Source organism: Strigops habroptila, chromosome 3 (genome assembly GCF_004027225.2).
Source record: "Strigops habroptila isolate Jane chromosome 3, bStrHab1.2.pri, whole genome shotgun sequence".
Classification (NCBI taxonomy): Eukaryota; Metazoa; Chordata; class Aves; order Psittaciformes; family Psittacidae; genus Strigops; species Strigops habroptila.
In genome coordinates, this window is record NC_044279.2 from 33319372 (window position 1) to 33391460 (window position 72089).

General features: G+C 38.3%; 2 protein-coding genes across 9 annotated transcripts; one reads left to right on the forward strand and one right to left on the reverse strand.

The window, feature by feature from the left end:
* Window positions 1–6089: 6089 nt before the first annotated feature.
* On the reverse strand, window positions 6090–25001 carry RPAP3 (RNA polymerase II associated protein 3). 6 transcript variants are annotated; one of them, XM_030479110.1, is made up of 18 exons: window positions 24818–24940; window positions 23922–23963; window positions 22508–22691; window positions 21999–22139; window positions 21379–21501; window positions 20015–20142; window positions 19290–19411; window positions 18419–18489; window positions 17398–17529; window positions 15543–15670; window positions 13765–13886; window positions 13219–13289; window positions 12938–13051; window positions 10787–10998; window positions 9714–9909; window positions 9177–9274; window positions 7704–7804; window positions 6090–6584 (listed from the first exon to the last, which is right to left on the reverse strand). In XM_030479110.1, the coding sequence occupies exons 3-18, from the start codon at window positions 22658–22660 to the stop codon at window positions 6493–6495; spliced, it is 2004 nt and encodes a 667-aa protein (XP_030334970.1). In that variant the 5' UTR covers window positions 22661–22691; window positions 23922–23963; window positions 24818–24940; the 3' UTR covers window positions 6090–6492. The 6 variants fall into 6 exon arrangements, with proteins under 6 accessions (XP_030334970.1, XP_030334975.1, XP_030334973.1 ...); XM_030479115.2 differs by having other exon boundaries at window positions 22508–22666; window positions 24818–24910; XM_030479113.1 differs by lacking the exon at window positions 24818–24940 and adding an exon at window positions 24074–24181.
* Window positions 25002–25014: 13 nt separating this feature from the next.
* On the forward strand, window positions 25015–31318 carry ATP23 (ATP23 metallopeptidase and ATP synthase assembly factor homolog). 3 transcript variants are annotated; one of them, XM_030479116.1, is made up of 6 exons: window positions 25015–25273; window positions 26003–26048; window positions 26152–26233; window positions 26493–26630; window positions 30080–30163; window positions 31106–31318. In XM_030479116.1, exons 1-6 carry the CDS (start codon window positions 25087–25089, stop codon window positions 31307–31309), a joined length of 741 nt encoding a protein of 246 aa, XP_030334976.1. In that variant the 5' UTR covers window positions 25015–25086; the 3' UTR covers window positions 31310–31318. The 3 variants fall into 3 exon arrangements, with proteins under 3 accessions (XP_030334976.1, XP_030334977.1, XP_030334978.1); XM_030479117.1 differs by having other exon boundaries at window positions 25088–25273; window positions 25950–26048; XM_030479118.1 differs by lacking the exon at window positions 26003–26048 and having other exon boundaries at window positions 25206–25273.
* Window positions 31319–72089: the final 40771 nt, after the last annotated feature.

The following is a 72089-nucleotide window of genomic DNA, read 5'->3' on the forward strand; positions in this document are numbered from 1 at the left end:
TGAAATATAACAGAAAAAAAGTAGTGGTTAATCCTGAGCTCCTCAGAAAGGCTCCAGCCATGTAACACCCCACTTGCTGTGGTCTGTACCCATTTTTCAGGCAACATCAATTCACTTGCAGCAGTATTTCAAGTGCAACTGGGGGTCTGATGCAGGACAAAGGCACTCTCAAGGTCAGAAAATCAAGCCAAAACTTTACAGTTGCAAACCAGTGCAAGGAGTGAATCTATTCTCTCTTGCTTTAATTTTACAGTCTAGGGATGATAAAAGTTTAAACAAAGATGATGTTCTCCTTAAGCTAAATTAATGCTTGCAGATTTTTCCATGAGAGATGCCAGCTTTACCAATCAATCAGACAGGCTTGTCCACAGAAGAATGAACCATGAAGCAGAAGAAAATCTCAGAGATCTGGCAAATTCTTAAGTATCTATTTAATGTCCTTCCTTTGTTACAGTGTATGGAAAAATATTCCCCAAAATGTTTTTACCCATCTGTTGAAGACACACACTTTTTCACTTAAATACTGCATTTAATAAGATGTAACCCTGTAACAGCCCTGCTAATTTTCACAACCACCAGAATCCAATCACAAAATGCAAAGAAATCTTAACACCAAGGACAGAATTGGGGTCCTCATGGCTCATGTGCTACATGGTGTTACACGTGGGCTTCAGCATACAGCAGTAGCTCATTACTTCTTATTTCAACAATCTGAACTTCAGACTATTTTAGAAAAAAAGTTGGCAGCAGTGTTCCTCATTTTTCCAAAAGTGACAGCAATTCATTATAAGCCAAGTTCAAGCAGCACTTGTCAAACCGAGTACTCAGCCCCATGTAGCCGGAAAGACACCAGATTTTGACTTACGGAGTCAGATACTATTCTTCCATCACAATCACAGCCAGGCAAACCAGCCATTTAATCCTTCGCTGCTTTTTGGTGATATTGATACAGATTACTTATTCTTCAGGGACGAAGCTGCCCCCGAGTATGTGCCCTTGCAACCTGAAGCACAAGCAGCCATTCCTGTAATACATATAAAAGCAAAAAATCTGTTCTTTTTTTTTGTTTATTGGGGGATTTTCAGTGGGTTTCCTCACTTAGGACTGATCTGCTGCTCATTGTGGCAGACCTCTTCAAGTATGGAGTCAAACCTCAAGACTTTAATTTAATAGTTTATACAGAATATTAATAATATCTCCTACCTCATCAGGACAAGGGAGACGTTCGTGTACTCAGTTGTTGGTTAACATAATCAGGTTTTGTGCCTATTGTGCCCTTCTTGCTTTAAAAGCCAGGTAGACTTATTTGGTATGAAGGAACACGAACAAAAATCAATCTTTTACCCTGTCATCTTAAACTTTATTAATGCAACAACTGTTGGAAGAGAAACTGAAAGGAGTCTGGAAAGCAAATACTGCTTTCTGCTACTATTAAGAAAGCAAAAGATTCCAGATTCCAGTGTATCCAACCAGTAATGAACTCAGCAATCACTTGAACAGAAAGCAAGAAGAAAAAAAATTCTATGCTGTACTTGGTTTCTTAGCTGTACTTGGTTTCTTAGCTGTACTTGGTTTCTTAGCTGTACTTGGTTCAGTTTATAAAGCCAGACATTAGATGAGATTACTCCTACAAAATGGAGCTGAAGAAGCAGAACTGTTGGAAGGAGCTTTCAGAAACAAAGAGCTTTGAGCAGAAATTTTTAGAAAACTAAAAGGAGCCTTCAAATGACACTTTTAGAGGCTGAACTGCTTGCAAGTAATGACAGGAGAGGGAAGACAGTGGAGAATACACTGTTTTGAACCCAATGGAAAACAAAGGGCAGAGTGAAAAGGAGGACTGAAATTCAGAAAAAGGGAATCAGTACATGGTGACAGATGTAATGAGAAAGATCTGATACAAACAGTTCACGTGAAACGGTACAAAGAAAAAGGAACAGACAGATGCATAAAACCCACACAACTTCACTGCGGCAATCAGGCTGAACTGCATACTTAAGAGACATAACAACAGTGAAAAATACAATTTTACCTTTTATTCCAAAAGTTGTATTTTCCCTACACCTCACCAGCAAAGCAGATAAAGTCAGATTAATCACTAATACAATTCTGGGTCATTTGGCAGACTTGCACCTGCCAATACTAAATGAAGATTAGATTCAAACTGAGGATGTGTTCCTGAGAGGTCAGGCTAGTTTTCTGCTCTCTCATGGATAATCAATAACAAAGGATTTTGCAGGTAATTTTGTCCTCTGAATAACTCAACCATTAGAAATACACCTGAAGGAAGTTACTAAAGCATCATGCAAATGGAGCAGTGACACAATGCAGTTCAGAACACCACTGGCTCTGTAAGATCTGAGAAAGAAAAATATAGCGTGATTGACAGCTGCAACAAAAGAAAAGCTACAGAGTGAGTCTCACCTGGGGAGAAGTGAGAGTTAACACATATGCAGCCCTATGCTTTTATTACAGCCCTTCTTGCTATTCCTAGAAAAGAACTAATTTCCTGAAAGCAAAAACAGCCCTGACGGCAAGACTGGCATAGCCTCCTTGGCTTACAGTTGCCATTAGATAGGACATCAGTGAAGGAGAGAAAACAGGATGTATACTTAATGCCTGAATTCTAAGCTTCTAATAGTAGAGCAATCTCGAGCTGCCTAGATACCACAGCACCTAAATGCAAGTTTGAAAGCTTCATGTAGTTAGTCTTGTCTCTACTTCTTCCTCTGTTCTAACACTGTTCAGTAAGGTTTGATGGGAGGAAAATCTAAGGGTGAAAAAGGGTACAGGAGACCTGGCAGTTCCCAAATAAATGATATCAAGATAACAAGCTCAAATGATGCCAATGTGTTGCAAATGTACAGGAAGTGTAAAAAGGGACCAATCAGACCAACAAAGAGCTCTTCAACAATCTCAGAAGAGAAAAGCATGTAAGTAATGAAAATGAGGACAGATTTTTTAAGAATTATTAATTAGGAGAAACAACAAAACACAGACCATATAGGAACCAAAAAAGGAAAACAAAATAAGCAGCAGTTGACAAGAGTAAGAATAGATTGCTCTGTAAGTAATGCACCTGCATTAAAAAGGAAAAAACAAAACAAAACAAAAAACCAAGGGAAGTGTCAGTTATGCAAGATGGAAGAAAAATAACTGACAGTTAATGACATTAGAAATGAGCTGCTCGATGGCTGCTTTCACTTCAGTATTCCCTTGTGATGGCAACTTCAAGCAACTGTATTCACATCATTGGCAAAGAAAGAGCTCTGCCTAGTAAAAGAAAAGAATAGGTTAGAACATAAGTTTCATGAGTTTTTATGTTCACAGGTTCTCTAGGCCCCAAAGACTTCTCTACAAGGTACGTTAAAAATCGGTATACTAATATGTTTAAAATGTAGCCTTAAAACCAGTAGTGGTAGTAGTTATATTTGAGAATGGGCAAGCCAAAATGCCTATTTAAACAGAAAGACAGGGAAGAAGAGAAGCAGCAAAAATTTCTTGACCACAGTCAAGACCACTAATTTTTAATTCTAAAAATTACTTTTGGAACAAGTTGTCTGGTACCCATTTATGTTTTCCACAGTAACTGACACAAGTCAGCCAACAACAAGTTATGCTAAAATCCTTTCTTCCATGGTAGTGTAATGAAAAAGCAGTAAACAAACTATTTTTATCTTGACATCAGACCATCACAGGACATTCTTATAAAGCAAGACAAACACAGCTCAGATGAAAATATTACTTTACGAATGCAGAGATAGTTATCAGAAAGAATAAAAAAAGCTTACTGTCAAAACAGAAAGCTGTAAGGATGTCCTTACATCAGTTCCTTATGATCAGTTCCACTGATACTCTAACAACTTAGATTATGGCTGTTTGAGTGTCCAGATCTACAGAACAATATTAAAAAGCGATCTTGACAAGTTAAGTTGTCGTCTAGAAAAACATAACATTTAATACGGAATCATTCAAAAACTCAAGGCTGAATCAGTCACTGCAGCAAACATGACCTCAGATTTTTGACACATTGAATGCCATAACAAAGTATTCCACGATATAAAGTATTGCCTAATACTATTTACCTTAGACTTATTTTCCCCTGACACAACAGGGATATAACTTTGCAACGGTTGGTTAAACGAAAAAAAAAAAAAAAAAAAAAAATTAAAAAGGAAAATCCCCTTTTTTCCCCAGAAAGAATTCTTGACTTATTTCAGATCTTCGTGTTTCATTTAATCTTCAATTCAGAGATTTGGCAATCTTTCACAGGTAATTTAGAAGGGAAAAACACTGCCATCTCCTGGAGCAAGTGAAGCTAGCTTGTGTTCTGCTCTCCATCTTACATTGTTTTCTATGCACTGAAAAGTAATCTCAGGGACTTACCAAATCACTATCAGATGTTGCATTTAGAAATACAAGCAAAAGGCTACAGCAGCAAGACAAATCTTGGTGGCCTACGTGCAGTAACATGAATCAGCTGCCTGCATCCATCCCACCAAATTCTACATGCTTAAACAACTTCCTTTCAATCAGCCCTCCTTAACAGATACAAATCCTTAACAGAAACCTCTGTAAAAGCAGAAGTGGGACCAGAAACCAAATACAGCAGCTTGTTCTGATGAGAAGCATAGCAGAGGATGAAGTGGACTTGTAAGGGACTCCTGGCCTACAGTTTTCAAATCTTTCTGCTATTATTTTGCTTTTACTGTCAAGGATCCTTTCTACAATCCCCTATTTTCATCCAACACACTTCAAGAAGCGGCTTCTGAGAATGTACCAAAAACTCTGTTAGTATAACCTAGTCAGGCATACACCTCTGCTCAACACTGAGCAACTCATAACAGTCCATAAGAAGATACAGTGTGTCTACAAAATCTATATCCATAAAATTACTTCAGGTAACTACTAAAGTAGTTACCCCCCGCCTGTGTCTACTTGTTACAGCAGTATCCCCGATACGTTATCACAAATGCTTTACAACAAGGGGAAGAAATAGCCAGTTATCAAGTAATTTGAGACACACCTAGTAATAACAGTTCATATTGTGTATAAGCTGCAGGCAGTGTTATATAAAGGCTCTTCCATTTCCCCAGTAACACTGGCTGCTCTCCTAGTGCTCAGTTCCAGGGCTAATTGGAAACTACCTTAGGGATCCAGCGCTCCATTCATGTCAGTTGCTACCCAGCCCAAGGATGTAGCTGAGTTAGATTTTATTTTTTTTTTTCCTTTCTTTTTAACTGGATTCCATATAAACTAGGACATCACACAGATGCAAATGTTTTAAAACTCGTTTTCTAATACTGACTACATGGAAGTTAACATTCCTGCGTTTTCTTACTAATCCATTTTGGATGTTCGAAGTCTTTTTGAATGCTGTACCTGTTTAATCAATCCTCTGAAAAACAGCTCAACTACCAAAACAAAAGCATTAATGTCAGAAGGCTTCCACTGTCAGAGAAGCATCAGTAAAGCACGAGGGCTGAATCAGGATGAAAGCAAACTGACAGCGTGCTAGTATCGGCAGGCTGAAAGAGCAGCCAAGTCTACATACACAGGCACACTTCCAGACACCACTACTTGGATACTACAGTTAAACAAGCGCTGTTACTTCCTTCTTCTGGGTCACATGAACAGTACGAACAGTTTACTGTGCCTAACGCTATTTATCACCTTATTTAAGTATTTCAGGTGATTTCATGCCTTTGTCATCTTCGTACTGGAAAGGTATTCTGCTTCGCTTCCTGAGGCTTCTTTAGGGCTTTACCTGGCTAGGAACAACTGACCCAAAAGACAAGTTTCATCGGATTATTTTAAAAGTACTCTCAAAAGACCACTGAAAGTGGTTTTCCCCTATACTTTTAGTTTAATTCTACAGTCTTCCTTCTATTCTGCAATTAGAGCTGAGGTTCATAGGAATCTCAAGCTGTCAATGCTAAAACTCAGCTTGAGTAAACTCAAGTAAAAGAATAATGAAATATTTGGCCATCATACCTCATGTCTGCTTTGCACATTGCAGGTTCTGATGTGGTGTACTCTTAGAGAAGAATGATTTAGACACCTTATTAAAAAAAAAAAAATCCTTAAAAAAATTTAGTATCTTCAACATTCAGTTTATTTTCTAAAATAAAAAAACATGCACATTTGTAATATACACCATTTGATTCTTACTAAAGACATGTTTATAAATATTTTTATTTTAATAAAGATCTCTATCTACAGTTCAAATTCTGAACGCCAATCTGCCCAATTGTTTTTTAGGCAAACAGATTCCACTGAAAACAATGTAGATCTGCATTGTTTCAGGTGGTGGGAAGCAAATGTACCTGCAGAACTAAATAATTATCTCTTCAGGCACTTGCCATTTCGCTAAACCAAGCTTAAGAGTTTTATTACTTATACAAAAGCAACAGAATTCCAGTCTTTATAGGCTCCATCAGGTGATTTCCACATGGAAGAGGTGCGGAAACAGAAACTTACACATCGGTCATCTCACTAAGAGAAAATGCCGTATTTCTTCTCCAATTCTTCAACAGAAGCATCTTTCAATCCCATGTGGTTCACATGATTGAACAATACTTGTGTCACTGTAGAAGAAAATCCCAACATAGTTATTTCTGTGATTCGCACTCTTAAGGTAAATTAGTCCAATTCTTTCCTCAGTGAGAGTAAGGGTTGGATTATAGAGCTGAAATACAAGTGAGTTTTTAGAACTACTGAGAGGATGAAAAAAAATAGCAAAGGGCAGCTGTCATTTTTTTTCTGAAGCCCATGAACTGCCTAACAACATTTCCTTAAACAGGTATATAATCCTGACAACATAAACAGACAGCTTTTATTTTGTTTACTATCTTGACACCATGCCATTAAATGCAGAAGGTAAAAGTTAATGCCAGATGGCAGATAAAGCTTACATCAGGTTAAAGGCGTGAATGCAATTTGTAAGAGGAATTTACTTGCACTTCAGTATGTCAAACAAGTAATTTTGATTTAAGAAGATTCACATATCAAAATTTTGAAAGTGTAATGGTTATTAGTGAAACTTTGCAGAGATAGTAAATTTGACACTGCTTGGTCCCAGAGAAGTGTTTTGCTTGTAAGTGCCTCACTGTTACATTGTCAGTCTGGTGTGCTAAATAAAGAAAATGATTGAGACAACCCCACACACACACTTCTATGAAATATGAACTCAAGCCAATGTCAACCTGAGCTGCAAACTTATTTAAGTGATGCCTCAAGAATAGGACAGAGGACCAGGCTGAGTTTAGAGACATTTGCACCCTTTTTGCCAACAGTAAAGTCAGGATTACCAAGAAATGGTTGTAAGTTGTGGAAACTGTAATTTGGATACCTCGCATCTCAGAAGATTTCATACAAATTCACACATTTGTAACATTACCAGCTACACACTGAAATGCTAGTGAAGCCTATTTTATCAAGACTAAAATGCAGCAGTATTACTGATCAAAACAACAACTAAATCCTCTTGTTTTTAAGTCTTAACAATTAATAAGGAATCAATAGATAAAGAAAAATTACAAGACATTCATATTAACTTCTAAAACAATCAAAAAGCTAGACAACTAGTCTTCCCTGATTATTAAATGGAATAAACAACAAGAATAGCACTAAAGTTTATGTATTTCTTGCTAGTCTACAGTATTGGAAAGTTTATAAGTTTGTAAGTACACTACTGAATTACTTACTTTTTTTCTCTGCGCCTGACATAAACATTACTGCCATATCAAATCTTTTTAATTCAGATAGCCTCTGAAGGATTTCAAGGATGAGAGATGGCTCCTCTTTCCTGAAGAAGAGTATTAGAAACATAAAAATAACTACCGTTGATTAGAAAGATTCAGTAGCTGCAAGCAATATTAAAAGACTTCAGGAACAAAAAATTAAAGGGCTAATGGAATTCACTTCTCTGTGTCTAACTAATATTCCCTGCCTTTCATCTTGCTGGTTTATTCTTTCATGCATGAAGCAAAAAGTCAACATCTAGAAATCTTGATGCAAGTATCATCCTGATACAGAGCAAGAATGAAGAAATACAAAATCCTAGACTAATGCAAACTGACTGCTGTTCATATATGAATAGCTATTATATGATTTAATGCTTACACCTTGCTGTAACATCACCATTTTTATACATATCGGGTTGCACAAGTTCAGGAAGCAGCCCCTGTGGTCATAGGAGCTCAGCAAAAAGCACCACATTACAGTTGCCATCATTTTTATCCATACAGAAAATTCCTAGATTGCGCTCATTTTACATTCTTCTGGTCAACAGTAAACAGTCCCTGTCTTATAAATACTAACAACAAATAGCATTTTTCTTTCAGAACTTGACCTGTCATCTCCCTCCAGAAGAAATATATTTTACTTTACTGCAAACAATTTCAACTTCCTAGCCTTTTTATGTCATACCACTAAACGTAGGACCTTATCTCTTAAGCTGTCATGTTTCACCCACATGATGGATATTTACTTTTAAAGAAACTAAGGGAAAGGCAAACATCAGTTTAGATTTGCTCTTCTCCATAAAACACCACCCTAAAAAACATTCTGAGTGTGTGCTCCGAGTAATCCAGAGACGCAGTACACTGCCTCTGACAGGCAAAATGAACTTTAAGATTCAGCAGCGTGGATAGAAATTTCAGAAATTATTGCCAAGTCCTTTCTTATCAGAACTTCTAGCTCCAATACATACTTACTACAGGCTACTGTAAAATACTTGCAGGTAATTAAAGGCTGAATGCATTGCAATAAGCATTACACAAAAATGAAACCCTCTGTATTTTTCAGCTTTAAAAAGTTAATATAGAAAGCTAATATTGTGAAATTATATGTGGTAACAGAACACACAGTAATACAAACCAGAATTATTTCATACAGTCTGATACTCAATTTCCAGTGCTATGTAGCAGAACTGAATTCAACAATATACACTAAAAGCTATTTATTTCTTTACCTCTTTTCTCTCTGATTTTTTCAATACATGCTTAATTTGTGAAGAAAGAGCAACTGAATCATTGTAATTATTGCATCATGCAGGCTGGAAATATTTTTTTAAGCCCAAGAGTAGTGCTAGGGAGGAAAAAAAAAACCCAAACCAAAAACTCGCCACCAAAAAACCAATAGCAATATACAATGTGAAACAAAGGAGTTAAACTTACTCGATGTAGAAATCATGCAGAATTTTCAGTATCTGGTTAAACAAGTCTGGATCTAAGGATTTCTGGAACAGTTTTGAATAAAGTGAAGGCTCTATTTGCTTCGGGGAGAAAAAAAGAATGTTATTTTTAGGCCAAAGAAAAAACAAAACAGAACAAAAAAAACCCCCCACAGTTGAGTCATAAGAATTAGAAGTGCCATGTCTAATTACCCTAAAAGCATTAATTTGAAAAGTCAGAATTTAACATTGTTACTAATGTATTTAAGTCTTTAGAGAATCAGGGCCTATGTTTGAAAGAAGAGACAGATCATGTAGGGACTGTACTCAAAATGAGGTGAGAAGTCAGGCACAAGAGGAGAATTACTCAAATGGGGATCAAACTACTTAGTATTATGTGAAGGCAATTAAAGAAATGGACTATTGTACACCGTTAAGACACACTAATCATAGCTACCTTTTCCACCTAAGTTTACCCTATTTCTTCAATGTCAGTTGAAGAAACTGTCCAAACACTGCCAATCAATACTACATTTCATACCTTTAGGTACAAGTACAGATTTTCTGAGCAGCCTTTCAACTTCCTGAAGTCGGATTCAAGCTGGAAAGAATTCGCAGGAATGGCAGGGACTGGAGAAGCAGATTTAAATGACCCTTTGATTTCTTTTTCTCTCTGTCCATTCAAAGGGAATGATGAATCCAACACTGATGAAATTCCTTTCACACTACCACAAAGCCTGCAGAGAGATTTTAATATTTTTCTTGATTGTGTTTCAAGGAAATCTTACACTACAACCTAACTGGAGATCTTAACTCATTAAAAGCTAACATACTATCAATGTTTTTAAAAATAATGTATTTTAGTTTAAGCAGGTACCTAAAAAAAAAAAAAAAAAAAACCCAAAAAAACATAACCCTTCAGATTATGGAAGCTTTATACTTGATTCACCTTTTCTAAAAGCCACACATTTACAAATACTTATACTCCGCCTCTCTCTCCTTTGTTTCTGGAAATAACTGCAGTTTTTAGTATAGATGTCTATCACACACAGCTGCAAAGAAAAAATAATTACATTTTCTGTAATTTCACAACGCAAAACAATAACCATGTCAAACGAACAAACTGTTTTCAACACTGATTACATGCTTTGGGAAGTTTGAGCAAACCTGAAGTTATCAGCTTCCCACTGATCTGAGGAAAGAGTGGCAACACTCTCATCTGCTCCTTTTCTCTCACACAACTGGTGTGCAAAGAATGTTTGAACTCTGCTCAAAATCTGCTCCAAAACATTACAAAAAAATTACAGCTAGGGAAGATGAAGCGCACAAGGAAGAGAGTATGGCATACAGGAAAGTATTATGAATTTAATTATATTGGAAATGCAAAAATAAGACTAGTTTTCCATCTGACACTAAATAGATCATACTTGTGTCAACCACAGCATGATCAAAGAGGCAGATGTCTAAGAATAGCAGTTTCTTTCGGTGGTGGTTTTTTGATTCAAATTCTCCAAAATACATTCGATACTTCATCCCATGTAGAAATCTAAAATTGAAGATTACATTTCGACTAAATTTACCTTTTAAAAAGAGGATTAGAACTTTTATACTTACTGTAATGCTGATGTATCACTGATTTCTTCTATTTTCAAGTGCTTTGCTTTTGGAATGTCCATTGTAGCTAACTGATCATCCTGATCTAGATTCTGTGTTCTTTCAGCAGTCGCTGAATTCCTACAGTTCTTGACTAAAGAAGCAGTGCTGGGCAAATCACTGTCTGGTGTGTCATCATCAATTTCTTCAATGTCTATTCTTTGCAAAGGCTTCTAAACAAAATACATATGTCATGAGTGCAACCTCAACATCAGTGCATATATAGGCCCCAAATAAATAGCTGTGCTTAATTTAAAATACACTAAAGATAACCAGTTTCACCTGTAGTGGTGCATATGGAAGACACTTTCAGTAAAGATAAATAGTAAAAAAAATGAAACAGGTGAAACATTCCACAGGAAGCCTTATATGATCATTTTCTTGCTTTACCCTTATAAACCAGGGTATCCTTACTGTAGAGGATCTCAGACTCTGCATTCTCTTTTCTCAGTAATAAAAAAAAAAAAAAAAAAAAAAAAAAAAGGGTTTTGGTTTGTTTTATTCCCTCCCCCCCCACCCAAGATTGAATTGGTAAGGATTACCATATATTTGGACCAATCACCCAAGTCAAACTTTGTAACTTAGCTAGGTAAGTATCCAGCAACATAGGCCTTGATCCTCAACTCAAAATTCTGAGATGATAAAGATCTGTAACTCAGCTCTGCTGGCTGACCAAGTTACATAAATCATAAGGTAATTAATTCCACTGCTAGATGACATGCTGTAACTAAAATGCTTTGGCTTGTCTAATCTCTGCATGACAGCAGAGATTTCCTGAACATAGCATATATTGCTCTAGAAATACAGATACAAAAACACACAAATGAACATACTGAACAATTTAGATTTCTAGAAATGGCAGGTTTCTCTGTCCAACTCTAACACAATCCTATCATAAGTCTTTGCAATCACGCCCAAAACGCCCCTGTCTTGTTGGTGTATTGGCAGAAAATATATGGTTTGCTTTGACAATATACCATCACATCATTGTGCTAAGACTGGGAGGCTGACTGGTGGATAATGAAGCAAAATTGCAGTGCTCTCTGCAATCCTTGGGCAGCACTAAGAGCTGCCCACCTATAGCAGCTTTTATACATATACACATATATACAGATGTTTCATCTATACTTGTTCTACCTTAACAGAATAACAAGGAAAAAAACCCATCAACCTAGTATCTCTGCTTAATTTCGCAGCCAAACTGAAAACTTATATATGTGTCTAGAGTATTTCAGCTACTTCACAACAAACTTCATTTAGGTTTCTAAAAAAAATGCTTCTGGTTATAGAGAGTGCATTAATACTTCCCCCCCCAAAAAGGATCAAAATAGTCATGCATTTTCTACTAAATCCATCTGAATTAGATGGATAGATCAAGAGCAGACTACAGTACTCCACACAAAGTGCGAGCATGCTTTGTATTTACACAACTCTGATGAATGTATAAAGATTAAGTGTACTAAAAAGGGAAGCCTAATACATAAAGCTGATATTACTCTCTGTATTATCAAACTTTGTCATATGTAATTCACTAATCTGACCACAACTGCTGCTAACTCCCAGTCCAAAAATATTGCTTCTTGAAAACAAAGCTGTTCTAGAGTTTATGTGGATGAAAATGGAGGCTCAAGGCTCTTGCAGTAGCCACAGGTGACACCAGCCTATGACATGTCTTGTTACCACTACAGCTGCTACAGAAACTATAAACAACAGATGAAAAGGGAAGTTTACAGAGTTTTCTGAAGTCTGCAATCAAACATGTAGACTCAATTGCCTTCCCTTTACTCTCAACTGCAATGTAAGCTGTGCCCAGGATAGGGTTGTGGGGTTGCCTCCCCATTTCATATTATGGATATACACATACACTGTTTCCCAAGTGCAGAACTGTAGGCTGAATGCTCACAGCACTACTGCTGTTACACACACACGGAAATGCTGAAGTTATGTTCTTGAAAAATATCAAAAGAGTAGATATGTAAGTTCTGAGATTTCTGCAGGCAACATGTATCTATCAGGAGTTAGTCTACATAAATAAGCAAGAAGTGAATTTTATCTTTAAGGTCTACTTTTCCCATGATTATAGAAAGCAAGTCACAAAACCAAACAACTTACTGTTGATTTCAGGAGTGATGGATTATGACTCAGTTTCACTATATTTTTTATTTCCGATTCTTTTACCAATACTGCAGGATATTCTTGAGTCCACTGTTCTTTCTCAGCTAATTCCTGAAAAAAGTGGCAAATTGTCCAAAAGATCAGAAGTTTGAGGAAGAATTACAAGATATGTTGAGAACATTCTATTACCATAGGCTTACAAAAAAAAAAAACCAAAAACCAAAAAACAAAACCAACACCAACCAAAAACCCAACAAAAAATGCACAAGTACACATACATTCCTTATTTTAGTGAGTTCACTTATTGCTTGTTTATTTCCAGGTTCCAACTTCAGAACAGCTTCAAAATCTGTGTGAAACAAAAAAACCAAACAACTCAATAAATAAAAAACTGCAGACATTTCAAGTTAAAAAGTACTCCTGGCAAATTTTTAAACCTTCTATTTTCCTTTCATCGCTCTAAAATTATTAAAGGCAGGTAAGCTACCCTAATGCTTATATCATGACCTAGTTTTTAAACACATTTTTCAAACTATCTTTTAATACTTATTGTAAGCGACAATATTTGCCATTTCACACAAAAGTCTTCCAATCCTGCAGATACCAACACATAAGACAATATACATATTCAATGAAACTCACCAAAACCCAATCATTGTTAACATTCGCATGATAACCTCAATTAATCAGCAATTGATTTAATGGCTACTAGAAGACTTAAGAAAAAAAAAAAAAAAAAAGAAAAAAAAAAGGAAAAAAAAAAATAAAAAATCAGGATGTTCTTATCTCTTACCCAACACATTTAAGATAATTCAAGGATTTACCTTGCATAGCTTCTTTTAGCTTTCCAAGAGCAACCCTGGCAGCTCCTCTTCTGGCAAAGGCTTTAGAATAAGAGGGATCTAAGAGCAGAGCTTGTGTACAGTCATTTTCTGCCTCTTCATATCTCAGCAAAAGAGTAGTACAAAATTAATAATCAGTTTCAAGAGGCAGTTTCAACTGAAAAGGCAGAGCTGCCCAAAACAATTAAAACATAAAGACAGATCTTAATTACCTATATAAATACATACCGCTGAGCTAAAACGTAAAGTAAATGCATAAAATACGATTTCTCAGCACACTGAAATTTCAGCCAAATCTCTTGGTATCTCGCAACACACTACTAAATCTTTTTATCATCACAGAGAAATTCATTTCCCCCATAAAAATACATGCTTAAAGCCTGTCAAGAGTCTACTTTAAACATCAAGTAGCCTTAAAATGAAAATTTGGCATCAGAGCTTTTTACTACTGAAAACCAGAAAGACCATTGCAAACAAATATTAAAAAAAAAAAGGGGGGGGGGAGGGGAAAGGAGAATCAAGCACATAGGAGAATAAAATTCTTTACATCGTAATTCCTGTGACTTGTCCTAAGGTATTTCAGAATGACAACTCAGTATATCCTTGCATTAAAGTAATTTGCTTCACTGTATACTCAAATTTCCTCATCTCAGTTATATTTAGTTATCTTAGGTCATGATACCACTATGTGCATATTAAACTATTTTCATTCATTCCTCTTCTCCTCCTTCAATCCATCATTAAATTTACAGGAACTTTTAGGGTTTTATTTTTTCAGTTCTTCCTAGTTCTAGTGTTTTATAAGAACACCAATGAGCTTCTGTTGCATTTTATGTTTGGTCCTCTTTGAAATGCAAAGACCCACAACACATATACAGATTTATCACACAGAATTGATTTTCTTGCTTGGTTATTCAATTAAGGTATCACTTCCTCTGATTCTCTGAAAACATTATTTGCGTTCTGATGTCCTCTGTGGTTTCAGTACTAAATTACAAATGTTTTGTCAGAAATACTACCTGTACAACCTATTTTGTAATCTAATAATTTGAGATTAATGTCTCTACAGATACCCAGCCACATTATGTTAGAACAGATGACCAACTTAATGCTCAGCTCTCTGCTTCTCATGCAGAGAGTTTAAAAGGTTTAAACTACCATGCCACCAGGGAGTGGAACAAAAATTCAGACTTCAAAAATGGTCACGTGGAATTTCTCTCATTTACTAGGAGGCATGCATTTCCTACTGCTATGGGATTATCTGAATAAAGCTTAACTAAAAATAAACTACACATACATGTCTCCATTAGTGGAGTTAAAGAAAAATATTTTAAAACATGACTACTTCCAGAAAAAGCTACTGTCCATTCCCTTTGAAGTCAGAAGTTACAATCCAGTTCTCTTTACAGTGCAACATTTAACAGCTGACTGGGGTTTATAGTCAAGACAAAGCTTTGGGCAGGTCCTTCAAGAAACGTGAATACATAGAATTTTACATACACAAAAGAATTAAAATCAAACTTAAGAAACTATAACTTCATACTGATGCTATTATATTCTCTCAGAACTTCTTTCCTGTGAAATGCATTGTAAAATTACACATATTGAGTTGTTCTCTCCCCCTTACTATATTCGATACAATTTATTCTATACTGAATTCTGAGTATAATTAGGAGTGACAGCAACTAAACCTGAGTGAAAAATCTACTGGATCATTCTTCTATCTAGTTCACCACAAAGAAACGTGCAATCCTACTTACTTTTCAATCTTTAGGTAGGCCATGGCTCTGTTAGCTGGCAGAAGCGCATTGGTGCCATCTGCTGCTATACCACGGGTATAACAGTCTATTGCAGCCTCATATTTTCCTTCTTTGAAATAACCATTACCCTGTAATATTTAAGTTAGAAAACAACAGCGTTGAGGAAGATTTAGTGCAATGAGCTTTTCTTATCTTTTTTAGTAGACAGGGTCACAATATCAAGAAAGCGGATCACAAAACACCCACATCTGGGCTGGTACTTATGGCATATTTTTTCATATCTAAGCTTGGAGGTAGACCACAAAAAGTACCTTAATAGTACTTCAAGGATATAAAAAGTTTTGCTACATGCATAGTTTAAGTGCAGACACACAAATCTATAACTTGTGATTTATCTTGATGCTTGATGTGTGGCACAACCTATCCCATGCCTCCTGAATTTAAACACATGCTGAACAAAGCTGAACCTTTACAACTTCCCTTTCAAGACTTGTTGTGCAAATCCATCTTTACCCTGCTACATTCATGAAACTGTTATCCCCAAATATTACTTGGGCCCAAATGTTGCTTTTATTTTCCAGTTAACGCTCCATACAACAAAATCACATCACTTTGTTTCCAAGAAACTGAAATTATCTTTTGCTTCTCAGTACTAATATAAAGCCATGTATTCTCTGCTACTACTCTACTCACTGGCAAAAAAGCAAAGGCCACAGTTCAGACTTGAAAGGATCCATGTTGCCAGGAACAGGCCCACAGTGAGTCAATTCTGCTACCAATGAAGTACCGCACTGGACTGAAATTTCTTTTCTGTGGCCTCTTCAAACTTTTGTTGCTTTTACGCACTTAATGTGTGCTGTCATTCTGTTCTTACTAATTACCTCTTACAACCAGTATAGGAAGCCTGAATATTGATAAAAAGTCGTTAGCTAACGAGCTAGGTAAGAGAACAAAAAGAAAATTCTTTTACTTGATAATGTTATTTCTTAATTGCAACAATGAGGAAAGGGAGAAATCATTGAGCCAACTGTGAGTCAAGACCATGTTTCCAGAAATACATTTTCATTGTCATTGTTGCCTGCACTCCCTGAAGTCCTTTTCATAACTACTTTTCATCATGTAATCAGAGGTTTGAAAACACAAAAAATAGTGCACAACTCTACCTCGACAAGCAGGGGTCAAGATGCATATAATGGAGAAATGGGATCTCTGTAAAATACAGTTCAAGTTCTACTTATCTTACTACGTATTTGAAATTTTCTTATACAATTGGGGCTGTAAAAGCTACCTTGTATAAATTATTCCTCCAGAAGAGTCCAAAGAGAACCCACTGTCCCCCTCCCATCCCTATAAAGCCCCAAATGGGAAATACTTAAGGTTGTATCAAGCATGTACTTAAGTAGTTCAAGACAGTATCAGGTTTAATTTACACATTTACACAGCTCATATAATCATAGGATGGTTAGGGTTGGAAAGGACCTGAAGATCATCTAGTTCCAACCCCCCTGCCATGGACAGGGACACCTCACACTAGACCATGTCACCCAAGACGCTATCTAATCTGGCCTTGAACACTGCCAGGGATGGAGCATTCACCACTTCTTTGGGCAACCTGTTCCAGTGCCCCACCACTCTCACAGTAAAGAAGTTTCCCTGTTTAAGTTTAAACCCATTTCCCCTTATCCTATAGCTAAAATCCCTGACGAAGGGTCCCTCTCCAGCATCCTCGCAGGCCCCCTTCAAATACTGGAAGGCTGCTACGAGGTCTCCATGCAGCCTTCTCCAGGCTGAACAGCCCCAACACAAGACTTTTCTTTGTTAGTTCTTTCCTGTTCCAGAAGAACCTGGGACTTACCAGATCTTTTTCTGTAATAGCCTTCTGCTTGAGCTGCTGGTGTTCAATGCGCTGCTTCTCTTCCTCTGTTAGTTCAGGCCTGACCACACCATCAAACTCTTTCTGTTCTGAGCTTTCTTTCGATGACAGAGCCTGCAAAGATATAATTTTTTTTCCTCAGTATTTCTTCTGCTTACACATTTTCAGAAAATGAATGACAATAAACACAAAAATTTTAAGATGCAAAAAAAGCATTTTAACAGAAGCGCCTGTGCTGTAAGTTGAATGCAAATTGAAGAAATCATTCTAAACTTCTTGAAAATGTGTTTTTATGAGGGACTGTGAGTCAGACTGTGACTTGGTAAATTAAAAGTATGTAATTTCTAAAACACAATGTAAAACAACCCATGGAATCTCTCTATACATACATCCCAATTCACAAATCATTTATTTATTCAAATTCCTGAAGACTTTGGGTCTTCATTCTGAAAATAAATTTTTCAAGCACTTTCAAACTACAGTTGAAGAGGTATAAGCATATTCACACAGTAACAACAGGCAATCTTGACTACAGTCATTATAATCAACATTCTCTCACTGTCATGAAAGGGATCAGACAGGCTTACACCCACTTTCTGATTTGGCAGACCATGGCAATCAGTAGGACTACAATCAGGCTAGCAAAAAAACCACACAGGTTCTCTCAAATGTAGTGCTACCTTGTACCGGAATAGTAAGCATGACTGAAAAACACATTAACACAGGAGGTAGAAAAACATCTGAAGGAAGATTAAAAAAAAACAAAAACAAAAAACCACCCACACAGATGTTGGTGCATATATCCAGTCTTAGTCTGCCAATCCACTATTAAACTGATGTTTGCATACATGCTAGTTAATCCAGAAGAAACTCAGTTACAGATTTTCACCTTAGTGAACTTCAAATGCCAGAAAAAACATGCAATTTCATTTTTCTTGTTATAAACATAAACTGATACAGATATAAACTGAACAGGGCGTAAGCTAGAGACTAATCTCATTACCTGATCAATTTTCTTCAGTTCATTTTTTGCTTCGAAGTTGTTTGCATCCAGCTCTAAGACTTTTTCATAATCTAACAACAGATCAGAAAACTATGTTTCAGGTAGGAATTACAGAATACTACCCAGAATCTAAAATAAGAGCATTCTTTTTGAGATTAGCCTTTTTTGTAGTTACCTAAGAAGCCCATGATATGGCAAGCAACATGTCATAGAATGGTTTGGGTTAGAAGGGACCTTAAAGATCAACTCATTCCAACCTCCCTGCCATTGGCAGGGACACATTCTACTAGACCAGGTTGCTCAAAGCCCCATCCAACCTGGCCTTGAACACTGCCAGGGATGGGGCAGCACAGCTTCTCTGGGCAATCTGTGCCAGTGTCTCATTACCCTCATAGTGAAGGATTTCTTACTAATACAGAATCTAAATCTACCCTCGCTGTCTGTTTAAAGCCATTACCCATTGTCCTGTCACTACATACCCTTGCAAAAAGTCCCTCTCTAGATTTCTCATAACCCCTTATAGATACTTGGAAGGCTACTAGAAGGTGTCCCCAGAGCCTTCTTGCATTTTTGTGGCCTTCCTCTGAACTCACTCTGCAGGTCCACATCCTTCTTATGTTGGGCAACATTTAAAGCTAAATTTTTCTACAACTACTAATACTTACAGCAATCATTCAGATTTGCTGTTTGATTTTTACCTTGCCAGAAGAATATGCGATATGGTTTTTTGTTTTTTGGTGTGTTTTTTTTTTTTTAAATGGGAAATAAAAATTAAATTCCTAAACCGATAATTAAATTGCACAACCTTTAATCAAGCAGACATGGGAACAGTTTCTACATATTTTAAGGAAAGAATTTTAAAAAGACCCACCTTCTTTAGCACCTTGAAGATTTTTCAAAGCAAAGCGAGCAGCCCCTCTTCTGGCATAAGCCTTTGTGTAATTTTTATCTAAAGCAAGTGCTAAATTGCAGTCAGATTCTGCAACAGAAAACCTATCAAAAATATGAATGAGTTAGTTTGGAAACATCTAGGTAACAAACCCTAAAACTTAAGCAATTTAGCTTACTCTGGTTCTCTCTAAAGTAGAAATCTTAAATGCTTCAGAAGGAGCATAGAATGAGTATTTAAACATCTCTCAACTCAGACTACATTAAGACAGGAAAGAAAAAAAAAGGTCAACATCATCTACTGCAACAGAAGGAATAACCTGCCCTGCACTGTTTCTTCTCCCCAAACAAATCAAAGCCTTAGAAATAGAACTCACTGAGATGAAAAGACAAGTTAGACAGTGAACTTTCTCTTTTCCTTTTTTTTTTTTTCTTCCCCTTTTATTTAAATCTTACACAGACTTAAACAGAATATGGTGAACTTCTAGTGGAAGGCAGAAGAAAAAAAAGATGAAAGAGACTACCAGATTACTTATCCTGATGATTCCTATTTTATTTTGAACTGCAAAGCAGGTAGCAACAGCAGTCTTACATAGACCAAATCACAGTATGATAAGTAATATAATCAACACTTAAAACCAAACAAAAAAATCTGAAGATAGAATGTCAAAGAAGAAAATACTATGGATTTAACAATACAAATCTTACTTTTTCATTCTATAAAATGCTGATGCTCTGTTTGTGGGCAATACCGGATTATATGGATCGAAATGCATTCCTCTAGTGTAGCATTTTATAGCTTCATCAAATTTCCCTTGTTTGAAGTAGTTATTACCCTGTGAACAGGGAAAAAAAACAAAAAAAAAAAAAAAAAAGTATTTTTAGCAAGTTACCATACTTTGACAGACACATTGCTCATTTTTGGTGGGAAAAAAAAAAACACAACCAAAAAACCAAAGCTTGTAGCTTGTATTTTAGAACTTTTCTAACATTTCTCACAAAGCACTGCTTTACTGTGAAACATTTAACTAAGAATATTTTAAGTATCGCATATTAAATATTTTTGATGATTAATGCAATAACATGGTTTTATTCTATACTGATTTTCAGTATCTATAGGTCATTTCCAGAAACCGATAATGAGCACGCACGTAACTGCTTAAATTGAGTTAGAGAACTACTGAAGTTTGAGATTTGGCATATTTCCTTTCCACGGTAAACATTTTCATTTCTGCCTCCCTCAGGACACAACTTTTATCTCATGTGTGCCCAAATGCTTCACTGTGGCCAAGATAATAACGGTCAAATACATCTAAATTTCTTAGCACAGACCACAGATTATACATCAATGAATTTCCACGGCAGCAGGGAAAGAACACAGATGTCACCCAGCAGACAATAAAAAAATAAAAAAACCCAACCCAACCAAAGAAACTCAACTGAAGAAAAGTATGGACTGACAGATGGTGTTAGGTGATTGCTTGTAAACAAAGAAGTTTCTCAGAACCACAGAAGCTGCTATACAGCTTAGCCTCTCACATGGCAATGAAGAATGAGATAGGCCTTGCTGTATTCTACTATTTACCAGCTGTAAAACTGAACTGGTACAAACTTGCCATTACCAAGGCGAGGAAGACATACAAGTTCACCCATCATTCCCAGATGTAATGGCTTCGCAAATGGACTAATCTTAAATTCTTGGGGATTTAGTTTGGGGTATTCAGACCGCGTGCTCAGGTAAACACTAGTTTGATCCTTATGGCAATTCCATACAGAAATACAACTTATCAAAGAAAACAAACACCAATATATTAATCATCATAAACGTACATTAAGCAAAGTCTGACAGGCTTTGCTGCAATTGGTGATGAGAAGAAACAGAAATACAGTGAGAGTTTTCAATTTTTTGGAATAACAGGCAGAAAAAAAAAAAAAAAAAAAAAAAGAAATCCGAACAGTCAATTCTTCCACCAGAAGCATGGTCTCAGTGGACAATCTTTTAAAAGAAACTGCAAGTGCTCCTATGGTTACATTGCTACTTGGCAAACAACAAGTATTTGTAATGCTATAACCTTTTCCTTCTCTGCAAGAGCCTTTTCTGTATCTATACGAATTCCATCTTCTTCAGAGTCTGATTCTAGAGATACAGAATCATGAGTACTATCTTCTTTATCAAGTTCTTCAAGTATCTTATCCTGAAATCAGATAAAATAAACTATTACCTTCATTATATTTTAACAATCCAAAAATAATACAAGACAGACTTTAGGAGAATTAGTAGTGTGTTTTTAAAAATCTCTACTGGTTAAGTCCTCTTTATTAAGGAGTATTTCACACTTCAAAAGTGAGAGATCTATCCTCTAATACTGCCAGCTGTGCCTAGTCTTATTTTCTATTAGAATGATGACCTTCTAATAGATCTATCATTAAGAAAAAAAAAAAAAAAAAAATTAAAGTCAAATTCAATCTACTGGATGAGAGCACAGCCAATGGAAAACTCAAGTATTTCTCAATGTTACAGATTTTAAACACATAATCTTTTTGGGAGAAAGCTACTTTCAATGGTCATACAACACCCAGCACAGAAAGATGCTGACTCATGGACTGAACTGTCAGCACTGTAACAAAACATTTTTTAAAAGAGAATCAACTGGGGACAAGACTCAGTAAATAAGCAAATATTCTGATTTACCACATCAAGTTTTCCCCATGCTTCATAATCGTAAGACTTGATCTTGTTTTTCTTGTTTTCCTCAGTGGTTATCTTTGAAGCGACTTTACTTTTGCTTTTCTTCTTTTTCTTAAAAGCCTTGTTTCGAATCGGTGGCAAATTCTAAATTGAAAAAAGTAATTTATTATAAAACAGATGTGTGAAAGTCACTTGTATTGAAGTCTCCATGGTAGATATAAATATACATATATAAAAATAGATAAAGTATTCTTCTAGATCTAAGTGGAACTGACTGAAAATTTACTGGCCCCATCACCTTCAGAGGCTACTGCCCCACAGCTTTGTTGGTGGAAGAATTTACAGGGGAATCTTTGGTCTACTGTGGATGAGGAACAAATCAGCTGAGCTAGCTCATACACTCTATTCAGATATTTTAAGTCAACACATGTAACTTTGCTGAAGCAAGAAGTAATTATTAATTGCGTTATTAATCACCGAGTTAATATTAACACTGGACTTGTGGGTTTTACCTCTTCTGAGACACCACTTTGTTTCCTTAGTTCAGAGTCCACTTCTTTAATATCTTTTTCCCAGCTCTCCAATTCTCTCATAAAATCCTGCAGCTCTTCAGCATTTTGCTTCACTTGCAGCTGTAGTTCTATCGCTTTATTTGGTGCACTCATTGTAAGCTGCCAAATTTCAAGAAAGAACTTCCTAAAGAAAATTTGAAAGTATGCACTGAAGGAAGCCAGCTACTTCAAAATCAAAAAGTCTGACTTACATTCAAGACATGCTTCCCAATAGCCTAGTAGGAACATTAACTATTAAAAGCCTAAGAAGAAACACAATTTAAATGTCTTTGAAAAAAAAACCAAGGGAAGCCATGTTATTCAGATAAAACAAAACATGTCATAACAAACAAGTCATGCTTTCCTAACTAAGGGTAAGGTAAAGTGCCTAACACAGCAATGAAAGTGCTGAGATTACAAAACCATCTTAGTTTAAAGCAATTTCTGAAGTGCTTCCCAGCTGACAAAGTAGAAAACTTTAACACATTAACATTTAACTAAAAAATTAAGTTATGCATGATACCTTCTATCTGAACAGAAACAAAACAGCTGACAAACCAACCCCCAGAAGCACTTTGAGCCCCTAAAAGTAAGCATGCTTAAATACACACATTTTTAGCACAGAAACAGTAAACACATGAGGTGTTTTATTATTAAGTCTAGAGAATTACAACTCCAGAGTATTCTTTGAATGAGTTCTTTGTACACATGTGTAGCCCTCCAAGTCCTTAAACTACTGTTTAGTAATCACTAATAGTTGTCAAATTCTGTTGTCTTAATTTTAGTGTCTTAAGTGAAAGACATTTTATTATCACAGAAATCTCAAGTCACAAGAAGTAACCTCAAAAAAATTCCTGGTTACAGTTCAGAAAAAAGCCTACATTTGTACAGTCCATAGCACAAAATGCTGAAGGGATGAAGCAAACATATTTTAAAAACAACCATGACTAAGTAATTCACAACAAACTAAATATAAACAAACATTTAACAACTATAACCTCTTGACTGAAAGCTTCAGGATTGATTACAATCTCCACATAATGATATATATAGAGATAGTACACACAGAATTTTTAAGGGAGAAAAGGACTATAGATTATTTATCTAATTTTTAACATCCAGTAAGAAAATAACCTAATAGCATAGAAATATAAAAATGTATGGGCCAAAACTAATGATTTCTGTAATACATTGTGCTGTCCATAACTATGAACAAGAGCCTCAAAAGATGGAAAAACATGCTGCATGACTGCTAGTGAACTAATGCTACCAAAGCAGGAATGTTTTTCCATCCTCAAGAGTAAGCAGCTGAGTAGATGCCCCACTGCATCAGTTGTGCTTTTCCTTAGTTTATATATAGGTGGTAAGAGCTTACCCTTAGCAATGTATTTTTCCCAAAATCTTCTAAATACTTGGCCTATTTAAAAAAATAAAAGTGGAAGGAGACTTTAGGTGAAGCTGAAAATGCTTAAACCACGACAGCATATTACTCATCAATTTAGGTGTCTACTATACTTTTCCACTTACAACTGCTGCCCCACGCTGAGCTGTCTCTGCAATACTCAGCCAGTTAATTCCACGAAACCTGGGCACAGACACACTGAATATTCCATACAGCCTACTAGTAGCCAACAGCAGCTAGAACAAGATACATCAAAAGAGGTAAGAAACTAGATTGTGATCTGCTGAACTTTTCTTTTTGCTATCTATCACTGACTAAAATAATGTTCTCATACATGTGAAAATCTATCAGGTTTTTTTCTGGCATTCTCAAGTGACTTGCAGAAATGTAAAATGTAGGCTTGCCCCGTTTCCCGCTAGCCTAACACTGCTGCACACAGCTCAGCAACGGCCTCACCCCCACGCGCCGACAGCCGGCTCCTCCGCAGCGCAGCTCTCACGCACCCTTTAGGGCGATTTTACTTCTCCCTTCGCCTCACCCGAGGGCAGCCGCGTTGCCCCAGAGACCTGGCCGGACCAGCACGCAGCGCGCCCGCCCAGGAGCGGGCCCCGAGGCTGCGCCACGGGAGGCCCCACCTCAGGCCGAAGATGGCCCACTGAAGTTTCAACACCTGTCTCTCCGCCGTGCCAGCGTTACGAACGAGGTCCTCGCTCCTTCAGGGTAGGCTCCCCCCAGGCTCCGCCTCGCCTAGCCACTACGCGCCGCCATGCCGCCTGTGGGCCACGGGGAACTAGCACCAGGCCGACTGCACCACGGGCAATGCTAAACACCGGGCACCTCGCACCCATCCGGTCCCGCCGCGGGCTCACCTGCGCCGGGTCCCGCCTCTTTCTGCTGCCGCCGGATACCCACCCCACGCGGCCGATCCTCCTCCCAGAATGGAGGGGCGTTAGGGGCAGAAGGCGGCAGGAACGCACAGCGCATGCGCATGCAGTCCACCGCTCCGCGCTGCCCGGCCACGCCCCCTCCGCCTCACGTGACGGGGGGACGGGCCGGTGATTGGCGCTGCCGTGCACCTCCCCTCGGCTCCGCCGGCAGGACGGTGGCCGGCAGGCGCGGGGAGGGTAGAGGGTTGCCCATGGAGCAAGGGGAGGCTGTGTCGCCGCCGTCGGCGGCCGAGGAGAAGGTAGGGAAAGAGGAGGAGGATGACTTAGGCTACCGGCTCTTCCCGGACCGGAACAAGAATCCTCAGAGCTTCCTGGTCCGCAGCCTGTTCACCTTCCACAACAAGTGCCAGCTGATGCTGAGGATGACGCTGGAAACGAGTAAGTGCTTCCCTGTCCCGCGGCGGGACCGGGGCCGGCCTTGGCGCAGCGGGGAATGCCCTGGGTGGAACTTGGGGCCCTCGTGTCCGCCGCCGGTACGGCCAGCTGCGGCTGCCCGTGGTGACCTTGGGCCGCAGGGTCTCGGGGCGGGAGCTGCTACCCTGCCGCCGGCGCGGCGCACCCCGGGGCGGCTGGACAGGGCCCGGGCGGGTGGCGGGGTGGGGCTGCTGCTGTATGAATGGGTTAGTCTTGGTTAAGACATAGAAAACAGTTTCAGAAGTGGCCGTGTGCTTTTTTCCAATCAGAAGGTCCTTCTCGACTTTTTTCCATTGAAAATTTGAGAGGATTTGTCAATTTTCTTGTTCAAATTCGTCAGTTTGAACAAGAGCAAATTCGTTCATTTGTGCTCTTCTCACAGTTTGATGTTGATTGCAAACGTTAGCAAAACCAGTGGTTACTATATGCCATTATTTATGTGTACTACTATTAAAAGTATGAAAAGTGACATGATTCCTGAATAACTTTCTATATATCATGATTGTATATCACTTTCCATAGCCTGAGAGCTGTATCAGATGCCAGTTGCATTGCAGTAAGGCTAAATACTGCAAAGTATGAATTTGCATGTGTAGTGCCTTTTTTTTTTTCCTTGATTGTCAGTATATTTTGATCATAGATGACTTGCAATACTTTTGTCTAGAGAAATTGATTGCAGCAATGTTTTTCTAGATCCATATGCTCAACTTCTTCTCGAGGCTATGAAGCAATCTGGTTGGTATGTAACCTAACTCATCTTGTTCTGTGCAGTAACATCACCGTTATGTGGAGTTACTAGTCTTTTTCAAATTCTTCCCTATAACTTTGTTTGGACCTTTCAGCACTGTCTTCAATGACCGGCACTTTTCTTGTGAAAACTGTGATGGCTGTGTCGGTGGAGGTTTTGATTCTGCCACATCTCAGGTAGGCAATAGACGTTGTTCTCTTTCAGAGGACTACAATTTTTTTTAGTGTTTTGTTCCTAGGATTAGTCATGAAAACAAAAGAAATGGAAGATGTTCTATGGTATCAGAACTAGTACACTGTAGAATGATAAGGCTGTTGATGTTGAAATACACTGATCTAAATAGTCTAAATGCTGTAGGGGATAAGTACTTGATCTCTGAGAAGTAAGGGAGATGTTGAAACTTAGTGAAAAGACTTCCTATCTTTTCTTCTACAGATTGTTCTGTGTCAGAACAACATTCACCACCAATCCCATATGAACCGGGTGGTCACACATGAATTGATTCATGCTTTTGATCACTGCCGGGCACATGTTGACTGGTTTAAAAATGTCAGACACCTAGCATGTTCAGAGGTAAGTTAAAAGGCTTTTAATATTGTCATTATATTAATCGTTGCAGGTTATGGAGGGTGCTTGATGTTTAAATGGGCATGCTGTTACACAGCCTTCACTTGGTTTAATCCTGTTATTACATTTTGTTCTTTCTGTCAGGTCAATCTACATAGTTGTGTTCAGAAAACTAATATTTAGTTTTCACAAATATTAATGTGTCAGTGTCATATTAAATAGAATGTGATTGCTGTGAGTATAGCAGTAAGTTATTAACAAATGAGAGTAGTTGGATATAAAAACACATTCACACATTAATCAAATGTTTATAGGGTTCTCTTTCTTCCCTGCAAGTCTTGATATTTTGTGTAGTTATCACAGTTGTATGGTAACCTTATTTTTGTTTAGATCTTTTTTTGTTTACCATAAGCAAGTCTTTTCCAATAACATACATTTTTTGATTAATTGTGGTGTTGCTAATAGTACATTTTAGTTATGACTCCATGTTCATTTCAGAGGATGTAGGAATTTGCTGCTTGAAAGGCCTTAAGAATTGATGAATTAGAAGGTGAAATTAAACTGAGCACAGGATAATAAGGATTCCTCTTGCGTACATGACTTATGTGTTCACATGCTCTTAGTTGATTTCTTATGTAATCCGTATCATTCATAGAATCATAGAATGGTTTGGGTTGGAAGGGACCTGAAGATCATCTAGTTCCAACACCCCTGCCATGGGCAGGGAGACCTCACGCTAAACCATGTCACCCAAGACTCCATCCAGTCTGGCTTTGAACACTGCCAGGGATGGAGCATTCACAACTTTTTTGGGCAACCTGTTCCAGTGGCTCACCACCCTCACAATAAAGAACTTCTTCCTTATATCTAACCTAAACTTCTCCTGTTTAAGTTTGAACCCATTACCCCTTGTTCTGTCACTACAGGCCCTAATGAACAGTCCCTCTCCAGCATCCTTGTAGGTCCCCTTCAGGTACTGGAAGGCTGCTATGAGGTCTCCACGCAGCCTTCTCTTCTCCAGGCTGAACAGCCCTGACTTTCTCAGGTTGTCTTCATACAGGAGGTGCTCGAGCCCCCTGATCATCCTTGTGGCTCTCCTCTGACTTCCTCCAACAGCTCCGTGTCCTTCTTATGTTGAGGACACCAGAACTGTACGCAATACTCCAAGTGAGGTCTTGGACCTCAGAAGAATTTACCCTTATGATCAATATTATGAAAGTACATTCTTGTGGCTGTGTGATTTAGGTGGCTTATTAACTGATTTCTAAAAATACATAAAAATATTATAGTGACTTTTGTTTGGGGGGTTTTGGTTGTAGGATTTTTTTGTTTGTTAGTGAGAACATATTTGATTCCAGACTTTAGATATGCACAGGTTTCGCCTATAAACAGTATGTGAGACAACTGAGTTTGGTACAGAAAAAACTCAATTTTATAAAAAAAATAATTTTAATTCATGAATTGAATTAAAAGTGGAAGAGAGTCACAGTCACGTATTATCTTTATCTTTTAATAGATCAACCTAAATGAAGTAGCCTTATGTGGTATCAGTAAAGCCATTCTGTATAATGTGGGAGGGGTTGACCTTGGCTGGCTGCTGGGCACCTACTACCAAGCCATTCTCTGACTCCCCCTCCTCAGTAGGACAGGGGAAAAATATAAGATTATAAAGCTCATGGATCAAGTTAAGAACATGGAGATCACTCACCAGTTACTGTCATGGACAAAATACACTCATCTTGGGGAAACATTAATTTATTGCCAAGTAATGACGGAGTAGGATAGTAAGAAATAAAACTGAAAACACCTTCCCCCTACTACCCCTTCTTCCCAGGCTCAACTTTACTCCTTCATTCCTGACTCTTCTATCTCCTTCCCCACCAAGTGGCACAGAGGGACAGGGAGTGGGGGCTTGCAGTCAGTTCATAACACTTTGTCTTTCCTCTTCCTTCCTCCTCAGCTGTTCCCATGCTCCAGTGTGAAGTCCCTCCCATTGGATATAGTCCTTCCTGAACTGCTCCAATGTGGGTCTCTCCTATGGGCTGCTGTTTTTCAATACCTGCTCCAGCTTGGGTCCTTTCCACAGTGTACAGTCTTTCAGGAATGGACTGTTCTGGCATTGGTCCCCCACAGGCCACAGTTCCTGCCAGAAAACCTGCTCTTGGCGTGGGCGCTCTATGGGCTACAACTACGTGTCTTCCTTGTGCTGCAGTGTGGGTATCTGCTCCACTGTGTTCCTTCACAGGCTGCAAGGAGACAACCTGTATCACTATGGTCTTTACAGATGGTAGGACAATCTCTGGTCTTGCGCCTGGAGCACCTCCTTCCTGTCCTTCACTGACCTTGGCGTCTGTGGGGCTGTTTCCATCATGTTTTTCTCCTCTCTCTCACAGCTCCCATGTAGTATTTTTAATCCTTTCCTAAATATGTCATCACAGAGGTACTACTGGTGCAGTTGGTGGGCTCAGCTTTGACCAGTGGTGGGTCTGTTTTAGAACCAGCAGAAATTGACTCTGTCTGACATGGGGGGAGTCCCTTGTCTCGTCTCACAGAAGCCACCCCAGCAGGTCCCCCACTGCCAACATCTTGCCATAAACCCAATAGACAAATAATGTAGATAATAGTTAATAATTCTGAATTTTTGTAAGATCTACACAGTGCAGAATAAAGCATTTAAGCCTCAAACATAAAATTAGATAACATATGAAAGAAGATTTTGCTTGTTCTTGCTCTTGTCCAGATTATTTCTTTGCTTCAGGTCTATTGATACTTATTATATGATGTTTACAATTTTTATTGTCAGCTTTTTAATTCTTACATCTAATATTTTCCATGCATTTATTCTCACTCTTGTACTTAATTACAGGAAATCTAGTTTTGGTTATATTTCCTAACTAAGGGAGCAGGGTCTGAAACAGTTGACAGACAAAAGAAATTACAATGAACAGGACAAGACAGTTAAAACATACATACTCATTTAAATGTGGCTTTTCCTAAAGCAGGTGGGTTACTGCTCTTCTGGGTATTTCAGCTGTAGTCTTTGAAACGTATCTGCCTTTCTTCCTGGCTCTTGTATCAGCTTCTGGTAGAGATTGGGGAGAATATTACTTTTTATGTTCTTTTAGCAGTTCATATATATATACACATATATATACACACACACACACATATGCATATAATCTCTTCTGCTCGTTCACTTAAACTTTGGGAATATGTAAGAACTTGTCTGTAGAGAAACTTACAGGTTCTGTAGTAATACTTCGCAGTTCATTGAGTCTGAAAGGGTGGATATAAAGGGTAAGTTACTTAATAAGTAGCAGTGGCCCTGGGAATATTCTCTACCAGCACTCACCAGAAAGATGTTGAAGAAAAATATTTGTTACAGCTTTTTTGACTTCCTATTTCCATGTGTTTCTCTGATCTTGTGCCCTTTTTTTTTTTTTTCCCCTCAATAGATTAGAGCTGCTAATCTCAGTGGGGACTGTACTCTGATGAATGAAATAGCCAGGTTTAAATTTGGATTAAAAGGACACCATCAGGTAAACACGGTAGATGTTAAAGTCTGATAATTTGCTATGAGCCATACCTACTTGATCTCAGCCTTCTACACTTTCATAGCTGAAAATATCAGAGAAAGAAGTAGATGCCATGAACTTGCTGCTTTCTCTCAATTAAACTGTAATAAACTTTAACGATATGATTTTTTTTTTCCCATGTTATTTTTGTAGGAGTGAAATTCCTGAATACTTACTCTTATCATAGAGCATTACCACTGACAATGGATAGTTAATAAGGACCAAACAAAACAGGGTTTGCAGGAAATGCAGTGGGATTACCTTACCCACTGTAAGTGAGTAAAACTAAAAAGTATTTGAAAACTGGAGGAAAGTGAATGACAAGGATTCTAGATAACGATGTGTGTTAAGTCTTACACAAATTTTATTTTTTTTTTTAATAGTAAAGATTGTGGGTTGAGTCCCAAGTACTTCTCATGTTGGAGTGGCAGTTAGCTTGTAGTGTTTACGTCTTTTTATCTTTAGTAGACAAACTGCATAAGCAAAAGTTGCCATAAAGAGAGGTATCAAAACAAAGGCCTGTAGAGGGGTCATTCCTTTAAGTTTATAACATTTCAGTTGGAAAAGTGCTAACTGGTATTTATGTCTGTTTCTTTCTGACATATTTTTCTCTTGTGTCCAAGTCAAATTGTACAAATACTTGATACTTAGAACAAATGCCAAATTGTATTTTAATTCTTGTTCTAAGGAATTCTCTGACAGTTTATTTGCACATGAAAAACTAAACCACATAGTTAACACAGGACAGAACAAAAATATACTTTAATGCTTATTGCAGGCATTGTTTGACTCTTCTGTGATACAAAATTATTGCATATGTAGTAGGTGTTAATACTTGAAAAAATCTGGAAAAAATTATTTATACTAAAAATGACAGATGTTTTCTTTATCTGATTCCCACTTTAGGCTTGTGTACGAGACAGAGCAATTCGTTCCATTCTGGCTGTTAGAAAAGTTAGCAAAGAAATGGCAGAAAAAGCTGTGGATGAAGTTTTTGATGCCTGCTTCAATGATCTGGAACCTTTTGGAAGAATCCCGCACAGTAAAACAGATGCAAAACGTGCTTTTAGAGACTTTCAGAACAGAGATCGCTACAATGCTAATTTGTAAAGGAAAAAAGCCCCATGAAAAATTATGTTAATATCTTACTATTCTGTAACATCTGGAGTTACAGTCTACGCACACAGTGCTGGTGAAAAGGGCAATTCTGTCAAATGTATAAATTTTTGTTAACTTTTTCCAGGAGCCAACTTCCATGGAAGTAAACAAAGTAAATGAACAAGGCTAAAAACCATGTTTCGTCACCTCTTATTCCAGCATGATAATTTAGTACACCAAATGATTTGTCGAATAGTTGTCTGCACATTTCAATGCACATTTAATTCTGCTCAGTCTGACAAGGACTTGATTTCTAAAGTTTTTGTTGTTACTGAATAAATCTTTTCATAAAATCTTTACATTTCCACCATCCTTCATACATAATCATAAACCTGGTATCTTTATTACTGCATTTAAAAGACAGGCACCCGAACTGCAGGTCTTGGGCCTAGATTTAATAACTATGGCTAAACCCCAAATTTAATAAACTGCCACTTTTTTTAACGCTTCATGAAATTCTTGGAATTCCAGCTCATCTAATGTTAATTTCACGGGTACATAAAACCCTTTGGCTTGTTAGGATTTGATAATTCTGCTTACCAGATCCAACCTACATGCTGGATAAGCATTAGTGAGAGTCAGTCCATGAGGTTGAGCTTTGCTGAAGAAACTGGTGTAGCTTACGGTCTTCTTCCTACACTTGTTAAGTGGGTAAGTCCATCTGGGGATAGCAAGAAGCAGCTAACATCATCCTAAGTCTGAGAGAAGTTGTTTCATTCCTATGTTATTTTCAAGTATAAGAAATCATTGTCATGGATGCAAGAGAAGCACATTTTCTTCTTTCCTGAACTTACAGATGTGATTCAACCACAGGCACAGTTCAACAACACGATCATAGAATGGTTTGGGTTGAAGAGACCTTAAAGGTCATCTAGTTCCAATTCCCTGCCATGGGCAGGGACATGTTCCACTAAACCAGGTTGCTCAAGGCCCCATCCACCATGGCCTTGAACACTGCCAAGGATGGGACAGCCACAACTTCTCAGGGCAACCTGTTTCAGTGCCTCACCGCCCTCACAGGGAAGAATTTCTTACTAATATGTAAATCTAAATCTCCCCTCTCTCACTTTAAAACCATTCCCTGTTGTCCTGTCACTACATGCCCTGGTAAAAAGTCCCTCTCCAGATTGCTTGTAAGTACCCTTTTGGTACTGGAAGGCTGCTAGAGGGTCTCTCCAGAGCCTTTTCTAGGCTGAGTAAGCCCAGCTCTCAGCCTGCCTTCATAGGAGAGGTGCTCCAGCTTTCAGATCATCTTCATGGCCCTCTGGGCTCTCTCCAAGAGGTCCATGTCCCTTTTGTGTTTGGGGCCCTTGAGCTGGATGCAGTACTCCAGGTGGGGTCTCACAAGAGCAGAGGGGGAGAATCACCTCCCTCACCTGCTGGTCATGCCTCTTGGTGCACCCCAGGATAGGGTTGGTTTCTGGGCTGCAAACACACACTGCCAGCTCATGTCGAGCTTCTCGTCAACCAACACTCACAAGTCCTTCTCAGGGCTGCTAATGGAAATGTGGATCCCCAGTCAAAGGTTTGCAAGCATAGCTGCTGTGATAGTTACTGGACCCAGACTCAAGTGGGAAATTTAGCTCCACAGAGGCAGAAATGATGCCCTGCAGTTTGAACCCAGAGCTTAGGGTTAATCACTTACTGCATATGTACAAGCATTTTATCCGCTTTCCATTTATTGTAAAATGCAAAAGCAATCGTGGGAGACCTGGACACCCGGGTCCTGCAGCCTAGGTTCTCGCTCATCTATTCCCAAAAGAATGTCTCTATTACAGGACCACAATTTTGTGATTCTGCTCTTGCTTTTCTTGGTGGTGTACATTTTGCTTTCTTCAGCTCTTAATCAATGAAGTTTGGAAAGAAAGCAAGAAAAACCAAATCTGAGAATCTGAGTGGAAGTGGTGACTCCAGAAATATACTGGGAGAAGGAATTTAAGTCATGGTACAAGGTTGAACAGTTAAAAAATGGTGATGGTTGACTTAAATGGGAATTTAGAAGATGGTATATAAGCATCAGAAGAGTACAGGTATTCTAAATAAGATAGAGAACAAGGAATACGTGTTGTTTATGCTGAGGTTGAAAAGTTTAGGGAAAAGGCTGATACCAGGATGAGAAATAAGTCTTTCGGTATTCTGCAAAAGATGAACTGAAAGTAGATAGTTGTATGTTCACGTTTATTTGCATTTTATTCCTGTTGTAGTAATACTCTATTTCAGGATTTCTCTGGTCATTGGCAAAGTTTGTCAAGGAAAGTGCTATTCTGCCTTTTTTATCATTTCCACCCCCCAAAAGGTATAATTTTGGTTTCCAGTTTTTCACTGCCCTTCCCTGCAGCACTGGGAAGGCTGCAGTGATAGACTGAGTAAGACTGAGTTAGGACAAGCTTAATGGATTGAGATCTTAAACCGTTATAGGACCATCCTCATGTATATTACTCACATGCTCAAGGTTAAACTAATCACAAAATCTGGGATCAGAAAGGAAATTTTATTTGACTAATTTGATAGGGATAACTGGTATTTCTGTTGAACAGCTGGATGCTATTTCCTGCTGTTCAGGCACTAGTGCACGGCTTTTATATTTGCAGCCTCTGGATGAAGAGTTCTGTGTGACAACTCCAGTGCTGAGCTGAGCTGTGACAGTGGTAAGGCTGGGTGAGTCTGGTCCTTGGAGATGAGATTTGAAGCAGGCAATTGTGCACGTGCAGTATGAGTTGCTGCTCATGTTCTGGTTGTCTCTGGTGATAAGATGAGGTAGGTATGATGATCAGTGTTGACTTCTCTTGTTCAGTGTCCTTATATTCTTGTATTCTTGTTCAGCGTCCCCATATATTTTGTGACAACAGGACTGCCAGTGTATGAAGTTTTGGGGTTTTTTAGGCAATACATAACTCTAAGATTTGGCTGAGGTGGGACAGCAGACTCCCTGGTGAGACTTGAGCAGGAGTGAGGCAGTGAACTGCTCAGGTAAGGGAAGGTCAGGATATGCACAAATTTCAAGTGCCTGTCAGATGCTATGGCTGGAAGGGGAAGGTCCTCCCAGGTACTTCCAGAATTAGGGAGGCTCTGAAGGGGCTCTTGTTTGGCTGCAGCTTTGGGCTCCTGCAGTCCCCTTATTTATTTCACATGCCTACAACCTTTTGGATCTGACTGTCATTCTGGAATTTCCTCCTGAGAAGAATTCAGTCATGTAATTAGTCTCTAGCCCAATGGGCCTGCTCCTGAGATGTCACTCAGGAACAAGCTGCTTGAAGAAGGTGATAGCAAAGGCAGATGCTTCCCCTGTTCCCTGAGCAGAGCCAGCAATGTGTAGCCATTTCCTGAACAGCAGCAGACACTTTGAAAAGATTCAAAAATAAGCACTGTCCTCACAAACAACGCACCCAAGTACTGCCTGAGAGATCTGATCAAGGCTGACTTGTCTGAGTTGTTCTGTTCATGTTGGACTACAGGTGAATTGCATTTATTCCCAGGTGTAGCATAATTCATACCCACAGGTACTATTGCTTCTGGGGTTGTTAAGCATTAATGGAGATCCCACAGAATGTCATCCTGGTTGTCTTGGAGGAAGTAATATCTTGGCCAAGGTTCCCCAAGCCTGTGCTTTCAGTAGTTTTGCAGAATTTCGAATGGAGATTTTCATAATTTTATTTTTTTGGGGTAATTCCATCAGTAACTGAAGTAATTGCATGGCAGAATATCTGAACACAAAAAAATGCCCTACACACCTATGGAGAAAATAAGACACTGAATTCTAAGCTTCCCGTCTTTGATGTAATCTAGGTAGACCTTTTGGGTTTTCTAAAATCCCCTGAGGAGCAAAGATGCCTTGGAACAGTATAATCTTGTGTGTTAATATTCCCTTAACCCTTACTGCTTTTCAAATCCCTGTTGTAGTCAGTATGATGTACGATACTGAGGTTTTATAATACTTCTCACACATGTTCTGGTAGATAATTTGTTCCCTTCATTATACCTTATTAACAAAAGTTCTATTTAATGAATGTATGTATGTGTTTGCATGGTTTGCATTTATATTGCATTTTGACCAACATATTGTTTAAATATATACAGTGGTCTGCTATCTGGGATAAGCTTTGTCAAGGCTACTTAGAAATGGAAAATACAGTAATAAAGACTAGAATATGCAAGCAGCTTCTCTTTTTTTTTTCTTTCTTTAGCATTTTTCATAGATGAACACCATCAAACTCTAGGAAAGAAAGCTTTCCAAAGATATCTGCGAGAGACATTGGTAAAAAAGAGTAAATTGAGCTATATAAAAACCTAATTATTAAAAAAAAACCCAGTATGAATTATGACATGATGGTTGCAGGCCCTCTTGGGCATAGCAATCACAAAATGACAGAGTTTTCGTTTCTTGCAGAAGTAAGGGGGGGGAAGGTGTCAGCAAACTGCTACTTTGGATTGCCAGAGGGCAGACCTGTCTCTGGGAGGCAGTCTTGAAGGGCAAAGGAGTCCAGGGAGGCTGTACATCCTTCAAGAAGGAAATCTTCAAGACACAGGAGCAGTCCATCCCCATGTGCTGAAAGGTGAGCTGGCAGGGATGAAGACTGGCCTGGCTGAACAGAGCTTTGGCTGGAACTCGGGAGAAAAAGGGAATTTATGACCTTTGGAAGGAGGTGCAGACCACTCAGGAGGGAATTGGAGTTGTTTGGCCTGGAGAAAAAAACAAAAATGTTGTCAAGCATGGGAACTGGCTGCCCAGGGAAGTGGTTGAGTCACCATACCTGGAGATATTTAAAAGACTTAAAAGTAATGGACATAGCAGCGGTAGGTCAATGGTTGGATTCAATGGTCTAGAAGGTCTTTTCCAACCTAAACGATTTATTCTATGAAATAAAATTACATAACCAGGAAATATCAGCTAAAGCAACAGATACATTTCAGTTCCATCAAGTCAAATTGTAATGGCAGAATCACAGAATGGTTTGGGTTGGAAGGGACCTTAAAGGTCATCTAGTTCCAGCTCTCCTGCCATGGGCAGGAGACACATTCCGCTAGACCAAGTTGCTCAAAGCCCCAGCAATCAGAAGGGTCTGATGGGCTTGTGTCATTCCCTGAGAAGAGGGACAATAATTACACAAAACTTTGCACACAGTGTTTATTAATTCAAGCAATCATTTAACTGCTTTAGGTGCAATTTTAATCTGCATCATTTTTTATCATCGAAACAGAGGTTAAAAAAAGAAAAAGAGTTAAACTCACTGCAAATATGAAAAATATGGGAATCGATTAAGCAGCAGAGGGAGCTGAAGGATTGCGGAACAGCGTGCTACTGTAGAAAGCCACCTGCAGACCATACACAGCTGTTGCTCACTGTGCAGCTCAGTTTCAGTCTCTGGTTTAATCAAATTTGCATAACCCTGTATGTTAGAATAGGTAAAAAATTAAGCACATTTCAATCACATTATTCTGCTTCTGCAGAATATTTACTCCCTTTAGAAGACCACCTCAAAACATATATGGAAATACGTTTGCCATCTGTGCTGTTTTGGAGTGTGACTGTGTTTGCAGGGGCAGTTAGATAAATGTTGGGCTGCATGTGGCAGACCAAACTGTCAAGCTGTAAAGACCAATCATCGGTAATCAGAATCATGCAAACTATTTTAGCTCTGTTCCTTATTCCTCATGCCTCAATTTCCACTACATCATCATTTTGTCTCCTTAATTTGAATGATTTTAAAGTTTTGACAGAAACAAAAAGGAGGAAAAGAGCATCACTGTCCAAATAGTAGATAGAATTTTACAAGGGAGAGCAGTTTAATAAAAAGTGTTTAGGTGTTTTCTTTTTCCTAGAGAAGAAATACTATCCATTATATACCTCACTGAATAGTTCCTTGGCAGAAGTACTTTTAATGTTTGTAGTACCTAGCTCTCAGCTTCACAGATGTATGCCATTTATTACAGGAGCCTCCATGTGTGGATTGCAGTTTCTCAAAACTGTTTTAGAGAACAGGAGCAATTAGAAGTAAAAACAAAATCATCAGTAAGCAGAGAAAATCCAACTCAGATATAATGAAAATTCAGAAGTTTTTGGGGCATTCTCAGGGAGTTTTACCTCTTGCTAGGACTGAAGGATTCAGCACCAAGAGGTTATTATTCACCAGAACTCCACCCAAATTCACTCACAAGCATTCATCCTCTGGCTTGCCTGCAAGCCTGATTAAAAAGAAAACTAGAAACCAGAGATTTAAATCATCTTTTTATTCAATAGGGGTTTTTTTGTTGTAGCTCTTTAATGGGAAATGAGAAATTCATTCAGAGCTGTGTAGAGAGTGAAACCATTACTATCACTTTCCTCAACAAGAAGATGTGAAGAAGAAGGACAAGGGCATGCACAAAGGCCTCTATGTGCTGGTGGGTAAGGAACAAATATACGAAAAGAGGTTTTGGTTTCAGCTCCTGCTCTGTTGAATGCTAAGCAAAAAAACTATTGCACTGCTTGCTGGATTTACACTCATGTTCCCCACTCATCAGCTGGGGAAATGGCTGTAAACAAGGCAGGGCTGGGTGACAGCTGGGCAGAGTGATGGCTGCAGAAGGAACAGGAAGCTTTTGATACCCAGTAACATTCATTAGTTACCTTCCCTCCTTCCCAGTCAAAGTGGAGCATATTCAGGGACACCTTTCCCTCTCCCCAGGATTCTTCACGGTTGAATTGTTTCCTTTCATCTCCATTTTTGTCACGCAGTTTTCTCTTTGTTTGTGGGAGTTTCTTCTCAATGAACACATTACGCTTGTCTCTCTTTCCTCCTCAACTTCCTCCCATGTGCGTATGTGTGTGCAAGTAAAGAATGCCCTTTCTTCCTTACCTTTCATTACTAGTTATCTCCTTCTCCTCCCACTGTGCATCTCCAATGCACATGGGGGAGAAGAGAAATGAAATTATATCTGGGAACCAATCTACTATGCTACATGTGTGAGGATGAGGAGTATTTCATTCCAGTGACCGTTTTCAATTTCCACCTCCTAATCCCACAGCAGTGTTTTTTACTCTGATCACTTTGGATCACTTCACTTTTGGTGAGAACAAGGTGGGAGTTCCCCAGGAGCAGACTGTGAATGAGGAGGTGAATCCCCTTCTCCCTCCAGTGCTATTTTAACAAAGCTTCCTTTTCATCTCTGGTTGTACGTCCATGGGTAAACCTAGGCATTTGTCTGCACCTTGACTGTGCCTCCCCCAGTCCTCCCAGACCCCAGCTCCAGCAATTGCCCTCCTCTATTCCCCAGCTGCCCTCATGCTCCCTGCACCCTTGCTGAACTGTTGCTGGTGCCAGCTGATGGTCCACCAGGCTTTTAATTTGACACTTTACTGGAATGTGCTTGGGAAGCCATTTGGGAGTATCTTTCTTTTCCATAGGAACCATGACAGGGAGTGGAGATTACTAATCAGGTCTCGTGCTGATACTGAGTTGCACTTCTGACAGGGCTGAATATTCATTCATGGGAACTGAGCAGTGTTACTGAGTATCATAGAATATATATTACCCTCAGGTTTCACACCTGCTGCTTTAGTTCTGGTACGAGGAGTAGGAGACTAATTACCTGTAGGACTGGGAATACAAAAAAAGAAGGTCACAGGTACGCATTTCCATCTTGATGCATTTTTCTGACTGCTGGGTAAGAGCAGACTTAAAAAGCCACCTCTAACATAACAGCCCTCCCCTTCTGCTCTTGGGATGCCTCTGATAGAGTGAATCTGTCTGCCAGACTTAACTGAAGAGGACTGGATATTATTTCAACTCTTTCTGGTTCTCATACACTTTTACTTATTCCATGCAAAAAAAGGTATCAAGGGTGTCCCCTTTCTTCTCTTCAGAGTACCGATAGTCTCATAGGACATTGCCCAAGAGGTGGGAAATCTAGGTTCAAACTCCATCAGACTTTTGCTTAGAAAGGAAAAAGTTATCTGTATTTCAGACACAGAGGCTCTGGAAGCGTTCTGGAGTTCAGTCAATGAATCCTCGGTAGCTGAGTCCTTGATGCGGTTAGGTTTTCAGAAATCATACTGTTCACCTACCTTGTGTGGAAAATGGGCTTTTCTGAAGATTTTTCTAGAAATCCACTGACCACGCCCAGACAAGCCAGGAATGTATCTTGTACACTGCATATATCACCACGAAGCAGGGCGTCTACTGCATGTGCAGTGCTGCAATCTCTAAAAGCATGTCTTAACCTGGGAAAAAGAGGGAAATGTCAACACTTCCTTTAGCATTTGACTTTAGGAAGCATTATGAGTTTAGGTCACTTTTGTCTTGCCATGCTGGCCTTCGTACATGCTTTTTGAGACATAACTGTCACCTTTCATGACATGTTTAACATAAACAACTTAACTCCAATCCAAATGCTGACATAAAAGGCAGCAGATGTGGTTCCCAGATGCTGAGTGTCTGAGGACAGATGCTCTGAGGTTGCCCAAAAATGACTAAGGCAACTGTGGGTGAACTTTTGGAAAACACCAGGATAATAGACTTTCCTATTTAAAATCACCATTCCCTGTGGTGACCCTCGCTCTTGCTTCTTCAAGACTCTTGAACAAGCTCCTCATCTCCTGAGAGTTTCATCAGACTGCTGTCTGCTCTCTCCATCCCCACGCACCTTCAGCAGCCGTGGCTGCAGCAGCTATCAGTCCTCAGGCATTTTTGCCTCTACTTGAGAAACTCTTAAACTAGTGCTTATGGTAGACCTCTCTCTTGTACAATCTTTGCTGCAGCCCTGGTGATGTCTATAGAAATAGGCATCTCTATGGTCAGGTTAACAACTGTGCAGAAGTTTTCTAGAGACCTATGTTTTGTTTAAATTTCTTCTGATATGTTTTAGTTTCTTTTTAGCCTCATAAATCAAATTCTTACTGAATGGGTGAGAGAAAAGATTTGAGGAGAATTACCTATTTCTGTCCTTGTAAACTACGCCAGTGAAAAATACTGACCCCTGTTACTGATTCTGTTTACTTCAGGAATCCTGCTTTCAGAATATGAATGTCAGGCTCTCAGGGACACAGACTGTTTTATACAGCTCTGGAAGTTCTGATGAGTGAAGCACATAAGCACTTACTTGCATTTAATTATGTCATTTTCACAGACTTACAATTTGTTGTCTTGTGAACCACAGTACTCAGCACTTTGAAGAACTGTGCTCTAAGCGCTTCAAGTGCACTTGGACTTGCTCAATGAGTTGTTGGACGTATGGTCCTCTCAAAACACAAAAAGAAAGTCATTAAATCAATGTGACACACTTCCTAAGTAGTACGTTAACTTCAGTAGTCTCTTTGCATTTCCATTTGAAGTGTTATCGTCTGCCTGCTGGGACTCTTTCTGCTTTGTAATAGCAATATCTTGTCCTAAAGTGAACTAGACTTTGCCGTGTGTTGTTAAAAATCTTTCACAACAGAAGCTGCTGAAATTCAGTGGTGAGTGGTAAGATTCACGTATGGAATTTGTCAAGTTTTTAGGGCATTTGGACGTCCTTTGGCATGAAAACCACTCTACAAATGTAAGATCATTATGATTGCAACTTGTTTCATTGGAAAGAGAAAAATGTGACTGCTCTAACAAGTGTAAGCAGCATCCACATCCCATTAAAGCCTTAGGTTTTGTTCATTCAGGTCACAAATTTCCGAGCAGAAGTGGAAATAATAGGATACTGGTAGCAAATAGTTTTTTTACACATCATGGTTATAAGTAAGTTACCTAAGCCAACTTTTCTACTCCAATTTCAGTATAAAAGATTACAGCTAGGTTCAATGGAAGGAATGATGCAGACATCACACAGAGTAAGAGTGCCTATTGTTCCTATAATGCTGTTCTTTGATGAATATTTAGATCCCATATCTTAAGATAACGAATACTTCATACAGATTCAGAGTTACAAAGAAGGCAGATACATAAACTTTAGATTGTAAAACCTACATCAAGGGGGAGAGGAAATCACTAGTAGGACAAGTGCCATGCTAATAGTAAGGCAATGTACTTGTAGAAATTTTTTTGTCGTCTGAACAAGTTTTTGCTTCTGATATATTCGTACCTTTTCTTCTATTACCCTTTTTTCCCCCCTAAAATTAATATTTACAATGTTATGTTTGTGAAGATATAACTTTATGAAGCAAGACAGTTTTTAGGTGAGGTGGTTGTGGAAGATTAGGTCAGCTATCTTACAGAACTCAAGTAACAAAATGTGCTTTAGGCGACCAGTCGCACAAGTTCAGGCACTGAAACATGTACGTGAAACATGGATAAAATGTTGATGATCATCCCAGAGGCCAAACTGTATTTTCACAAAGCATTTATTGAAGAATTTCGAACAGCAAACATTTTTCTTAAAAACTGCTGTTTGCCAAACAACATCTTTTATCACTTGTGAATGTAGAACACTTCTTACATGCAAGTACTGATGGGGTGCTGTAGTGTCTGCTCTCTGCAGTGAAATGTTCACAGTGAGACCCTGCTTATTGCCACGGACCAAGGATATGGTGGAGCCTCAGGAGCTACTCACCACATTTATTGTCACTCTTGTCCTCTCCCTGTTATTTTACATTCCTTCTATAAAGAGAAGAATGGGTGACACATTTTATTCTTCACCTGAATATTTTCCTATTTGTAGCTGTTTGGTGAGATTGAGGTAAATAGATTAGCTGGGGATTTGGCCTAAAATATGATATAATGTGTGTAACTACTGTCAGAATTCCCTTTTGAAAAGCATATTACATAGGTATTGTTATGTAGTAGAGTTTAAAACACTGATGAACTTTTTAAGAGAATTATATGCATAATTTCTCCTTTTTCCTTATTAATCCTGCAGTTGAATGGTTAAAAACTCACAGCTGTTAAATTTCTCCTGACTCCTACACATTAGTAAAATAAAAGCATTTAGCATTATGGATTCCAAATTGAGAACCAAAAAATTTCATGTACTAATGAAAAATATACCTTATGTTTGTATATTTTCTAAATCAAAATTATACAGCAGTGATGTATCTAATTGAATGACACAATATCAGTAATTGTTCTGTCTATGAAAGAAATTTGTTCCAAAGTCAGAGTGTCACCTTGCTGTCAAATAATCCCGTAGATTACCATAAACAGAGCTAGCGAAATTGTACTGTGACTGAAAAGTATGTGATGTGAATCCTAGTCATTACCAAAGACATGACTTCCATTGTAATTATCTGCCTATCATGGTAGCTTCCTTCTGCCAGCTCTTGCTTACCTGCTGCCACACAAACTCATTAACATTTTTGTCGATGCAGTACCATTTGTACAGTTAACCTTTGTGCAAAGTGAGGGCATTTCTTCATTATGATGGATTTTGTAATACCACAACAACTTGCATTGAGGATTAATATTTCTCTTTTCTTCATTTATGGTTAAATTAGAAATTAGTCTAACACCTGGGTTCCATTATACTAAGCTGCTTTGTCATCTGTGGAAAATGTTGGTTTACAGGCAGCTTCAGTGTTCTCCGTCTAAGAAGGGATTACTGCTGTTTCTCAAAGCTACTTTTAAATCTAGATAAATCTTTGCACATTTCAGCTGTTTTTTGATAGCAAATAATATTTTTCAAAGTAAATTAAAGAATGATGGTTTTTACTTTCATATATCAAATGTTAGAAACTGCAAAACTCTTGCTTTATCTAGACTACAACATAAAAGTTACAATCACTTTCCTAGATGATACCAGGTTAAGGATTGATTTTATATCAATATTTCAAGTTCATAGTAGCAATCTTATGTTTTTACTTCATTTTTATGGTCTGCAGGCATAGCCTCTTGTTGCGTTTGTTGGACCATTGTAAACTATGAGCAATTTCTGCAATACCTATAGTACACTTTCCATAAGTAGTTACCTGATCCTTGTAAATTTAGATTGAAATTATTACTGCCTGTCAGTTTTAAGATTGAAAGTAAACACATCTTTTAGATTCACCAGTGGAGAGAAATATAAAGAGAGTGTTAGTACTAGCCAGAGGAAATCTATAATGTTTCAGGTTTTGGGTGGATCTGTAGAGCTTGTGCAGTTCGTTTAGATGATAAATCTGACATTTCATCTAGCCATTTCATGACAATTCTTAGGCATGTGGTATTTGAATTAACCCTATACATCCCATAGTGATGTAGTTTGTGAAGCTGCAGGTGAACATGCTGCTAATTGTACATTTATGAGTTCTCTCCCTTGCATGCAAGAGGCACTGAGCTGCTTTCTTGGTGATCACGTCTCTTCCTCTCCTCAGAGCTCAGACTCTTTGCCACCTCCTGCTCTTCCCACTCTCCTAATTCTAAAACCTGCTTAATCCCTTTCTCTGTCCTATTTCTGCCCCACATCTGTTCCTTTTTAATTCTTTCCTAAGGTTGCCTAGAGTTTCTGTCTTCACTTTAATGTGCAAATTTCTAGTCCTGGTTGATGCAGCAGCAGAGAGGCGGGTCTCTCACAGACTGCATATTGGAGGTAGATGAGGACTCTAGGCAGCATCGAGGTGTGTTAGGTCATGATGCATTTTGCACACTAATCAGAAGAGCTCTTGTTAAAGTCCAGAGCATGAAAGTTTGCCAGACCATAGTTCATCAGGGGAATTTGATACAATGCAGTATGATCTGCGGCAACTGCCATGACACAAAATGAAAATAAATTCTAGTGTGTTTTCATGAGGTATGGTTATAGCTACAAAAAATGCATTTAATTCTGTGACCTTGTAGACCTGCAATACTGTATTGACATTGCTAGTATCTGGCCACAGGCTTTAAAATGAGTTTGCAAGACCCAGAACAGAAGTATGTCAAGCTTGCCCTGTCTGAACTGTTTTTGTTTTACGCAAGTTAGCTTTAACAGCAATTTTCTTGACAACTAGGTGGTTGTCACTAACTTGTTCTACTTTCCTTTATCTTTGTAGGGTATGACCATAGTTTTATTAAGATAATTATAATAACCAGCTGTTCTTCATAGAATGAGTGACTTATGACTTGAATAAAGACATAGTATACAGAAATACTGGTCTGGTAGGATAGCAGTGGCATTGAGAAGTAGAGATGTGGGATGTGGCACAGAGGAAGGCAGACATGGGATGATAAGAGATGGGCACAGGCTGGTGATGTAAACACCAGGCTATAAACAACTTACCAGTGGTCAGCTAAAGAAACGAAAGTCCGGAGCTGGACCAAACTGCTTTTAAGGTTAATAAAGAGAACAAATGAACAGTATCTAACATAGGTAAAAAAGGCACCATACATAGTAAATTTGGCTGTAACATGGAGCTTCAGATCAGTGGAGAAAGAATAAAGCATAAAAATGTGTGAGCAAACAAAATGTCCCCAGGTATATCGTAGAGAGAGGAAAGAGACATGACCACCATCAACAACACATTCCTCCTGGTGAAGCACTGCAGGCGCTCATCATAACACTCACCACTGCCACCAGGCTGAAACCACAGACCTCAGAACCTGCAGGAGCAGGGAGAGAGTGTGTACAACATTAGGAAAAGGGCTAGAAAATAAGTGTATAAAAATGTCAAGATGATGATGATGATGATTAGAAGTAGTACTAGTATTACAGAGACTTTTCCCAACAGAAAAGTAGTCTTTCTGTTTCTGCAATAATTAGATCTAAACCAAAAAATTTTTCTTGGATATCACTTATGGTTTTGAACAGATCCTTGGCTTTACATATAAGATGTATTTTTTTTACTTGTAGACAAAATTTTGAGCATAGCAAGACTAAGTACTGGAAATGGAAAAGTATTATAGACAGAATTCAAGGAACTAAAGAGATTTTGCCCCTTATTCCTGTAGCTTGCCAAACCTTCAGAAGCCCTTCCACAGACCAGCTTCAAGTGGAGGGACAGAGCCTTTTTTCATGGACAGTCTATTTGCTGGGGCACACTACATTTGCATTAATCTCTACAGTACTGATCAACCATATCTTACTGGGGCCATACATCCTTATTCAAAACCATACTCACATGAGCACTTGAAACCCAAGGAAATTACCTGGATTTAAGCATATGTTTCCTTAAAACCAGGCCTTTTGTCTTACACAGGGTATTCATATTCCTAGGAAAGGAACATCTTGTCTTTTGTGTAATAGGGTGAATGTCTCAAGTGTGTGGTTGCTCTTAGCCAGAAAATTACTATAGACCAACACAACCACTGGCCATTTTTCAATATGGGCCTTAGTTTATCTTTGAAACACCATATAATGGGTGCATTCACTTTGGTAATTTGAAATAATTGAGACAGAAACAGAAGGAATATTTTATGTGCTATGTTTATATGAAAGCAGGAAATGTACCCTATTTCTTGTATGCTAAGATTACTAATATGGAAGGCTTTCAAGATCTTCCCGAGTATTTGCACCTAAGGTGGGAAGCAGACATTCAGTGTTTGGAAAATTCAGGCTTAGGAGTACTGTAGTGACTTTTCACAATGAAATGAAACAAAAAAGACTCATAATTACAGGCAAAAAGATATCTTAATTGCTTCTGATTAAGGAAAAAAGTAACGTAGATTAACCAAGAGAAAGACATTAAAACATTTTATGGCACAGACAGTTTGAAATACTTTATAATTATGGGTTCAAAGGTTAAACTAGATAGCATACATTTTAAATAGGCACTAGAGCAAGATATCAAATATATCCATATTTGCATACACTTTATTTTAAAAACATGCCAGCATTGCCTCATATATTCAGAGCCTGGCAAGTGTAAGTCAAAGAGGTCACCTGTACAGCTGGTGCAGGTAATGGAATTCCCATCAGGCAGATTTAGAAACTCTGAAGAAATGTGCTGAACACAACACTCCATCTGTTTGTAACCTATTGAGACAAACATGCACTTTGCATGCTTTAAAAAATGCATATTATATCTTTTTGTATGTTACTGTATTTTGTGTGTGCTCTAATACATTTCAATACGTGTAATTTATTTGGAGAACACATTAATATGTACATAAATACCAAAGTCATGTATGCTAGTGTGTTATGGAGTTTGCCATTCCAGTTCTGCTTCTGATAAAGAAAATAGGGAGCATCATAATGATCTTAACATTTAACCTAACAAAACAAATGCTGAGAAATATTTCATGGCCATACTGCGCCAGGTGGTTGTTGCTAAGACCTATCTAAGAGAGAACAGTAAATAAAATGAGAAAATCAGTCTGAAAAGGTGAAACAATAAGCATGGAGAGCATAAGACAAATTCTTGTAAGAGGCATAATGGGCCAAATTCTTCTCTTAGACAGCTTTAGCTAGATGCTGTGTAGTAATTTTGCCACAGAACAGAACTGATGGCAATGTTTCTAGTACCTACTTTAACTGTTAACTACTTATTTTACTCTATAGTGAGTAGCTCTTGAGACAATGACTGAATATAAGATTTTATATTGTACAGTAACTGCTGTGCTGCAGCTTCAGAGTGTGTCCTGCCTGTAACTTTACAATGATCCTACCCAGGTTGCCTCAGGAGCAGATGAGGGAATATGCACCTGCTAATGTTACTGCTTTTAGCAGGAGCTGATTCCTTTTACGTCTCACCTTCTGCTCTCCTACCAGCTTTAGCCATTTTCTCTGGGATTTCTGGGTGCCCAGTAGTCCACTCAAAAGAGTGGCAGGACGAATGATAGCTGTCCATGTTCAGGTCATCTCTATTTTGCATGCTTGGTTAGTCCAATCAGCTGCCCTTGGGTACACACTTGTATTGTGAACATGTTGACCGCTGTGTAGGTGTTGCAGAGTCCGTCTGCTCACACACTGTGGATCTGCTGAAACTGTCCTTAACTAGACTTATTAGGCATGTGATGGTTAGCTGCTCAGAGGATGCAGCTAGAGCAGCACTCAGGATGTCCCAGCATATCCATACTTTAACTTGTTTAACAAATCAGAGAGGAAGTGGACAAATTCATGCCATAACCATACGGTGCGACCTAGTCCCCTTTTCTACTTCAGTCTTTTCCCTGGCTGATGTGTTGCATATAGAATACTGCAGGTAACATCAGATTTTATTGTGATACACTTATTTGAAAGATATTTATGGGTTTATAGGGACAAAAGGAGGGTTGCCATCAGATGTGCAAGGCGCATACACTGAACTTTGAACCCTGAGTTTTCAGGAGGTGCGTTATCTGGCGTGGCTGAACTGAGATTATGGGCATGTTAAGGAGGCTACTGGAGGAACTAGATCTGTGAGTGGATTCTGAGGTACAGCTGGCAACCTCTGTTCTGTGACAATGGATGCCTCTAAAATATTGAGCGGGCAGCCCCATCCAGCCTGATTCACTAAGGAAATATAGCTTATAGGTCAATGCTGCTAATGTGACTGTCCATCCATCCTATCCATTTCCCATGTTCCCAAAAAGTGCAGGAGAGGGAGAGAACTGGCAACACCAGAAGTGTCTGAGAAGAAATTTGGATGGGTAACAGAAAAATGGAGGTATTACACCGAAGGCCTGAGGGTGCTATAGTAGTGCTGATGGTAGGAGATGGAAGAAGCTGAGAGTATTGTCATGAAGGGAGAAGAGAGTAAAAGGTTCATAGAAAATGTGCGGAGATGTAGATCTGTTGTTGGTTTATATTGTAAAGAACATGACAAATTCTTTGGAAACCACTGTGTGCTTTGCATAAGTTATTTTTTTGCTTTACAGATCTTTCAGCTTCACTGTTTACACATATGGTGTCTTAATTAAATGAACACTTAGTGTCATGTAGACATAGAAAGTAGCTAGGACTGCAGTCCTTATAAGTAGTATCTTCTGATCATGCTTTATTCATTTAATAACTGGATAAGTAAATTTCTTGTAAAAAATGAGTTCAATATTCCCACCAATCTTTCTTTCTTTATGACATCAAGAAAGTTACGGATAAACGTAATACTCTCAAGGCCAAACATTTGGAATTTTTATTTCTTTGTACATATTAAAGATCTTCTTTTAAGAGTATCTTTTTAAGACCATCTGAAAGATTTGTCAGAAATTTACTATTGAGATAAAAAGCATAAATGAAGATTTTAAATAATGCAGTATTAACTGCCATGTACAGGGGTTTAAGACACATTAAGATGGAGTATGAACAATTTAGATATGAACCATATTACTTGACCCCAAAACTCTTAGCTCAACACACATAACAGCACAGCTTGTGTTGTGTTTACCCTGTACTTAGCCCATTTCTGACACAACATTTACATCTGGTTTTATACCCTTAATAAAAGTGGATTATGAAAGTGGATTATAAATGTTACTTTATTGAATTTATTAGGTAAATTAGGAAGTGTTTCTGAGATCTTTCTTACCTTCCTGAAGACCACTGGGCACTCACTGATTGTAATTGTTTCCTGTTTTTTATTTCTTAAAGCAAAATTGTATTGAAAGACCAATAAAAGCAGTCTTTTCATATACTGATGGGCATGGTATATATTTCACTCTCCAAAAATTGATTCTTGGGAAGCAGAATGCTTTAGTAACCTAGGAGTGAGGATGTGGGCTCCAGATAAGCCACTACCATAGTGGCTCTACATACCACTACGTGACTCTACAGATGGGGGGAAGGTGATGGCATCCTCTCTGTGCTCCTATTTTCCCAGCAAAGCGAGAACATAATAATATTTAACTACTTTTCAAACTGCAGATGAGGCATGCTGTGAAAGAGTTCATTATTAGTAAAAAGAAAGCCATACTTTAAAAGCCGGTTTTCTTTCCTAAACATTAAGCTAATTAGCGAAAGAAAGAAACACGATTTTTACCTTTGTCTATGGTTTCTTGGAGAGTGGCTATGCTCATACAACTTTATTTGGAAAATTTTTGAAGAAATAAGACAGGTTTTATATAATTGATGTAATATGGAAAAACATTCTGTCATGGTTTAACCCCGGCCGGCAACTAAGTACCACACAGCTGCTCGCTCACTCTCCCCTCCAACACCCGGTGGGATAGGGATAGAGATATAAAACAAAAAAACCCCAAACACAAGTGATGCACAACACAATCATGCACCACCCACTAACCAATGCCCAGCCCGTCCCCAGGCAGCAATCAGCCTCTCTCAACCAAGTCCTCCAGTTTATATACCAAGCATGATGTTCTGTGGTATGGAATACCCTTTTGGCTAGTTTGGGTCAGGTGTTTTGTCCCTGCTACCTCCCAGCTTCTTGTTCCCCTCCTGGCTGGCAGAGCATATGAAAAGGACTGAAAAGTCCTTGATCAGGGTAAGCACTATTCAGCAACTAAAACATTGGTGTGTTACCAACGTTATACTCAGACTAAAGCCAAAACACAGCACTATGCCAGTTACTAGGAAGAAAATTAACTCTATCCCAGCCAAAACCAGGACACATTCTTAATATTCAGTTAAAAAATTGGTACATTCCAGTTTATAAAAGCTGATTATGATGATATTTTAAAACCCACTCTTGGAATAAAAAATTAATTTAATGGCACTTCTCAGTTATTGTGTGATAATTAGACAAGTGGACTTGGAGAAAATAAATGTTTTTGTGTTAAAAGAGGAATTTATTTATAGATGAATGTATATATATATAAAAATAGACTTATGTATGTATTTTGCAGTTTGCAACATAATCAAAGAGCAATCTGATCCTTTTCTGCCACAAGGCAAACATTTGGGGCTCAGGCTCAGTCATTCATATGAGAGATGGAGCCTTTGTAAAGACAGCTTCACTGAGCATGAGATTTGATCAACAGCGTAGTTACAAAATGCTTCAAGCTGAGATGTCTTTAGGGATAAAAGTGAAATGATAAACACATGCTTACCATTTTCAAAAACTTTTACTATAGCAATACATTAATATTCTTCATGCAAACATTGGATAACTAATAAATCTCAACTCTACATTCGTTATTGTGATGGTGTGTCAAGTTTATTGTCATCTTATCCCCTCCCAGGTCCATGAAATATTATACAAAACTCCGGGGTGTTAGTAAAGCATGGTAAGACAGAAATTACTCATTCATGGGGTTCATTAAGTGTAGAATGATGAACTAATTTATTTTTTTTTAATATCGGAGAGGAGAGGAGGGAAAGAGAACAATATCGCTCTCATATTCAATTAATTATTGGCTAACATTTATGCTAATTGAAAAGCTTACTACTTGTAATAACTCTGTAGGTTAGATCTATCTTAGGTAGAAAAGTCAAAGGTAGAAAAGTCAAAGATCTATCTTAGGTTTGACCTTATTCAAATTAGAACTAAAAATTCTTAAAGATTTTAGTGATGTCAAATAATTCACTTTAAAGAGCAACAACAGTATACCAATTTCATATTAGAAAACAATCACAGTTCTCATAGAGTAATAATACACGATAGCAAAAAAATGTAAGTTAAGATACACATCCAGCAGTCATAGTTACTTCACATTTTCTCACCAAATTGATTTCTGTATCCTCTATAAATCCATATCTTAATCTGAGGATAATTAATGTCCTTAATATCTTTCACTCTCACTGTGAAAAACTGTTAATAAAATGATTTGCAAACTGTGTTGCTACTATTACCTTGAAATATTTTCCTCGAAAAAAAAAAAAATAAATTGCAAAATTCGATAATTCTCTTTGGGGAGAAAGGGAATCTAATTCATATTTAAATGAAATGTCTTGTTAGTGGCATTGCCTTGTGTGTGTTTTTGGTCCAGAATAAAATATTGGTACTCCTCTGGTATCAAAGAGATATTTATATGCAAGACTGTATTTCAGAGTTTGAAATCAAGAGCACAGTGTCAACATTTTTTAAATAGTTCTTTACTATATTATCCATACCTTTTCTTTCATATACAGGCATGTGTGCAAGACCATACGCTCTGTTCCCCTCCCACTCACAGATAAATAAATAGACATATTCACATAAGATCTTTATAATTTTGAATTGGAAGTTGGACTGAAGCTTTAACTTATAATACTAATGCTGCAAGATTTTGAGCAAGTATTTTTGAATTTTGACATTTTGACATGAAAGTGAAGTGCTTGTTGATAATTTTAATACGAAAAAAAGGATATTCTTTCCATGTCTGCTACACAGGACTCTGTTCTGAATAAATTGTTAACATGTTATAAGCATCTGACTCCATTAAATTGACACCACCTCCTTGAAATCTGAACATATCCAGGCAATATGCCTGGAACATTTGCCTTGGTTCAATCCCAGTTGTTGTCATATGCTATATCTAACTTCTTGAAGTTAATTTTGCCTTTAGAAGGGAAATCAGCCAAATGCTCCTCAAGATTCTGCTACTTTTCTGAGGTTTGACTTCCTACTGCATGGAGATTAAAAAAGAAATTATCAACCACCACCAACTATCATCCATGGCAATAAAATGAATTATTAGTTGTAAAACATTTCCATAATGTTATTCCATTCTTCTCTTTATTATCAGAGCACTGAAATGTTAAACATTGGTGACTTAATCCTTGGTCCTAATCTATTCATGGTGGAACAAATAGCTAAATTAGAAATACTTATAATACTGTATTGTTTAGAAATTGGATGAGTTGGAACAACCATCAGTTAGAGCAGAGGCATTAATGAAAAAGGGTTTAGGTGTTTGTGAGTTTTGTTTATTTGGTTGGGGGGTGTTGTTTGGTTGGTTGGTTGGTTTGTTTTGTTTTTTTTCTGGGAACAAATAGGCTTTGTCATACATACCAGCCTGATCTGCCAGTGGTACAAAAAAGCAGATGTAAGGTCTACATTCCAGGTAGTGGTGACTTTTGCTTTTGAATCTTAAAACCTCTGTTATGTGCCCACCTAATTTATAATCCTTTAATCCTCAGCTATTTTCCTCATCCTAGGAAATTCAATGTTAGATCAGTCTCCAGTCTATACTTGCTCGAATATTTAGTTGACCTTTCTTTCACACGTTACTTATCTAAAGATTATGCTGAATGTATGTTCTTGACAGGGAGCAGCAACAGATATAATGGCCACATATCCCAGGTTTCTTGTCATTTTCCACATAAAATGCAAAAACCAACAAGCTTTGAGTCAGAAATACTGTTTTGTCTTCAGTGTGATATTTCAAGGTCAGAAAAAGTCATGTTAATGGGGCAGTTTAGGAAGTAAAAAATAGTGCATTGCCATTGCAGAAGTTATTTCTTCTACTATCTGGATTTCTGTTTGCTGCATTTTCAATCCCACCTTTCCATGAACAGTAATGTTCAAGTTTTTTAGATAAAGCAAGATGACTGTATTACTACATTTTTACTTCAATACTACCAATCATGAGAAATATAATGTTTTACTTCTCACAGTTTTTTCATTTTTTATTATAACATCTGCAAAGAAAATATATCAAGGCAGCTTTTCAAACACTGAAAATATGTACATATTGACAATATTTGCAGATATACAAATTTCGTGAGGCAGTTACACAGCAGTTAATGGCAGAAATGTTGCTGATTGAAACACAGAGGACTGAAGTTTACAACTCTCACATAAGACTTTTATTTAAATTCATAGGCTTTCTTTTGAAAAAATTGAGTGATATTTGGCCATAGAACTGAGCTGAATGATGGCACCCTTTGGAAGTTCATTACTTGCCAAGTCAGCTAATTGCAGATGTAGTCTAAGTCGTATGTACAAATAGTTACATGGGTAATAAATGATTATTCTTTAGCACATATCTCTTAAACCTGAGAACTGTGTTTGCAATTAATTAACTTGTGAATGGCAAGCAGGACCTGTTCTGCAATGGTGGGTGCCTTCACCCTGCTTAAAGCACTGCTGTTACTCTCTCAATGAATGCTGCGTCAGTTGTCAGAGAAGCGTCAAAAGTTCAGCATTGACAGGAACAGTATCATTATGTCACTTTTTGCACAGTAACTCATAGTTTAAATTATTTGCACAAGACTAACAGCCTAACCCCAAAGCTCACAGAATTACAGAGTAGTTGAGATTGGAAGTCATTTGGTCTAGAGGTCATTTGGCCGAACATCCTGCTCAAGCAGGACCACCTACAGCCATTTGCCCAGAGCCAGGTTCAGATAACTTTTTTAATATCTCCACAAACACTCTGGGCAACCTGTGCCAGTGCTCCGTTACCCTCATAGTAGAAAAGTGTTTCCTGATGTTCAGATGGAACCTCCTATGTTTGCATTTGTGCCGATTGCCTCTGGTTCTGTCACTGGGCACCACTGAAGAGAACCTATCTCCATCCTCTTTATACCCTCCACTCTGGTATTTATATATGTTAATAAGAATCCCCCAAGCCTTCTCCAGGCTGACCAGCGCCAGCTGTTTCAGCCTTTCCTCAAATGGCGGGTTCTTTAGTCCATTACTTATCCTTGTGGACCATCATTGATCTCTCTCCAGTATAATGCCATGAAATTGCGTTCTGTTCCCTCTGTCTGGAACTGGCTTTCATTTTTTTCTGTGGTCTATTGTAAAACTCACTTCTCTTCCAGGATGTCCACCACTGCCAGATTAAGATTTCAGGTGTACTGAACTGCTCTATGGAGGTGATAAGCTGTAGATGTTGATCATAAGGGAGCATTTGGGATGCTCATTTCCTGAACTGGTTCCATTGAGTTATATGCCTGAGTTAAGTGTGATGACTCTGGGTTCAGGAATTTTGTTTGCAGTTTTGAAAACTTAGCAATCTACTTCTGATGTGACAACTTTTCCTGTTTTTAGCAGATAATTACTAACAGTAACTTTAAGGTACCTTTGGTGTGTTTCATCAATTATTTGCAAAGTTATATTTGTTCTTTGTTCAGTTTTGGGGACCAGGCCTTTTCCCACTGACTTCAGAAAGCTTAGGGACAAGCCTCCAGTCCCTGCTGATCTGTGTCTGGATAACATTCGATGAAAGGTGTGAGGTACTTATCATAGCAGATGGGCAGAGGACAATGTGCTTTTACAGGCCCAGATGCCTTGTGGATTCTGAGACTTTAACAGACCGCAGACAATTCTCGTCTGCACTGGGCAGTATGAACTAACCCATGCTTTTAGCCAGTAACTGTCTTTCACTCTGTGCTTAGTAGATCTCGGTTCAGGACAACAATGTCTTTTGCATCCATCCATGGAGCAGCTGATTGTCACTTCTCAGAGGTTCTCCTAGCCAATTTAAGGATGCACACTTCTTTTTCCTTTAGTAAATACACAGTGAGTAGTTTATAATGTTTGGACATTTTTATTTTCTGACATAGTTTGCAATTTTATACCTGGTGATCACTCTGTCACATTCCAGAATAATACGGAGGCTATCTACATAAAGAAACATTTGGTCCAAAATTTGAACTGCAAAATGAAAAGAAAAGTTACTCTTAACCACATTTGCACATTACTTCCCATCTTGCCTGAGGTTTGTTGCATTTACTATTGCAAAGACTTTCCAACACACATTAGTTAAATGGAGCTGAAAATCACTCATGCATATTTTATGGAAAAAATTACATATACATCTCCAGTTGTAAGTTATAACATATGTTTTTTCTTGGACTATTAAAATATTCTGCCCCATATAAAATGAGCTACATAATGAAACTGATGTGCAGTAATAACTTTACAATTCTTAATAACATAAAGCACTTCATCACAAAATGCATTTTCAGAACTTTTATGCATAAATTAGGTACTTTTGTTCAATTCTGCTCAGCAAATACAGTACGAAAGTGATATGCAGGTACTGTCTAAACCTGCGAAAAAAAGAATTTAACAGCCGTGAAGAATTTTGCCATACTTGGAAAAATTAAAAAAGGTAAGTTAAAGAAGGCTGGGCTGCCTGGAGTTGAGGGAAGCAAGATAGAATCATACAATGAAAAATACCATGCTCAAAGTCTACCTAACAGAGATTTCTCAAGTTTATGTTATATAGAGAAGGAAGATTTTAGTGTATTTAATGTGTCTTAGAATGCCAAATTACTTTATTCAGAAAAGTTTACTGACACTGAAAAAGAGCTTTTTTGATCATCAGCAAGATGTGTATCAGTACTGTATTTTAACATGCAAATACACCGAAAGATTTGGTGTGCCCTATCATTATCATCAAAGCCAAAGCACCTGAGAACTGACTACCTGAATTCTAATGGTGTTGACCCTAAATTATTAATAACTGAGAAAAGAAAATGGAATTGGAAACTCATAATATTTTTGCTGATGAAAAGTGAGTTATAAATCAGTGTTTTAGACTATAAAAGGTATCTCCTAGCATAAGTTAAAAAAAAAAAAAGTAACATGGTAAATCAAACTTGAATAAAAAAAGATATTTGTTAAACTCAATTTGAACTGAAAATCAGGCTCCATTAAGATATAAATAAAATAGGTAGACTTATTGCAAGACAGGTAGATTAAGAAATGCTCTTCTAACCATCAACAAACTCCTGGTTTTAAATGTTGGCCAGCATTTCAAAGGCCTTAAGTCCATGGGAAACCTCCTTATTTTGCAAGTCATATTTGTCAACTTTTATAAAGTTGCAGAGATTTTTAAGACAAATATTAAGATTACCATGGATGAAGTATGAATGGAATTGGGAAAGTGTGTGTGCAAGTATGAGAAGAAAAGCAGTAGAAAGGTTGAAAGAATGGCTTATGTTGGCTCTGATGGACTCTGACTTCTGGACACTATTGCCAGCACCTCATTCCCAGCAGTGAGTTTGAGGAAAGTGATGTTTATGTAGAGGTCACAGAGTCTGTGCACTGATGAAACCCCAGTACAGATGTCTTGCCGACAGGACTCCCTGTACCCTCATACCAGGAGGATGGTGGCAAGGTTGCAGCATGTCTCATTTACTCTTTCTTTTTCCCTCTAGACTAATATGCAAATCAATCATAAGCTGATAATTCAAATATATATTCCAAACAAGGGAAAACAGACAATGTGCCACAACATAGTCTAAGATTTATGATCTAAGCAAAATTTTTAAGTAAGGGAGACCCCATCATAAAATAATAGAGCCATAGAATGGGTTGGGTTGGAAGGGACATTAAAGGTGACCTAGTTCCAATCCCCCTGCCATGGACAGAGTCATCTTTCACTAGATCAGGTTGTTCAAATCCCTGTCCAACCTGGCCTTGAACACTGCCAGGGATGGGGCAGCCACAGCTGCTCTGGGCAACCAGTTCAGGAAATGAAAGATCTGTCTAAACACAAGTTTGTCCTTGCCAATCAAGAAGAGCCCCAGATGTGTTGACAGCCATTGCCTCTCATTCTCTGCAGGCAAACCACCTGGGAGTATGTGCGTGGTATTAGAGTAAGTTGGTGTGAGTGTGTAAGTGAATAAAGCCTATGAGCGAATAAGTAAGTGCATAAAATGAACTTTCTTATAAATTTTGGAAGTAAATAACATTTTCCTCTTCCTGTGTTGTGGGCTCAGAAAAATTGCAGCAGAGTAGTATGGGCATAGACAGAAATCATGCATCCTTAGGCAGAATTCTGCTCAACTTTTAATTTCTATGTCCTCCACATTAATCAACTTAATTTACCAGGCTTTTGGTCAGGATACATCTCTGTGCACATAGTGCTTATTGAAAATACTTCTTTTTTTTCTCAAACATTTAATTGTTTATATCAAAAGGTATTGGACAGAGCCTTGGGTGAAACCGTCTAGTGTGAGGCACCCCTGCCCATGGCAGGGGGGGTGGAAGTAGATGATCTTAAGGTCCTTTCCAACCCTAACCATTTTATGATTCTATGATTCTATGATATTTTTACAAATTTTGTTAATGATTATGTATCAAAAGCAGTGCTTTCTTCCTATGCAAGGAACTATGGTCTCCCTTTATACTTTTTGAGTACTGAAAACCTCACAAAGTAAGTTGAGCAGTTCTGCTTCAGATGCAGAGTAGTTGTTTCCTTTGGGTTGTTTAAATTGAATGTTGCTGCACTGGAAGCTTTTAAACCTTCTCATACTGTGTCCGTAGAGAAGCTTGTCCATGACAGATCTGGTCTAGACATTACTTGCTAGATTTCATTTCATTTTAATCCTGTGTTGACTTGTCTTCACAGATTTAACAGTAAAATATCTGCATAGAAAATTGTCTACTAAAACAGGAGTTGAACAGAGCTTGGAAAATAAGATTTTTTAATCATAATATGTTAAACTGTGTCTTTGACTTCTTTCCGAGCCTTGCTGGTTAATATGGCATGGAATTTTTATAGCCTGAATTAAAAATAATTACTGGAATCCTGGAAATCATACGGTTTCAAGTCATATATCTTTCAAATCAAAGCCTAACTAATTATGTTATTAAACAATTGTTATTGTCTAGTGACTGACAAATGTATGTTTTGAAAACCAAAAGAAAATGTGCTGTAAAATGAGCTTAAATTCAATTAACTGAATCAAACAATGACTGATAAACTGAAAACTGATATTTTAGCTAGTTGCTGTGAATAGTGCTCCAAAACTGGAATTATAATCCAGCAAGCTTGATGGCTGGGAATGGCTGCATAAAAACAGCATTCAAGCAAAACCCTTTCCTCCAGACTAGTTTTGTTTTAAAACAAGAATTTTAAATAGATGTAAATAAACTCCAAATGTTGAAGACCACCTTTGAAGGGGTGATGAAAAAACCTATAGCAGGAAGAAATTTGCAGTCCCTATTGACCGGTTTAGTATTTATTTTGTACACACACACACTTCATACCTTTGTCACTAGAAACACTAGATGGTTCCTGAGTGCCCATTCTTCTAAAAACAGACTTAACCAGTCCAACCTGAATGCAGTGAAGACAGCCCATGAGGACTTACCTCAACCTGCATCTCTTTTATCAGGCAGGAGTTTGGATGCTAGTTTCCTGCAAATGATATTTCCTAAGTCTACAGTTTGTGAACCTGAACCTTCATTTCAAAGGACTCTGACACACATATACACATAAACAAAGATAGCATGGCGTATTATGACAAAACACTTTTGTACAAAAATGTTACACTTAGAAAAACCTTAGGTTAGGCTTACCATTCTGAAGAAACTCTTGAGAGACAGATCATTAACATGACAGTTTAATATGATTTTTTTCTTTAATTAAGATTTTGTCTTACCTTCTATGTGACTTTCTTCTTCTGCCCAATTGTCTGATCAGTTACTATATACCTACGATATCTGGCTAATATCCCTGCATATCTGGCTAGGAAAGAAATAATAACTCCTTTCAACGCTTCATTCAGAAATTCCATCTCATATTTTTCCTTATTATTAATTAGAGTAGTTGGTAAAGAAGCCAGGACTGTAACTTAAGTTCTGATTGGAAATTCCCTTCCTTCTGCTCCAGGTATTATTAAGAAGTTTTTAAATGTTTGCTTTGGATATGGAGAATGAGGGTGGAGGAGCTCTAACATGGAATGGAAATGAAGCAGGCTGGTGAGCAGCGTCCTGTGTTAGACTGTTACCAGATGGGAGGAAATGAGGAAGGAGAAGGGTCTTTAGGAACACAAGTGTTACACAAAGGTTGTGATAACATATAGAAAAGAGAGATTCTTTCTGCAGAAAGATATATTGTACCTATGGATGAGATGCCCTTTGCTGATTTTTCCTTAAGTTTCTTTTAGCTGTATGTGTTTTTGTGTTTTCCAGAATTCCCTCTGAAACAGAGCAGCACTGCATAAGAAACACAGTCCCTGAATACTCGCAATATACTACAGTTTCTGCTGAGTGGTGTTTAAGTTTGCAAAGGGGAAAGATCAAAAAGTACTTTCTGGGTTGAAGGTCCCTCAGTGCCACCAATCATGCTATGTCCTCAGGAAGGAACATCAGACTGTAGGCCAATGCCCTAACTTCTTGCATATCAACTGGAAGTGCAGAAGTTCAGTGAAGTGGGACATAGTTTTTTGGAGATGTGGCTGTCATGTGCGACCGCTTTCTTAGCACTTCAGAGGCCATATGACCTCCAGGAGTGTGCTCAACCCTTCTGAGGTCACACTCATCCACATTTTTGAACGTCACTTACTCTTTAGGCCAGACTTGTTCTTTAAATGCAGAATTGCCATCTGCTTGACAGGTGGTGTGGTGGTGAGATGATCAAGGTGTCTCACTGCATGCCCCAGTCACCTGTGGGAGCTTCTGTCCTAGAATCATTCCCTTCTGTTAACCCAGTGCCTAATCACTTGGGATGAGGAATTAAAAGTATCCCAAACTGTTTGCTGGTAAGACATTTTAGCCAGGTGGAACATAGCATTTAGATAAATTAATTTAAAGAGTAAAATGTGCTTTCCATCACAACCTCTGTCCGCAGTAGATCCAGATTAGTTCCATGCATGGTCCGAGAGAGAAAACCTGTCAAGTGCAGCTGCTGCCTTTCCTTCTCTGTCTGCCAGGGCTTTGTCTTGAACAGTAAAGCTGGAGTTTGACTCTCCCTTCCTACATCCTCCAAACCCGCATGTTAAAGAATCTTTCTGATACAGCCAGTAACTTCTTCATGGGGAATAACCTTGTTGCTGTGTTGCATCACTTACTGGGAAACTCCACAGAGAGATCACTGTTCAGCTGCTCCTCTAGCAGTGTTCTCTGATTTTCTTCTTTGCCTCTGGGCAAGATAATATCTCACAGGCAGAAAATATTTTATTCTTCACATCAGGATAATATACACATAATTATGTATAAATATGCCATCCTCAGTGCCCAAACCATCTGTACAAGTGTCACCACAAGAGCTATTGGTGGCTTTCTGCATGTCTTTTTACTTATTTACGGTCTGATTAAAGCATTAAACTCCAACTTGACTTCTAATTAGCAGAGCAGCACTTACTCATTATTGCTTTGCTGTGGCCTGCTATTTGCTCAGTTTTAAGACAGCAAAGCTATCTGTGGGCCTACCAATTGGCCAAGGTATTTCAGCTTATCTTTAAGGAGCCTGCTCAAACTTAATCCATCTTTCTTGGTCTTCAATTTACAAGCAACATTGACAGAGAGGATTTTATAATGGGAAAGCCTGATGGGAAGTAGAAGGAGATGACACACAGTTCCCAGAGGCATTTATAAGTTTTGATCTGACATGATTTATGTTGAGATTCATTATATTAAGTTTGTCTCGTTTGGTTTTAGGTCATCTGCTGAAACTATCCCTCACATATGGAATTTACTTTTGTCACAGACTGGGCTTTTTTTAATCACATTTTAAACTTTATCCATTTATTGTCTCTTTTTCATCATCTGATGTACTTTTTTCAATTTATTTTTTCCCCCTGAAAATGCTTATTTTAAGAGCAGGACATCAGCAATGATGGAATAACTGGCTGATTGACGAAGATCTGCACACTGACTCATCCATAAATGAGGGGCTAAATAAAATCAAGGATTGCAAAAGAAATAGTGAATATATAGCAAGAGTTTATTCGACAGGAAAAAGACCACATCCATTTGAAGCTTTACCATGTGGGATGTCTGCAGGCTTCCAAATGACTTTTACAATTTCTTATCTTTATAAATTACTTGAATGGACTACAAACAAGTCAGGCTAGCAATGAAACAATGAGAAGAGGAATGACTGCACATCAAGTAGCAAGAAAGATTCAGTATCAGCTTTGTAATGTGGCTGACACCTAGGAAATATAAATTATTCTTGATAAACACTCAGCTTTATTCAAAAGAAAAAAGTAACAAGAACAAGAAGAAACGTAACAATAAAGCTAACTAAGGAAACAAGACTTTCAAAAGAGGATCTTGAAGAATGGAATGGTGATTTTCTTGTAAGTAGTACTTTGATTATCTGGAAAGATAATTCAGTGATATGGTAATATATTGTATCTTCCCCTACATTAAGCATCATGCAGTCAGGTCACTCCTTTTTTACTTAAAATACACATCTAGGCTTTCTTTCTCCAAAGTTGCATATTTTAATACATATGACTGAGGATTAAAATTGTGCAAACATGCAAACACATGTATGCGGTTTCAAAACCAGTGCTTCTTTTGTCATTCAGCAACACCATTCCCCAGAATTCCTGCCAGTAAAGCTGATGTTGGTATATCAGCTTTGCAGCATTTTCAGACATACAGAAATGAATTCTTGGTAACTCCCTGTCTGGAAAAAATAGGTTTTCAGCCCTGACCAGCCTGGTCTGAGCTCAGATGTGACTCTGAGCAGAAGGTTGCACTGGAGACCTTCTGAAGTGGTGTGAATTTCAGGAGATGGACAGTTTGTGTTTTGCAAAGAAAACAAGAAATATTAGAAGATAGAGGAAATTCAAGATTTTATATGAGTGCTGAATGTCAAGGTAATTTGAAGAACATAATAAATATTTCCTTAACCTCTCAGTACTTAGAAGCACATAATGCTGAAATCATGCAAATACTGTTGCAATGCAGTCAGCAGCCAGAATTTATTTTCCCATTTTTTCCTGAATCTAAGCCAGGGTCCACAAGACCTCCAGTTTGCTGCTAGTTATGAAAACCGCTATTGCTAACCTCCAACCTTTGTGGTCCACTACAGCTTTTGAACAAGCAGGAAAAAAGTAAAACCTTTCTTTTTTTTTAACTTTTTTCTAAAGACAAATCAAAATCACCATACCCTAAAGGGAAGGGAAATAATAGATTTTGGTCTTCTTTTTGTTTCAGAACAAAGTTTAAAAAAATGAATTGGAATTTCCAGTCAAGGAGGTTTTCCAGTTTTCAGCTGGTTCCTAGCAGGAGTTGGTTATTAGCTTCTATTAGGCATCCTTGGAAGGACTTTTTCCTCTGACATGTCCACCTGTCAGAACAGTTGTCATCTAGCCCTGGGCCGTGATATGTTTTGTTCCACTGAGATAATCTGCTTTGGTTTTGTGAACTTTAAACAATTTTGCTACCATTTTGATAACGAATTATCACATTTATCATGTTTCTATGCAACTTCTATGGAATTCTCTGTATGTTTTTATGCAAACTGCACTTTGCTATTTTTACTGTAAAATTCAGGCTTTACCTTTTGTCACAGTTAGAAAAATAAGTCTGATGTTTCTTTGTATTCTATGTCTTCTGTACTTCAACTCTGTGCTCTTTGCAATATTAGATCCTACCAGTTAAACAATTACTGTGTGGGGTTTTTTGCATTTGCTCATCTCCAATTTACTGAAAAAAATGAAGTTATAGTCTTGGATTGTGTCATTTGGGTACATCATCAAGTGTAAAAGTTTCATAAATTTCTAAAGGATAAGTGCTCAGACGCTGATTTCATTCTCCTTGTTAAGTGCTTTGATGATTAACAAAAGGATTCTCCACCTGCTGAAATTTGCGTTAGCTCAGGCTCTAATTTAAAATCTATCCATTATTTTAAGGAGAGATTTGGCTGTATAACCACAGGACATTATGTTAGCAGCATATAAACTATTCAATTAATTTGAAGATAATTTGCTAAATGATAGATATTTACAAATTAGAAAATAAATAACACGGATTTCTCATTCCAGTTTCAATTCAGCCGAACAATAAATTTTTCATTTTCCTTTCTCATTGCAACTTGATGAAGTTTTGGGATTTGTTTGTTTGTTTGTTTTAAAGTTGTTTAAACTAAGGTTTCCTTTTCATAAAAGCATGGAGGATAAAAGATTTTATCTTTTCACTTTCTTTGTCATACCCACACAGATTTCTTTTCACATACTGTTATATCTATTCCTTTATTTTATTGCAATTGCTTTTTCTTTCTCCTTACACGAAGCAAATGTCATAGCTTAGGAAAATATGAACCTTTCTACCAACATGGAAATAAACTAAATGTGGTCTTTTCTTTGTCTAGAACAGCTATTATTCCATAAAGGATATCAAGGAACTACAGCATTACTTTTGAAGCTAAGTGCTTCAGAACACAGGTAAGGGATTACGATCCTACCCCAAACATCAGAAATTTAAAGTAACATGGTATGTGAAAGTCATTATCATGGTAACTTTGTTTGTATATTGTATGGCTTTCTGAAACCTTTGTATGTGGTTTGGGGTTTTTGTTTTGTTTTCTTAACCTCTTTTCTTGAGGATGTAAGCTTTTGATTATAGGCATTGTGTTTTTGTGTATGTTTCTGCACTGTCTGACCCACTGGAGACAAATCCCAATTTCAGCCTCAGACTTGTATTAAAGTAAAAATATGTGATGAAACAAATGCTGGGAAGATTAGTGTGCTATTGACTCCCAGTAGGGACAGCTAACACTAACATTCAGCAGCACAACTGAAGAATTTGTGTGTGATATATCACTGTGAATTTACCACAAAACTAACTTTTCAGCCCAGTTTCCCTATAAATACTGAATGTGAGGTAGAGCTGAAAGATGAATAGATATTTCATTAAAAAATGCTCATAGTATGTAGCTAAAGGTACTTCTGCTGGAGTGTGAATGGTTTGCCTGTTAGTAGATTTACAAGGGTAAATTTCTACACCTCAGTTTCCTTACATAAGCCCTCTGAAGGTTCAGGTGTCGTAAATTAGAGACTTAATGGAAATGTTCACCATTAAGGATATGATAAGATGAAAAGGAAATGAAAATATTATATAGATAAAACAGTATACATTCAGTTTCCAGTATTTCCCTCATTGTGTGTTACCAACTTAACATGAGTGAGAAGAAATACTCTGTTGGGGGAGCCATAAATGTGACCTGGTTATAATGGGGAAAAATACTGACTAAAGATGTTGGCTAAAATACTGACAGAGAAATGTTCTGTCAATCTGGGAACTACTAGCCTGGGAACCTGGCCTGAGAAGCCAGAACATCCTTGTCAAGGATGAGTGGGAACCCAGATTTGCCTTCATCAGTGCAGCTGGGAGCCTGGATCATCCCTGATAAGCACAAAACAAAGAAACTGCCATAACCTCCAGAACAAAGAAGCTGCTATAACCTACAAACAGATCTCCTAAGAAACCAGAAGTCAGCAACAGCTGCTTGAGGAACTGGTGTCCTACACCCACTTATATATCGACATTAAAGATATAAAAGTAAGTCACTGTCTTACCAAGATAACCTTCTCGCTCCAAGAACTCCTCGTGTGAACTTACCTACATCCTCCTTTGCACCCACTAGGAACACCTGGTTGAATCATAGAATCATAGAATCATAGAATCGTAAGGGTTGGAAAGGACCTTAAGATCATCTAGTTCCAACCCCCCTGCCACGGGCAGGGACACCTTGCCCTAAACCACGTGGCTCAAGGCTCTGTCCAACCTGGCCTTGAACACTGCCAGGGATGGAGCATCCACAACCTCCCTGGGCAACCCATTCCAGTGCTTCACCACCCTCACAGGAAAGAACTTCTTCCTTATATCTAGTCTAAACTTCCCCTGTTTAAGTTTGAACCCATTCCCCCTTGTCCTACCACTACAGTCCCTAAGGAAGAGTCCCTCCCCAGCATCCTTGTAGACCCCCTTCAGATACTGGAAGGCTGCTATGAGGTCACCACGCAGCCTTCTCTTCTCCAGGCTGAACAGCCCCAACTCTCTCAGCCTATCTTCATACAGGAGGTGCTCCAGCCCCCTTATCATCCTCATGGCCCTCCTCTGGACTCGCTCCAACAGCTCCATGTCCTTTTTATGTTGAGGACACCAGAACTGTACACAGTACTCCAAGTGAGGTCTCACGAGAGCAGAGTAGAGGGGCAGGATCATCTCCTTTGACCTGCTGGTCACGCTTCTTTTGATGCAGCCCAGGATACGGTTGGCTTTCTGGGCTGCAAGCGCACACTGCCGGCTCATGTTAAGCTTCTCGTCAACCAACACCCCCAAGTCCTTCTCTGCAGGGCTGCTCTGAATCTCTTCTCTGCCCAACCTGTAGCAGTGCCTGGGATTGCCCCGACCCAGGTGTAGGACCTTACACTTGGCTTGGTTAAACTTCATAAGGTTGGCATTGGCCCACCTCACAAGCGTGTCAAGGTCCCTCTGGATGGCATCCCTTCCCTCCAGCATATCAACCGAACCACACAGCTTGGTGTCGTCGACAAACTTGCTGAGGGCGCACCCAATCCCATTGTCCATGTCACCGACAAAGATGTTGAACAGGACCGGTCCCAACACCGATCCCTGAGGGACACCACTCGTTACAGTACTCCATGATGTGGATCATCTCTGAAGTAAGACTTTGTCCATTATCAACTGGCCCCCCTCCTGGGAATGGTTTAATGGACTATACTGGTAATACTTTGAATGGGAAAAACATATATAGGCATGCATATAAGTAATTAATCAACTTGCTGCTTAACTTGTGGGAATTTGTAATAGCTTGTAGATGTGTACGTATATTTGTGTATGTGTGTGTATATATATGTGCTTGCTTTGCTACTTGTAAGTATATTTACCTTATCAAAATTAATTTGCAATAAATACATTCATGGAAACAAAAACTCCATGTACTTGTGTATTATGGAATCCTATAAACCCATTATCAGGATCAAACTGTAGATCAGGTAACCCTTGTAGGTCTTGGCCATGACAGTTACATAATCCCAAAGAAATCAGCCTGAATGGTTTGCTTTTAATATTAAGAAAAAGCAAATAATCTCTTTTCTTGTCATTTCTAATCTTCATTGTTTGCTAATTTTATTCTTTCTGTTAATTAAATAATTAACATAACCACAGCATGTTGCCCACACTCTTTAGGAGGATTAAAAGTATCTTTTGGTTTCTTAAAATATCTTGGTTATTCCTAAACTCTTATAAATTTTCTCTGTCCTGATCTTGGACAAAGTTCACATACAAATTAATACACTTTACTATCAGACAGCACTATGGAGTGAAATTTAGCATGCTGACCATAATTATCACTATTTGCATTCCCTACTGCTGTCACCTGTGTGTGTATATAAACATGCCTGTTTACAATATTGTACTGTGACATTATTTTTCTTATTCAAAGGTCTAGTCCCTGTGAAAGACATTTAGATTTGTGTTTACATTTACCTTAAAAAGAATTCCAGACTGTGTACTTCTTTGATTTTTGTTTTCTCTGACATATTTAAAATTCGTTTTAAAAATCTGGTTTATAATAAAGACATTTAACAAATAGATGAAGATCAGTATGAATGATATATAAACTGAAAAGGGTGTGTGTGAAATCACCAGGAGAATTGACAGGAAAATGGCTAAAAGAATGGCCCTTATCTGTATAGAGGTTTATAATTTCCATTCTGTGAAGTTCACAAGTGCCCATTTTGTGTTCCAGACTTTAGAAAATCTTGAACTTTGATTAGACCAGCACAGACGACTTGCTAGGGAGTGACCCTTCTTTTTAACAATAAGAGGAGAGCAAATGGGTCACCTTCTGGATGTGGCCAAAACTGAACTGTAGAGAGATTTTGCCCTATTAAAAGATAAAATATAGGTTGACCTGAAAAAAATCTCTGAGAATGAAGACAGTTGTAACAGGAGCTCCAAGTAAAGTCACAACTTGCTTAATCTGTCTTGATTAAAAAAAATAAAAAAATTTAAAAAAAGAGATATTTTTTCTGTGAAACCCAGAAATAGTGTTCTGATTGGTGACTTCAGGCACTGTTTTACTTAATTTGGAGAAGGCCCTTGGAAGAAACAGAGATTGGTTCTATTGCTGGAAAAGTCACTTTGAAGGCGCATTACACAGCTTTGTGCAGTCCAGAAGCATTCATGTAACACCTGCTGAAATTAAACAAAAATCTTCCATTCCTTTTAGGGTGAACTGGACTAGAACTTTAATAAAAGATCCTAATGGTACAATAAATGAGAATCATAAAATGGGTTTTTTTCTCTTAGTCTGTAAAGGGTTTAGTCTCAGTCTGTAAACTACATCTCAGAAGTTCCTTTTCTTTTTCTTTTAATTCACAGACTTTTAACAGAAACAGTGTAGAATTTTTCTTTGGTTTGTTTCTTCATGTTTTTGGCAGAAAGGAAGATTAATGGGACCATATGTCATATTTGTGTCGCATTTCCTGTGGGGACGTGAATATACATGTTATGACAAAACAAGATTTATTAAAGAAAACCCCAAACCCCAAAACAAGGTAGTGAATTTATTTGTTTATCTATGTGGTTTTGGAATACCCTACTTAAATTTCTTTTATTGAAACTTGAAAAAAATATCCAACCTCTAAAAGTCTATTTGTTTTGGAAATTTTTAATAAATGAAAATAGGAGTTTCCTGTGAAAATGTCACTTCAGCCTGTAATTAAGACCTAATTATAAGTGTGTTTGGTAAAAAAAAAAAATAATCAAAATTCTCATAAATTAATCATAGAATGTTTTGAGTTGGAAGGGACCTTAAAGATCATTCCAACTCCCCACCATGGGCAGGGACACCTTCCACTAGACCAGGTTGCTCAAAGCCCTGTCCAACCTGACCTTGAACACTGGCAGGGATGGAGCATCCACAGCTTCTCTGGGCAACCTGTGCCAGTGCTTCACCACCCTCATAGTAAAGAATTTCTTCCTAATATCTAATCTAAATCTACCCTTTTTCAGTCTAGAGCCATTCTCCCTTATCCTGTCAATACAAGCCCTTGTAAAAAGTCCCTCTCCAGATGTTTTGTAGCCCCCCTTTAGGTACTGGAATGCTGCTAGAGTGTGTCCCCAGAGCCTTCTGTCTCCAGGCTGAACAAGCCCAACTCTGTCTGCCTGTCTTCATAGCAGAGGAGCTCCAGCACTCTGATCCTATTCATGGCCCTCCTCTGGACTTGCTCCAACATCTCCATGTCCTTCTTGTGTTGGAGGCCCCAGAGCTGAACGCAGTACTGCAGGTGGGGTCTCACAAGAGCAAAGGGGCAGAATCACTTCCCTCGACCTGCTGGTCATGTTCCTTCTGATGCAGCCCAGCATACGGTTGGCTTTCTGGGCTGCAAGTGCACTCTGCTGCGTCATGTTGAACAACACCCCCAAGTCCTTCTGCTCAGGGCTGCCCTCAACCCATTCTCTGCTCAGCCCATGTTTGTGCGTGGGATTGCGCTGGCCCAGGTGCAGAACCTTGTACTTGGCCTTGCTGAACTTCACGTGGTTTGCATGGGCCCACCTCTCAAGCCTGTTAAGGGGACCTTAAGGGTCCTTAACAGGCATCCCTTCCCTCCAGCATGTCAACTGCACCACACAGCTTGGTGGTATTGACAAACTTGCTGAGGATGCACTCAATCCCAGTGTCCATGTCGCCAACAAAGATGTTAACCAGCACCAGTGTGAACAGCAACCCCTGAGGAACACCACTTGTCACTGTTCTCCACTTGGACAGCAAGCCATTGACCACAACTCTTTGAATGTAATCATTCAGTCACATACATACATTTTTATGCAGTTAGGAGATATTGTCATGCCCACTTGCCTTGTTTTGTGATCCAGGTAAAGATCTGAGTTTCCAGTGCTTCCTGTTGCCTTTCAGAGATATTAGAGAAAAAATAAAATCAGGTGTAAGTGCTCTGTAGCAGACTTTGAGTAATCAAATATGCACCTTCCTTTTACTTCAGTGGAATTTCTTCATGTGAGGTTGGGAGCAAGATTTGACCTTGATGTGACTTGTATGAATTATAGCTCATCAATTCTTGGTTTGACAGAGAATTAAATATGTTTAAAGAACAATAAAATGCAAGACTATTTGCAAGGTGTCCTGTAACTACCACAGTTATAGCTCCTTAGAAAATGACAATCATATGCCTAACAAAATAGTTAAGATTCCAAATATCTGAGGCAGATTAATGAAGTGATTAACTGGAATATCCTATGAAGTCACACTTGTTGGAACTCTTTTTGTCAAGCAGGAGCAGTCTTTCTCATGGTAATCCCTGAGATTGAACAAGAATTCTACCTCAGGCTGAATTCAATTTTAAGCCAAGAGTCAGGATTTAAATTAATTACACACATAATTCCTCTCGTATCACTTTTGAAGGGATACCTGTCTGAAAAGAGTTCAGGCACACAACTGATCTGACACAGATGACATTAAAGTGTGTCTAAATGATGGTAAGAACACCAGGATGGTAGGCATCTTCTCCATACTAATCAGGGAAGGTAAATCTAGGTGACATTCTGGATAAACCCCATGGTAGCTCATGCCCTTTCAGCTTCAAATTATTAAGGCCAAATTTTACTGTAGCAATCCCAGTGACTTATGAATAATATGTGTAAGAAAAGCAGACCAGAGAAGAAAGTTCACCACAGAACTAGCAGAAGTAAGCAAATGGCAATGTAAAATACCACAGATAACAATGCAGGAGGCAGTTCAGAAGATCTTCTGCTGTGATTTTATATTTTAGTTGGCTTTAGATGAACTGAGTTTCTTTTGGCTGAACTAGATGATACAATTAATGAGCTCAGTGAATGTGCTATCAGGCCTTATCACAGGTCAAGTGTTTGTTTCATACACAGGAAAGGAATTACATTTAAGGGCAAGACCAGACTGAATTTCCACATGACACTACTATGAACCTTTTATCTGTTCCACAGGAACTTTTTCTGAAGTGTGAATGGGTGGCCAAATCTTCACAGCCTTCAGAGAAGATTTTTCTCTGTGAGTGAAGTTATTTTCTATGTTACTATTTTTAAGAGGTCAAAATAGAGCAGAAGAGGTTAAAGCACTTGTTTGGCACAGGGCCAAAAATCTTATATTCTCGCTTTTTCATGTCATGAAGGGATTCAGAGCCTATCTCTTCGTACCCTGGAAAAGCCCATATACATAAAGCTGTATCTAAAGAAGTGTCACATGTACAAATGTGCAGGATGTAATTCAAGATCTCTAGAGACAGAGAAGCAGAGCAAAAAAAAAAAAAAACAGTGGCACTGGAGTTTAGTGCCATAGCTTAGGATCTGGTCCTGCTCCTGCTTTCAAGACTGCGTCTCTCTTTTAGAGGAAACAATCATTGCATAAAATGCACAGCCTTTTCCTGCATATGAGTGCCTTAGTAACCATATAAAAACCTTGAGGAGATACAGAAAAAAGAAAATCCTTCAAAGGTGCTTTTCTTTCAGACAAGGAACTGTTAATGCAAAAAGCACAGCCCAAAATGCCCAGAAGTATTTTGGAGTTTTGAGTGTCTGTGGAGCTGGGATGCAAGAAAAGAAGTAAAAGAGTCACTTTCGCAGATATCAATGTTTCTGCATGATCAGTTCTTTCCTGTCAGACAGACCAAAGTTGTTTTGTGGATCTAGTCTTGTCCTGGGTTCAGCTGTAGCAGTTATTTTTTTTCCTTCCTAGTAGCTGGTGCAGTGCTGTGTTTTCGACTTTAGCCTGAGAACAGCGCTGACAACACACCGATGTTTTTAGTTGTTGCTAAGTAATGCTTACTCTGATCAAAGACTTTTCAGTCTCCTGCTCTGCCAGTGAGGAGGGGCATGGGAAGCTGGGAGGAAGCAGAGACAGGACACCTGACCCAAACTAGCCAAAGGGGTATTCCATACCACAGCACATCATGCCCAGTATATAAACTGGGGGGAGTTACTCGGAAGGCCCAGATCGCTGCTTGGGTCGGGCTGGGTATTGGTCGGTGGGTGGTGAGCAATTGTATTCTCTCTCCTTGTTATTTCCTTTATCATTATTGTTATTGGTAGTAGCAGTAGTAGTTTTGTATTATACCTTAGTTACTGGACTGTTCTTATCTCAACCCGTGGGCGTTACATTCTTTCGATTCTCCTTCCCATCCCTCCAGGAATAGGGGGGAAGAAGAGGGGAAGCGAGCAAGTGTCTGCGTGGTTCTGAGTTAGACGCTGGGCTTAAACCATGACAAGACTAAAATTCATAATGGAGCTAATCCCTGATGTTTGCAGGAAGACTTGATTTTTTTTTTATTTATTTTAACCTATGAATAATAATAAGCATCATAAAATTTATTATTATTTCTGTGTTGAAACAGAAATGATAGATAAATATCAGATGCTTGATCAAAAAATAGAAAGTTTTATTTCATTTTCAATGAATACTTATTTGGCTAAATCTTTTGTCCTCAGGTAAGATCTGACAACATTTTATTTTCCAATATGTTAATGGAAGGCAAAATTATTTGAGGCATGGGCAGAAAGTGACAGGCTATCAAAAGCAAGGTGTCAGTTTATGAAGACAGGTTGCAAAAGAGAGCTGCATAGAGCAGGGAGAAAAATCATGATGAAACATGATAATGATAAGGGCACTAAGATTCCTTTGCAAATGCTGCTGCAGTTAAGAAAGCAGATTTTCAGTATTGTTGAAGTCTTTTAAGCTACATCAAATGAAGTGTCAGTGGAAAATCTCTTTGTGGTAAAGTCTAGAAACATTCTAGGGCTGCATAAGACACAGAAAATTTTGTAGGATATTGACTGCAGTGTTCAGTCTGTTATAAAGAGGATTCCACCTAATTTCATTAAAAAATCTACTCTTTTCTTTGTATCTCCTAAATAAATATGCACCTATGTTATAAGCTTTTCACAAACTATGATCTTAGATAAAGAAATGTCTTCCTGGAATGTTTGAGTACTGCAAAAAAGCAGCAGTGGACTGTTTGCATAGCTGTCAATTTTCTCTAACTGTTCATAACCTTCAGGTAATGGATGAACATTTGCCATCAAATGCCCTGATACCACTTCCCTTTCATGAAAAATATGTACATAACATATATTCAATAAGAATAATATATAAAAGAGTCTTTAAGTGTGGAAAAAATGAATAGTTTCTGATGGCAGATGTCTGCATATAGTGGCTATGAACTGCTGCTTGCATCTGATATTCAGAAGTCCTCTTGGTCCAATTTCACTCTATGACTATGATCTGTCCTCCAGGAGAAGAGAGAGGAAAACTATCTCTCTTTTAATCCTCTCTGGATTGGCTGGAGCTGAAGGGAGTTTAAAAACTGCCTAACTCCTTTCTCTTCTCTCACTTTTCCCTGGCTGCTCTCAGGGCCGACAAAGCTGAGG

Coding starts and splice junctions, on each gene's coding strand:
- RPAP3 (XM_030479109.1), bottom strand. CDS start 22,660: ATGAGTGCACCAAATAAAGCGATAGAACTACAGCTGCAAGTGAAGCAA. Junction 20,143..21,378: donor CTCTTGCAGAGAAGGAAAAG/GTTATAGCATTA, acceptor CCCTGTTCACAG/GGTAATAACTACTTCAAACA. Junction 6,585..7,703: donor GTCAGGCGCAGAGAAAAAAA/GTAAGTAATTCA, acceptor TTTCTTCTACAG/TGACACAAGTATTGTTCAAT.
- ATP23 (XM_030479116.1), top strand. CDS start 25,087: ATGGAGCAAGGGGAGGCTGTGTCGCCGCCGTCGGCGGCCGAGGAGAAG. Junction 25,274..26,002: donor GAGGATGACGCTGGAAACGA/GTAAGTGCTTCC, acceptor ATGTTTTTCTAG/ATCCATATGCTCAACTTCTT. Junction 26,234..26,492: donor TTGATTCTGCCACATCTCAG/GTAGGCAATAGA, acceptor TTTCTTCTACAG/ATTGTTCTGTGTCAGAACAA.